Consider the following 57,441-nt stretch of genomic DNA (forward strand, 5'->3'; position numbering starts at 1 on the left):
TTCAATGAACCCAGTAAGGCATACAAGTACGAACAAGACAATGGCGTGTCCTCCCTGCTGAGAAAAGAGCAGTCAGGCGGGTTAAGGCTTACTGAATACTGACAGCAGTAATCATATCTGGATCTCTTCTCTCTCTAAGTCGTTGCAGTTCACATAGACTCAGCAAAGGGCTGAATTAGGATGTGGAGACAAAGTCAGATTTTTTCAACACATCTGCTTGGTTGGAACAAAAGCATGACTTTATTTTATAAGACACCTTCGTGAATGAAGGTTCCTGAGATCCATAACCTCAATCAAAGTTTTTTTGACCCTCATCCCAATCCAAGTTCTTTAAAATCGACTGTCTGCCAATATAGAGTTCAGTGTGATACTCAAATGTAGTTAAAGGTACATATCTTACAAACTGAAATAAAGGCTGTGGACTACCTGATTTGGTGCACTATTTTATAGGACATGAATGTAGGATTACCTGGGAGCTTTCACTGCAGATATGAATGTTTCATGATCAGCAACAGGGATAACATCTCAGTCCGCTAGAGTTGGTGATACTTAGGAAATACTCAGTTCTTTTTGACTGCGAAGTGGAATGATCTCTGACCAAGCTGCAAACAGCGCATTAGCCAGACAACAGATCCGTTTACTACTGGCCTGTTATCAACTTACTCCCAGAATTACCATTAATTAGTACAAGTTGATATGATCTGCTGCCGGCATCATTAGTCATTTTAATCAGTGAAAGTGGGAGTCGGCACCAGCTGAAGAGGAAAAGCTGATACCTGAATGTTTTGTGCATCACTTTTAACTAAGGATAATTAGAGTCGGTGCACAGCATACCCAGGCAATGGCCAGCCACAGCGTCTGAGGTTAGAGTGGTTCAGCGATGCCTGAAAATAATTTTTAGCATTCAACTATCATTTTTGATATGGAGCAAAATTGTCAGAGAAAGGCGAGCCGCATGCAACACAAACAGGCTCAGGTGGCCGAAACTTAGTTAAGTCCAGTAAGGAAAGCATCAGATGTGAATGGATAGTTTGGAAAATTGTATTGAGACGTGATTCATGATATGTTCGGCAGTTTGGGGTCACATAGACAATTTCACATTTCCATGAAATGTCACACTTTTATTTTTGTGCTAATATAGTTGCAAAAGGGTTTTCTAACCATCAGTTAGCCTTTCAACACCATTAGCTAGCACAATGTAGCATTAGAACACAGGAGTGATGGTTGCTAGAAATGTTCCTCTGTACCCCTATGGAGATATTCCATTAAAAATCAACCGTTTCACCTAGAATAGTCACTGACCACATTAACGGCTAGATGGTGTTTCTGATTAATTTGATGTCTTCATCAAAAAAAATGCTTTTCTTTCAAAAATAAGGATATTTGTTAGTGACCCCAAACTTTTGAACGGTGGTGGATGTATATATAGCACAGAATATGCCGTGAACTAAGGAGCAGTGTTGAAGCCACAGTCCTGAGTGATGATTTTTTGCCTCTGCTCTCTGTCGCTGCCTGTTTGCAGTAAAGCAGGGCTCCTCACACACATACAGAGCAGAGCACACATAGCACGAGGGTGAAACTGCCTTTAGGTTATTTCTTACTCAGGTTGACGACAATAGTGCTCGTTATCTCTGTAGGTGTAACAAAATCCGCTGGTGAGGGAGACAGCGCGAGCAATTTATCAAACACCTGTTGAATGAGCAGAAACACAAACGGCATTTGTTCTGCAGAGAATAACATAAGCAGAAATGTGGCATCTATGACCACTTTCCCCCCGCAGTTGACACACTGCTCGCTAATCAACCAGAGCCATTGTGAATTACACAAACAAATTTGTGCTCATTATGCTAACGGTTAATTGCTATGAACCAAATACAAGCACTAATTAGATTTAAAGACCCCTGACAGTGAACATCAAGTGTCTTACCTTGTTGATATGTCCATATGGTGTTTTTTTATACACGCTAGGAGATATATCGTGAGCAAAACAAGCAGTCAACGCTTTGGATAAGTAGTTCCACCTTTAAAATGTATCTGTGACAGTTTCAAAACCACTGATTCAGACTTCCTTGGTTTCATAAATAAACAAAGAACCAATTGCAAGGTGGAGTTTTGTTTCATTATTCCTCTTCAGAATAGGTTTCTGGTTTAAATATGTATGTATGAATTACTCCACCTAGTTATGCAACTTGCCATTTTGTAGCATAGAGTGATGCCGCAGGGCCTGAGCAGAGTTGCGGCTTAGTTTGTGAACTTAAGCAGCTGCCATGAATGGGGGGTGTGAGTGCTGAGAAAGGCTGGGATTATGAAGATCTGAGTGTTCTAAGTGAAACAATGCCATAGAGTTATGTCTATCAATTTAAGACAGGAAGGGATTATATTAAGGTTTCGAAATATTCAGCTATGATACAGAGGTGACATTTTAGGGTTAATTTAAAGACCTGGAGGGACCTTGTTGTGGCAAATTTAATATACCTTAAAATTAGCTGAATCCCAGCAAACTTGAGACCAACCGTCCATGTCCCGTCTCTCCCAACATTACCTGAATCTCATATCAGTAGCAAATACAGAATTATAAAGCAGAGGATGGAAGGTGTCACAAAGCTGTCCAGTTTACGACAAAATATTTGCATATATAATCCCATTAATCCTGAGTAGTGGGTCTCCAATTTGGTTTCACAGCCAGTCAGATCCAGATTCAACAATAATTGTAAAGTTTTAGTAAATTAATGTTACTTTGACAATTTGTCCTCACTGACCAGAAAGTGATAAGGAATAGTGGCCAGCTTTATCTGGTACAGTATTCATTAGCTTGAAGCAATGGATGGAGGTAAAGGGAGGTGGATTCTTCTTCTTAGGTGCCTTGCATAATCGCATTGGTGACCATGCCTTTCTACTTTTCTCTGTCATACGTTGTATGTAGTACAGTGTTGGCATTCGATGTGTTCGTCCAATCTTTGATGTTGTCAGTATGTCATTCTCTCCATGTTAAGAGGTGGATAAATCTGCAAAAATTCAAGTGCCATGGAGGAATCGAGTAGTTGACATTTTGTGCTGCAACTTTCTCTTTTTAGGCTTTCTTTGTATCTAATCATCAAAAAAATTCAGCACATCACTGAAATTGTTGGCACCAATGGAGAGAAAACCTGCCAAACAGTTGTGCGATTCATCAGGATGATTTTTCAAAATCCAAGGCTGAATTGGTTAAAGAGGGCAAGAAGTGATAAATGGTGCTCTGGACGCGGACACTATGATGATTGTGATCTGTGCATGACTGGGGAATCCAGTGAGGCTGAGAAGTCTTGTTATATTTCTAATATCCTGGATACTGGGGCTGTCCTGATCAAGGAAGAGAAGGAGACTCACATCCTTATGGTTCAGAGCTTCCTACTTTACACCTACAAATCTTCAAGTGTTACGTTGAACCAGTTTTCTGTTACTTCCATCCTCTATAAAGAATCCCAGAAGGTCGGGAGGTCTACTGGGATGCCCCACAACCTGTTCAATGGCTATGTTTAGCCCATTTATTTGAACTGCAAGAACTGCCTGTGGCTTGGAGAGTATGTGTTCTGGAAATGATGGAGTTTTCTTATTTCCATGTTGCTTCCTCTTAAAAAGCGGGCCAGAGTTAGAAGGCAACTGAATCCTGTGGCTTTGCTGTGCAAACAGGACTTCCAGAGTGCTGCTGACTGCAGTCATCAGAATTACGGTCGCTGTTGATGGCCAGTATGTCCCCAAATTATAGGCTACCTACCAATTAAACCACAATGCCTAGTTTCTATTGTCACGGGCTCAGACTGAAACACTTGCTCTGGTGCAGCACATTTAATTACATGGCTTACATGTGTGAAACCCAATTTGTGACAATCGTCAGCATCACTTAATATACTCAGCTCTGTGAAATGGACTGTAATTACCTCAACTTGACATTCTGTTTTAAATTTCTCAGAATATTTCACCATAGCTACTGAGAACACAATTACAGAAAACACTCATATAAATGCATCTAAACTGAAGAACGATTTCTCTATAAAACTGCAAAAGACATCACCATATATCACAATAAAATGTTGAGTACAATACAATTCTCTCAGCATGTTCTGCAACATCAGAACGAGAAGGGACAGGTTCTGTAACAGTTTCATCCCCCAAGCCATCAGACTCTTGAACTCAAATAATCCTTCTGGGCACCCGTACATACTGTGAAGACAAAACTGCTGCTACATTTCAATGTTACATATATGTTTCAATGTTACAATTATATATATATATATATATATATATATATATATATATATATATATTTACATGTATATAATGACATTTTTTTATTGAGAATAATTTTTTTCATTTTGTTTTCTTTATCAATTCGCTTTTTGCAGCGAAATTTCAGTCATATTCTATTCTATTCTATTCTATAAGTGTTGCAGTGGTTGACAACCTCATATTACCTCTTTATTGCAGTAGTTTGTTTATTTAGGTTTTCCTTGTTTATCTCTGATGTCTGATAAACTTGCTCATTCACCTAACTTTATTCTACAGGCTGACAGGTTTAACTCTACTAGTCTGTGATGTGTCTTGTGGCATTTCCTTAACTTATATTCTCAATTAAGTTACATTTAATGCTTTCTGCAGTAAAAACTATAATAAGAAAAATTAGACTGCTGGGGTTGGGCTACACTGACGTAACACTTTACCAGGCCCCAACCATAGAAGTTTTAGCAGTGGGTAAACTTTATGCCAGTCGCTGGTTAACACTTATCTCACTATTTTAGTCCATTTTAGCCTCCAAAATCACTAATGGATTGTATATAAACTTAAACTCTTAATGTTATCTGCAACCTAAAACTTCAATTCATCCACTGATAATACATTTCAGCAATTTTGTAGTGATGCTTACCTGCGCAAATGATATTTATGACAACAGGTCATGAACAGGATGAACACCACTACAGCCATAATGCCAAGAGCAATCTGCTCAGAATGTCTCCTGGATGCCTTTTACTTTTTTTTTTCTTTTTTGCCCTGGCACACAGTCTCTGGCATAAATAATGCAGTAAAACAACAACAGATTTTCAGTTTTGGAAAAGATCATGAGTTGCTCAGATCTATTCTTTTCTAAAACAGTGTTCACATGAGTCTGTACTGCTTATCATAAATGTTCTGTGTATTTGGTCTGCAAACTGGACCAGGTGCATATGTTACAAACAGAACATGTAGTGTTTGGAAAGCTGAGACAGCTGGGCTAAGTGTGCCCACTAGAAGTCCCTCAATGATAAACTACAAATAAAAATGCTCAGACGTGTCGTTTGAAGTGGAATTAGGAATTAAATTGTCCTGTACATGGTTTCAGAAACAATTTTAAACAACACATGACTTTCTTTTTTTTTATCACGTGTCTTGCACTTTGTCATTCCTGCCTTAATTTTGGATATACGACTGACTCAGAGTGAAATAATTATCTATCGATGTCCATTTACGTCTATGTTTCATTCATCCCTATCCATGGTGGAAAAGGTGTGTAATGACATCCATTTTAATGGTGGACAGTAAAAAACAGGGGGCTTGCCTAGCAGTTATACTGTAGTCCTGAACAGGAGTGGATCAATGAGTTTGGTGGTTCACAAATCATAGAACCACACGGACCAACAAAAAGCTGAGGGAAGTGTGTGTGCTGGTCTGTGCTCACACAAATACCCATTCAACTTCTCTGGCAGATTCAGCTGTACTGGGGTGGCGCCAGGGGGGATGTGCATCTTTGCTTAATGTTTTCCCTCGATGGAGCAGAAACACAGTTTGTTTTAGTCCTGTCATGGCCTGTTGGGGTTTTGCTCGATGGTGAGATGCCCTAATACATATTGATAATCATACAGTGATGGTAATGGTAATAAACCACCTTTGTCACAGCACTCAGGCATAGGAGAGTAGAATGGATTAGCCTGGGTATTATTTTCCCTTTCTTGGCCATATTTCACTGCTGCTCTGCGAAACACTAAGCCAAGCTCATTGCATATTCTGCAAAGCACATATGGTCTTGTATTAAAAATTTGGAAGTAAATCCAGAGTTATGAAGCGGCAGGAGCAGCACTTGGAGGCCCAATGCAGCAAAACAACTTAATGTCAGTCACTAATCTAGTTGCAGGTGTTCAGAAGAGCAGAGCTCAATTAAACCAAATTGGCTTTCACACAGTTATTCAAATTAGTTTAGAATCAGACCCACACAAACTAAATATGCTTACCTGGGCAGAATTGCCCTCTTCCCTTCAACTCCCTCCCTCCTCCCTCCATCCATACCAAGACACTGTCAAGAGGGGAGGAGCTGAAATAAAAATGAATTTACATTTAAATCAGCCTGGGAGGTGAAAAAAAATGTGATCAGGGTCTGTGCTTTTCCCACTGCCTTAATCACAGTTTTGATGTGATGACACACACCCCACGAGGAGTTGCCTGGCTAGTATCTCAGGAGAGGCTCAAGGTAATAAGTTATTAATGTGCTGCCCATGCTGCAATTAAGCATCAATTAAAACCACAGGTTGTGTGTCTGACACATTCCCAGACTGTAAAGCTTTTAAACTTTGCCCAGACTTTCATCTCACTTCTCAAAAAAACTGCATGTCATCTCATGGTTGTAGTGCAAAAGACTGAAAGGGGGAGGGGGGGGGGGGACTTTCAAAAATGCCTAATGACATGATATTTTCCAGTATTAAACATGTCTTTCTTACAAATAAATGTCTGTCTGGTAAATGCTAGGTTCATCCTTGTCTACAATCCAGGGTAGTGTTCCTGTGTTTCCATCCAGTGTCATATCTTTTGCTCTGAGGTGTATATTTGCCCGTTTGTATGGAAGATGAGGGATAAATAAAAATGCATAGAATTCAATTATGTCACTGTCAAGGCATGCATTGTTTTGATTTGGGGCTTTTGTAAATTAGATGTCACTTTATTTGGATGGAAGCATTTAAGATTTGAAGCCAAGTCTTCTGCGCCCTGCGATTATATTTCTAGAAAGAAAATCATCCGTCTTCTTTTGTGGTCAACACTACAAAATGCCAAGTAAGCCTGTGCATCTCAATAACCAGCAGCTGCTTTGTAAAATTTAATTGCAAGATTCATAATTTTCTCTCAAACCTAATAGAAATTAAGCACGCTGTAGTTGGTGGGTTGAATTAATTGCATTACTTAAAAAGCTGCATTCGGTTTTGCTGTGAGGTGCTGCTGCTGAAATCTGAATTTCAATGACTGACTGTTCATGTGACTCTTCATATGCCGGCTCTATGAAAATGTTCCACCTTATAGCATAACTTTTTAAGTACAGCTGAGGCTGACAAAGTATGAAGGCAGGTTTGACAATTTGGAGCTGAGTATGACAACCTGAATCAGAAATGTCAGCCTCACTTTTGTTCTTGCTGGTTTTTAGTTCCTGCACAAATTTTAACCCCTATTCACATTTTCTCTCGCCATATACCTCTGTATTTTTCTTTTCTTTTGATCTTGATTTTTCTCTTCCTATCTGTCTGCTTGAATCTTTCTCCTGAACACACTCAGTGGTCCGGTGGAAAGGAGGCTCCGTCAAACTACTCCATCCACTCCATATCAAATTGGGCATATTCTCCCTCCATATCCTCCCTTTCTGCCTGCGTCTCTCTCCAGCTCTGTCTTCATTCCTATATCAGCAGAGTCTCTGGTGGACTGAAAACAGATCAGTCAGTCAGTCAGTCCAGTACATCCCCTTACCATCCAATCTCACTGTTTTCCCCTTGATTTTATCTTCATCTCTGCTTCCTCTTACTGTGTGGATGTGTGTGGGCCTTAGTTTCTGCTTGCCTGAAAGTCTGTCTCTTTACGTGGCTTACTCTCTCCGGTCCAGTAGATGGGGATCAGTCAAATCCACTGGGAAGCGAACAGCATGTTAACAGCACCCCAAGCACCTGTGGGAATGATGGCTAGGGATGGAAGGTCAGTTGAGGCTGAGTGACTCTGCCACTTTCAACTGGAGACAGAAAAGGCTCAGTGATCTGATCGGTCAGGGAATCCCACCTGAGGTTGGTGACAAATTTGGAAGAAATTAGAGCCGGTGGGACTGTTGAGGGAAAAGAAGGTGATATTTTCTGAAACTGTGACCTCTGTTTAAGAATGGAAGTTGCCTCAAAAAGAGTGCCGGGTGAAATCAGACCTTTGAGGATTATGACCTTCTGCAGAAGGCAGAAGTAAAATAAAATGGAAGGTGAATGGAAAGACTTCAAAGCTCAAATGTTGAAAGAGTCCTTTTTTTTCTTTTTATTTTACTGAAATCACAAGGTGTGAAAATACAGGACACTTCAATCAGTGCGGTTATTTAAAGAAAAATGTCTGTATAATTCCCTGTATTTGTAAGATGTGTGTAATCATTTGCATGAAAAAATATGCTGCAATTATGCAGTGCAGTAACAAAGTTAAAAGACAACTTCTCTGGAGGACAACCATGTAAACAACCTCTCATTTATTATTTAACATAGAGACATGGATAGCTCATGAAGAAGCTTGAAGGTAATGCCTGATACCAAGGGCTAATGTTTTGGTAGCTTTGCTTCAGATCTTTGGTCAAAAGACCCAAGGTTGTGTACTCTGTATATGACACCACATCACACACAATTTGTGTCTAGTAGAAACTTTGCGCTGCAACCTACTTTACTGATGAAATGCCTCCAAGGGAACATTAATGAGCAATTTTCTGATAATACAAACCCATTACCCTTAGCCAGTATAATATCAACGGTTCACTCTGTGAATAGAAACCTTGCTGCTTTTTCTCAGAAGTAGATTTTACGGTGCTGCTTTTTTTTTTTTTTTGATAGATGATTTTGAAATACAACAAAGCGAAAATGATACAATCAAAACCAGCTAAAAATAAAATTAGATCGGATTTTATTGATTTAAGGCCATGTTTGCACAATAAGGAATACAAGCAAAAGAAATTACTGAAAATTGGTCATGAATGAAGGGCAGCATACACAAAAGTGAAAACTTTTTCGAGAGCCCACTTAACTTTCTTTGAACACTTGGCTTATACAACAAATTAACAGATCAGTACTTTGGCCGTGCTGTTCCCAATTACTTTAGAGTTACCATTACAAAGATTGTCTGCTTTATATTCAGTCCTTTTTACCAGTGGCCTTGGAGATTCTTTGCTAATCAAAGTTTCAAATAGGCTTTCTGTAAATTACAAAACATATTTTTTCAATTTTAACTCTTGATAGAATTCAACATTTTTGCATGCTTTGGAGCTTTCTTCACTGCATCTGTATGGACTCACCTTTCGACCTCTATTCAGCAGTTACTTTCAACCATCTGCTGTGCTCACGCCTTTATGTAAAACCACGGTCATGTAGCATCTGGTTAACCTGCAAGATCCATTACAAAATATATACTTAACAGATCAGATTAAGTGTTAAAAAATATGTTTTAAAAAATAACTGTCATGCCTCCCCGTAATATTTACAGACTCTCATTTAACTCTTAGGCTAAGGATGTTCAAATGGAAGCCTTCTCGTGAATTGGCACATTTTCATGTATCCAGGAAGGCTGGAAGAAGCTCTAAAACCTCTGAACTACACTACCAGTAAAACAATTCGGCACACCCTCTCTTTATTTCCATGACTATTTACATTTTAAATTGTCACTGAAGGCATCAAAACTATGAATGAACACATATGGAATTACATAGTAAATCAAAAAAATGTGAAATAAGTCAAAATGGGTTTAAAATTTTAGATTCTTCAAAGTAGCCACCCTTTGATGACTGCTTTGCAAACTCTTGGCATTCTCTCAATGAGCTTCATTATGTAGTCACCTGAAATGGTTTTCACTTCACAGGTGTACCTTGTCAAGGTTAATTTGTGGAATTTCTTGCCTTCTTAATGGGGTTAGGACCATCAGTTGTGTTGTGCAGAAGTCAGGTTGGTACACAGTTGACAGCTCTATTTGACAAGAGCCAATCACAAAAAGCACTAAATAAGGAGGTGTATCCAAACTTTTGACTGGTTGTGTACATACTAAGCACAAAACACGTGTGTTACAGTGGAAAAAGTAGCAACTTTGTTACTTAATCAACCCATATAAACTTCAGCACGTCCATCGTAGTCTGAAAATGTGAAAAAGAATTGTGCATATCAAGGCAGTTTTCCTTTACTAAATGTTTTCCAAACATTCTGCTTCTCTTTACAAAAAAGAGACAGTAATCAAACCACATATTTTATGTTTGAAGGGGTCGGTTGTGACCTGTTTTTTGTTTTTATTGCAGAGGCGCATTAGCTGAAAACTCTGACAATAATATATTTTAAGGCCATCTGACATGATAGATGAGGCAGTCCTGCAGGATATTACCATTTTTCTCCGGTACCGCCTTTCGTCCGGCTCTCTCTCTCTCAGCCTGGTGCTTGAGTCCTATAAATACTGAGAGAGTGGCAAGCTTTTAAAGTTTGCTCAATTTTAACACTTGTCCTGACAGCACATTTTTGTTGTTCCTTTTTCCCCCTGCAGACAGCGCAGTTTGCATTGGAGCTGATTTTGTGACAGGGATACATTCATCATGTAATAAAGTGATGCAAGCTGTTACGAAACGACAAAATGAAACTCAGCGACTGTGAGTCCTGTATGGTAGTGAAGAGGAATTGTAGCTATTTCGGGGCTGTTTCTTGGGCCTCACTGCCAATGATGTCCTGTTACAGACACAAATGTTTATCTCGGGCCGATACCAGCTCAGTGTGTTTAAGAGAGCAAGAGGGAGCAAGGAGAGGATTAATATTTGTTATAATGGTGAGAAGACCTTTTTTCCATGCATAGATAGAAAAATATTTCAGTCAAATAACACCTCTAATAATAATTTCTGAACAATGATAATTCCTATACAAGTTTATGTAAATGTGTTTTTGTGTGTTTTTAAAGCATACACAGACTGTATTAGACTTACAATTTACATGTTGATCACTTCAGCTGAGCTTATTGTTTTCAGCCTACAAAAACAACCAACATACAGTGTAACTCCAATTATATTTCTAGAGACATGCTAGCTGAACATTGCCTTCCCTGACGTGTGTCCAAAAGAAAGGCAAGAATATGTTTGTAGATCCAGATATTTTTATTCTTGTATGAACATGCTGCAAGCATAATAACTACCAAATGATATCTGTATGTTATTTTACAGTGTTTGACTGCCACCTATTGTTGAGGTACAAGACAACAACTTTACAAGACCCTGACATATCCAAAGGGTTACAGTCATCAATCGAGTAACATTAAAATCTTCCATCCATCACATATTCTAAGATTTGTTAAAGATCCTGGGAGCATCATTTCTGCAGCAAAGCGGTAAAACAAAATCACTACCCACAATGTTTAGAACAGTACAAAAGTTCCATGAAGTACAACTTAACACTAGGTTACATACATTCACAATAGAAAGCAAAAGGGATATTTGATGGTAATACAGTAACACAGGTAATTGCTATTACTACTAAAGTCTACATTTTCAACAAAAGGTTTAAAAAGTGTATTTCATGTATGAAGAATATGATCTACATATAGCCTGTCTCTGAAGTGCCTTGACTGCTGCAAAGTGAAATGCACAAATACTTTTAAAAAGGTATCCTGAATTTTGTAAAGGCCTTTCCTCCTCATCATCAAAATCATAACCTGTTGTCACTCAAGGATGTAAAGGCAACATACTTCCATAAGGCTTGGCTTTTACAAGTTAAAGCGACCAACGTTTGGATGGTTATATGCTTCTGACCAAGCAGGGTGCTGCGCTCCATCCATCTCTGTGGCAACTCGGTTGCTACTGTCAAGTCTGTGTCTTTCCCCACCAATAGTAGCACTACAATCAGGGCAACGTCGGCTTACCATAGCCCCTCCACACTCTGTGATAAGATAGACATGGCCATTAGGACATTTGTACCAGTGTCCAGGTGGCATTTTCATGGCTGAGACGATCATCTTTCTCTCTTCTTCACTGATCCCCAAGCCTGTGAGTGGAAGCTTCTTGTCCAGTTCCTCCATGGCTTCTTTGACTCTGCGTTGAGCTTGCTCAGTGAATTGGCCAGGCATTTCCAAAATATCTCTCATTTGTTGTGCCTCAGACTGAATTTTGTCAGTTTGCCCTCTCTCGTCTGCTAGATTGCAGCGGGCATTGAGTTCAGCCAAGAGGGTGAGTCTCCCTAGCTCTCTCTGTAAATCAAAAACCTGTTGGTCTGTGAAGTTTTGGTGGTAGGTCTTGAGCCAACTCACAAACTCTGCAACATGCTTCTTAAACCTGTAGCCATGCATGAATGACATGTTTTCCTGTTCGATCTTAAGTAGTTTTGCAACTCTTATTAGGTAGTTCATCTTGTTTTCTAGGACCCACAGATCATGTGCTGTGAGGTAGGGTATTCCCAATCTCACGTTGATATGCATATATTCCTCTTGGTGATGCATTTTATGGATGGAAAGGTTTTCCTTCCACTGGTTTTTCAGGGTCTCTCTGCGCTCTTCAATATCCGGCTGCAGACCATTTATCTTCTCCTTCACCTTCTCTATCTCAGCCAGACTGCGATTGATGTGAGATCCATAGCGCAGATTTTTACGGATCGGAGTTCGGCACTTGGGACACTCCTTTAGCTTTATGGCCACCTGCTCTCCTTCATTTGCTTGGTTGTTGTCATCCATCCCCATATATGTATCCATGGCTGTGTATTCAATTATGTGTCTACAGTCCTCCAGCTGAATGAAGCGAGCTTCAGGCTCATCTTCAGTGCCAAAGAAGATCTCAGTGACCTCATCATAATCACAGATACGACATTTGCTGGGACATTTGTCTCCACACAGGCCTATGCATGGATGGCCACACTTCAGGATCTTGGCACAGGGTTCTGTGCATGGCAGACGATCACATGGCTCATGGCAAAGCTTACTGCACCTCTGGTGAGGGCAGCTCCAGGCACAGGGCTCAATGCAAGGAGCACAAGGCTGCCCGCACTGATTCATACATTTGCTGTGGACACAGCAGTTCTCACAAGGTCTCTGACAGGGAGGGCAGTTTTTAGTGCAAGGCTTACTGCACTTGTGAGAACAAATCAGGAGACGCTCGCACTGGTGAGAACAGGGGAAGTGGAAGCGTCCCTGATAACATTTGCCACAGGTGCCACGACAGGCATGACCACATTTTAGCTGATGCTCACATGGGGTCCTACATTCAGGCTGCTCTGTGTGTGTTTTGTAAAAGCAAGCATCTTGCTGGCTGTGTCCACACTTAAGCTTTAAGGTGACCTTCACCTTGCACTTACTGTAGCATGGTTCCCCACAGACTAAATCACAAGGATGTCCACAAGGTAGCAACTTCTGGCAGGGCTTCTGGCATACAAATGTTTCTGGATCCTGGTAGCATGGAACCATTTGTGTGTGTTGACACTGGGGTATGATCTTTTCAACCTTCACTGGACATTGCTTTGGACATGCTTTATAGCACAGAAGTGTGCACCTGTGCCCCTGATCACATAAAATCTTCTGGCACTTCTTGACACACTTGTACTCCTTGTGCTCTGGGTCATACGGGTGGCAGACTCTTGCGCAGACATGGCCACATGCTAAACGGAACTCGCAAGGCAGGGTGCATCCTCCCTCAGGTGCTTGATTGAAATCCTCAACGCTAGATGCTTTGACCTGTCGTTCCGGATGATTCTGACAGCAGAGGGTCAGAGCCTTCCCAACTTGGTTGTTTTCCCTCATGGTGTGGAAGATGTTGCTCCACAGTTTAACTTGGCTGAGCATCCCACTGTTGCCAATACAATAGAGAGCTTTCTTGGCACGTGACAAGGCTACACAGACACGGTTGGGAATGTTCAAAAAGCCAACTTTTCCCTGCGGGTTGCTACGGACCAAAGACAGCAAAACAATATCATTCTCTTCTCCCTGGTACTTGTCTACTACATGCACTTTGACGCCTGAGAACTCTTTAGCGGGCATGAGCTTGCGGAGACAGTGAAGTTGTCCGGTATAGGTTGTAAGAATGGTAATTTGCTCTCGTCTGTATTCTTGGAAGAGAAGATAACGGCATAGAGCAACAACAAACTTTGCCTCATGACGGTTCTGATGGCTTCTTCCATCTTTGATCTCTTCCTCTGGGTGGTTATGTTCCACAAAAAATAAGTTGGTGTTAATACCCTGTAAAATAAAGAAGAAGAAGAAGCACGGAATGAAACATATTCTATGCCATTTCTGTGTTTGTGCTGTTAATCTTGTGTGGATGATCAAACATATACCCAAGACCATGCAAATGTAATGTTTTGTTTTTTTTCATCCATGCAGGCAAGGAAACTGATATTCACTGGTGAGAAAAACAAACTGAATGGAGACGCTGCAGGAGACCAAACACAATACGCACCTTGATGTTTTCGTAGTCCAGCACAGAGGGATGGTTTTCGAGCTCTGAGTAGATGTGTGGGGTCAGAAGACGGGCAATTTCTGGCCTCATGCGATGCTGAAGACCAAAGAGTAACACAGAAAAAAACAGAAATCACAAAGACATGCTGGCACGTATGCACAACGTACACAAATTAGCAATGAAGTCTGTCACTTTCAGCTTTGTGTTTAACGATATGATCTACATTTTTAACAGTGCAATAAGATGAACGGAAGAATATTTGTAGAAACACAAACCTGGTAGTTGAGTCTGACAAAGGGCAGGCCCATCTTCACCAGCCTCTCAAACATGGACATCTCCAGGTTGAAGTTCTTAGCAAGTTCAAACACTGTGGCACTGGGGCGCAGCTGAAGGAAAAATCACGTTTGCCATATGCGTTAAACACTCTGAATACAAGCTCTGTTATCTTTTTAGATCTTTTTTATCAATACTTTGAAAAAATAAGGTATTAATTTATGTACCTGAAACTTACAGTTGACACTTTGCCTTCTTCTATGCAAGTGGCCATTAATCTAAAATGTAAGATTTCCTGTACTAGATGGACATACTGAGTTACAGTAAAGTAAGTAATCTAAGTAAAGAAGGGAGAGATGACTTTCCTGGTCACATGTTTAGGTTGATCAGACGATTTGCAGTTTGCTGTTAATTATCAGATATAGGTGAGAATAACAATCTGTAGCAAACCTAGAAACAATATTCTGTTCTGGGTTCGGTCCTGTAGGGAGACGAGATGGGAATATAGAATGCATGCAAATGCGCTCTAACTTTCTTTTGCTGTCCTGTTAGGGTTTTTTTTGCTGTTTTGCCTATAAGTGTGTGTTTCTGGGTGTGTATGTGTCTATGTGTGTGCGCAAACCTAATTTAGCTAGAGGACAGAATGTGATTGTGCATGTATGTGGGAGGGGTGTGGGGGAGGCAAGACAAATTCTAGTATAAATGTGAAGCATTGTGTTCCGCTCGATTCAACACCAAACCTGTGATTAATGAACAGCACAACAATGCCAGAGCTTATTTTACTTGGAAAGTGTGATCCATCCACCTCCATTACATGCACAGATTCAGGTTTGGGTTCCATAAAAACAAAGCCCTGAATACGTGCTCATGGAGTAAAAAATAAATAAATAGATATTATCAGATTCTTTAAACCCATCAAACAAACAGGCTAGCTCAGATTAGTGACACCACAATTATTATTATTATTATTTTACCACATCTGTACTAATTAACCTGCTCGTAGCTTAAAGTGATACATCAGAGGTAATTTAACTTTTTATGTATTTGCTTACAGTTTTAGTCAAACATTAGTCAACATTTGTCTGGTACATTTAATTCCAAGATGTGGAAAATAGTGAAGCCTCGGGCAGAGTGGTAAATTACTTATTATATTAATCAGATGTACACGATATATTAAAAAAAATGGCTATTGATTTCCAAGCCCAAGTTACAATAAAAGCAATTTTAAATCAAACTCTGTTCAAAATTCAGTTATTATACTTGCTAAACTTTCTCGAAAACTGTAAGGAATTCAGGTTTGTTTATATAGGCAAATGCATGCATAAATCCATGCATAAACAGGGTACAACAAGCAAATATTAGTTCAGAGCAGACAAAGTCACACAGCAAGAAGAATCTGGGACTGAATGTTGAGATCTGTGATAGAACTGTGTGTAGTTGTGATCACATGCTGCAGATTGCTAGACAGGCTGCCTGGCCATATGTCCTTGGCAGGCGATAACAAGTAGTTGTATAATAGTGTGCTGATGTCCAGCATATCACACCTCACTCTTCTCTGTCTCTTGCAAAGGCTGGGATGTTGTTTTTGCGATTTCCCTCAAGGCAAAACAGACAAATGTAACAACTATGAAAAAGCAACACAGAAACATACAGTCCCTAGTGAAACCCCTTCTCTAGAATTTTAGAATTTTCACCGAGACATAAAAATGGGATAAATTCAGTCAGAGGTGTTGAGGCTTTTTTGCTTTAAAAAAAGTTAAATACAGCAGTATAAAAAGAGTTAGGCAGAGTCTAATGAGATGGAAGCCCGCTAAGAGTTCATGAAACACTGCCCTCTTTGTCTGCGTGAGCTCTTACCTGCTGGTGGTCTCCGATGAGGATGAGGTGTTCGCATGCTTGGCTCAGCGTGGTGATGGTGTGAGCCTCAAGAACCTCTGCAGCCTCTTCTACAATCACCAGGCGTGGACGCACTTGCTGCAGTGTTGTACGGAACTTGGCCGCTCCTGTTGTTGTCATGCCAATCACCTGATAGACAGTGTTTCAGTTTATTTCTACAAAATATCAGCTTATCAAGTCAGATGTTTGTCATCATTCTATTACTACAATCTGTTGTATTGCAGCATTTACAAGTATATTATTGCTAATTTTACAACAAGTGTATTTACAATGCCGCATTATAAACTTCACTGTGTACCGTTTACTGCTGCACCATTTTCTTCCCCCACTTTACACACACATCCACCTAGTTATTGCAATAACTGATACCTCATCCTGTTGTATATAGTCTTATACATGATATTAAAAAACATCATCTGTATATAATGTTCTCTGCAATTTTTGTACTGTGTTTTTTTCATATTTATTCTTGCACTGCCTTTATACTTTTATGCTTTTTTTCCTTTGGAGCTGCTGTAACAGTGAAATTTCCCCACTGTGGCATCAATAAAGTTTAGAAAGTTTAAAATTTAATAGACTTTTTGGGAGTTTGTGTCTGTGAACTCAGCTTTCATTGACCTGTTAAATCTGAGCCTCACAGACAATTTCCACTGATAATTTTTAAGCACAAAATCTTTCTTTATTCACACACAAGTCCCTTTACTTCTACGTTTTCATTGTCACTTATCAAAGCAAGTGTTCAACATTTTCTGTATTACTTTTGTTTACTTGCTGATTGAAAGACAAGAAAACTGATACCATTTACATGTCTGTACCACAAATATAAAGCCACAGACAGTGGCTGATTGGAAACAGGGGGAAACAGCTAGCCTGGCTCTGTGGACTGCGTTTTTACAGGGGACTAATTTCTGGCAGGGCACAGTGACCTCCAATGTAATTTTGCATTGCTGGGATTTCAGAAAAAAAACTATTCAGACACCACAAAGATGCACAGCTCAAAACCTTCTGTTGGTATTAATATGTTAGCTAGGCATAACTTCCTTTCTGATAAAAGAAAGTACATTAATGTTTTATATCACATTAAATTCCACAGCATATGTTTACTTCTCATTCTTTTAAATCAAGTAAATTTCGTCTAAAGACACTATGACTAAAAGGTGTAAGGTAGAGTCATTAAACACTACTATTCCTACTATTTCAGACTTTTAATCTGTACCGTGGCTTTCCTAAGCAGACAGAGGTTCTCGTGCCGTTTCACATCAGCCAGTCTGTTCACTGCATTCTGATACTCCTGTTCTGAAGTGAGAGATTTGGTGCGAAGCTCCACCCTGTAGCGCGACACCCACAGCCTGCAGATACAAAGTCATCATTATGTATATAGATTATTATATATAATGGTCCTACAATGTGAGGAATGAAACAATTATACTGAAGACTTGAGACTCATTATTAGCATCTGAAAGAGCACAGACCGCTGAGGTAAAGAAAAAAACATTATAATACTGTGACACTTGATATAATAGTTTAAACAATTCCAGTAAGACATATTGCATGTGTCTTGGAAGGAAATTATCTTATTTATTAGTTAAATTATTGTTATGACTGCATAAACATGACTCTAGTCCCACAATAATAGAAGTTGGAGATAGGTCTTGGCTCTCTATGGTGAGAAGATCCTCTGGGATATGTTTGCCTTATGATTACTTGACTTAATTAAATGCACTGGGAATACACTACTTCTACCAGATTGAGGTCTCCTATGGAATGAGAGCAGCATGGCAGAAGAAGGAATGAAAATGGAAGAGGAAGGCCGGACAACAGAAATGGAAGAAATCTTCTAGGAGAGCTGATGGTTTGTGCACAGTGAATGAAGAACAGAAAACTGAAAAATAGATGCAGACCTACCGATAAAGCTTCCATCTGTCTTGCAGACTAAGAGTCCACACATCCAAGATGAAATCTTCCTCTTCTTCAGTCATAGTTGAGGTCTTCCCTAGCTCTCTCCTGATTTTCTTCTTCATCTTTTTCTTTTGGGACTGTTGTATCTGTACAGATCAGGGTAGATAATAAAATCAGAACCTCTGTTTTTGTCATTCTTTAATTGAAATAAAAATGATGCAGTTTGGCTGAGATGAAAAACTCACATCACAGAGTATGTTGTTTGTGTGAAGTATCAGGATAAGATATAGGATACAATCGCAGTAACTACTACTACTAAACACTCTGCTGCTACAGTCTTTTCAGAGCCACATGCCAACCCTACTGGAGGTGAATATGTTGTACTTAACACATGTTTAGTTGTCTCCTTGAAGCAAGTAATTTAACTGGCTCCTTTGTGGGTGCTACACTGTTCTGTTACGGGTAACCTGTGGATTACATGACCACTAGCAATGCTATAGAGCATGTTTTATGAGGTTTTATGAGTTGGGTCCTGCACAAGCCTGCATGTGTGTAAAGTAGGTGATTTGAGATACGTTACTGCCAGTAGCCTCTGGCTATTCCACTGAACAACAGTTAGTGGCAGTAATTATGCCAAGAAAAACAAGCAATGGGCCAACAAAGGGAAGAAGAACAAACATGGATTTAAATAACCTATGTTGGGAAGCTAAACCTGCAAAGATATGTCTCTGTTGGTCAGCTGTTAGATTTAATCTAAGCATGAGCATGCATCGACTAAACCAATCTAACCCCGATTCTGAATGAAAGTGCTCTCAAATCAATTTGTTTGATTGAACTGTGACTCCAACAATATTAAACTCTGGAGGAAAAATCTCCTGCTAATTTTACCGTCCATTCTTCCTCTTTCTGTTCAGCCTGTATGTCAGCTTTATCCAGGTTCATAGCCAGCATCAGTTCTTCCACTGCTCTGACAGCCTCCTCCATGTCTTCCTTCTTCCTGCCATCTCCACCACCTCTGGGATCAAAGTTGTCTTCAATAATCCTCTCTGCCTGGATCAGATCTGCCTCCTCTGCAATTTCAATGAGGTCTTCTTCTTCCACCTCCATTGCTTCCTCTGTTGCTGTGTGTAACAAGTGAGAATCAGCATGGGAATTATTTTATTCTCACAGTGCAATAACTGCACATATTACTGTTTTATTGTGGGAGTTTTTTGTATTGACAACTTATAAAGTAGCATGAAGCATAATGAAACACATGATGCTCACATATAGATGGATAACAGGCTGAAGAAATGAAGATTATGTGATATTCAATATACTGTATAAGCTGTGCATTGCAAGATACATGGTTAATGTTTTATATAACCTTTATTTACTGAAATTGACTAGGTGATTTAAGTGTTGGAATATTTATTATTTTTCAGAAATATGGTCATTTTGCTGCTTTAAGTGTCCACTTTAGCATGTTTGCAAGAAAATTATTAAATACTCTTGTGCTGTTTCAGTGACACCACTTGTAACAAACGAACCTTCATTTCCATTTCCATTCTCTGTCTCCCTCTTCAGGAAGACAGTGGATCCCAAACCCAACCACTCCATCATCAGACCGGACCTCTTCTCATTCCAGGTCTCAAATTCATCCTGAGCCTAGAAATCATTAAAAACACATATGAGTTTGCATTGCTTTCCAATCTGTCTAATCTCTCATTAAATGTGTATTTCTCATTAAATATGACTCACTGGGCATTGACGCAGACTGTCCCAGTGTCTGTGTGAAATGAACTTCTGTAAGAAGTTTTCACGTATTACACCTTTCAGAGAACACTCCAGCTTTACGCTCTGCTGCTGGAGCTCCCTCTCCTCCTGACACAGCTGCTTGTAAATCTGTTAAACAGGCGGAGAAGTCATACAAGGATATGTATAATACACTGCAACACTTAAAGCTGGGCAAAGTGAAATGTAAGATGTCCCATGTGACTCAAGTGCAAAATGTGCAAAACAAGACATCCACTGGATAAATTTAATGCTTTTAGCGGACAGTAACAGGATGCTTTTTGTGAATTATTTGCACCTATTATATCTTTTCATATAGCCGACGTAACACATCAAGTTAAGTTCGAAGACTCACACTGCAGTTTAATCAGCATGAGCTTACCTCATTGTATGCGGTACGTAGGTGAGGGGGTAGCGTACGTCTGAAGTTGTGTGACTGGGTCAGCTCCCTTAGATTGAACGGCTTCAGGATCTCACTGTTGCTGCGACCTCCTATTCTCACTATGCCCTTAGGCAGAAATTCATGAATACCTGGGAAGTCAAACCAAATGCAAATCACATCTGATAAAACTGAAAGCCTATTTGTATTTCATTACCCATTCCAGGGCACCGATCAGCAGTGTGCTAGGAAAAATTATTAAATACAACTTGAAGTAGATGCACAAGAACTACTGTTTGTATTTGGAATAAATACACACACATTTTTTTCTTGACAAGCAACCCAACCAAACTGTTTAAACAATGAATTCAATTCATATCTGATGCTATTATGAACAGGCATGTGCATTTACCCTCAAGGAACTGATCCAGGGCATGGTTAGTGTAACACACAACCAGCATGGGAGCTGTGCCTAATTCATCTCTCCAGAGATCCTGATTGGTCAACAGAGCCTGAGCAATCTTTAGGCCAACGTAGGTTTTTCCTGAGAAAAAAAGGAGAAAAAAGAAGAGCTTGACTTTGATTAATTTTAGAACAACAATTTAACTTTGCATTTCCTTGGAGTCTGTCGTTTTAGAAAAATATGTAAAGTAGGTTTACACATACATGATTCATTCATGAATGAAGGAAGTTACACCTCAAACAATGACATTAAATTTGAAATTCATACCAGTTCCAGGGGGTCCCTGTATGATGGCCAGCTCCTTTGTAAGGGCCAGCTGGAAAGCCTTCATCTGAGACTCATCCAGCCCCAGTTTTTCCATTCTTGGCCAAGCCTCTGCTTTCAGGCTGTGAAAGGGCAGCATGCTGTCCTTGAAGTCAGGGTCAGCAACGGATGACAGGTCATAAGTGTCTTTTCTGTCCAGATAAGCTGGTGGTCGGACGTCTGTGCTGCACTCCACAATATACCTGGAAGCATCAGTGAATCTTGTTAATATATTTATATGCAGAAAGTATTTTTTTATTTAAAAAATCTATTTGAATTTAAAATCCACCATGATCATTTTATTAAGTTACGTAGCTGAGCAAAATCAGCTAACATGGGTGAGTTAAAACAAGTAAAAGGGCATAAACCCCGCTCAGTGCACCGAAAGGAGTAAATTTCATTGCATGTGCATTACAATTTCTATTTCTATAAATAATGCGTTTAAGTACAAGCTCAAATACACCAGATATTTTGCTATGAAAAGCAATGGGAAACAGTGGAAGAGTGGAGGAACTGATCTCCAAATACCTTCAGCTGATTTAATGACATTTTTAAAAATATATATACTGAGAAAACCTAGAGATATTTGTGAGGGGAAAAGAAGAAAATGTTCTGTTATTTGCACACAACAGCAATTGAAAATGAGAACAAAATCAGGAAAAGGGACAGAGAGGAAGACTCCCAAGATGTGCAATGCCTATGATAAGTCTTTCCCCTCCCTGGGAATTTTTTTTTCTTTTTTCAACATTGAATCACGGTCAATTTAATTAGGCTTTTTCTGACAATATTTTACAAAAAAAAACTGTCAAAATGTCATGTCATGTCAAAATTAATGTTAATTAATGTTAATTAATTAAATATATAAACAAGTGATTGCATAAGTACTCAGCCCCTTCAAAGTGAAACAGTAATTCAAACACAAGTGCAACCAACTGGTGTAAGAAATCACACAGTTAGTCAAATGAAGATGATCTCAGTGCAGTGTATGTGTCTCAAGTGATAGAGTATAAAGGCAATTTTTAAGTCACTGAGTATTGCTTGGAATTAGTCTATCATTAAGAAATAAAAGGAAAATGGCATGTGTAAATCTACAACTCTACCCAAAGCAGGTCACCTCAAAAATGAACCAGGAGAGCCTACTGAGACTATAACTATGACTCCTCTGAAGGCATTACAAGCTTCAGCCACTGACTGTGGATACTGCAATTGTTTTACAGGTTCTCCTTCAGTCTAAACTTTATGAAAGAGTGACAAAGAAAAAAACACTGTTAAAATAAGCTCATATTAAATCTGAATTAGAGTTCAACAAAAGGCTTGTGGGAGACTCTGAAGTCAACTTAAAGAAGGTTATTTGGTCTACTGAAACCAAAACTGACCTTCTGGGCTATCATACAAGAAGCCATGCTTGGCAGACAATAATCGCGACACATTATCACAAAGCACAATCCCCAGCTTGAAATATGGTGGTGGCAGTGTCATGATGTTTGAATACTTCTCTGTAGCAGGCCCTGAAAAGCTTGTGAGGCCAAGGATGTGTGTGGAAATCCAGGAAGATAAACTATTACAATATGGGAGAGAAATGCAACTTAGGGGAACATTTGTGTACGACCGCAATAATAATCCAAAAGCATACATGCAAAACTGTGCAGAAATGGTTTAAAAACAAGGTGAGTGTTCTTGAGTGAACAAGTCAGAAACCAGAGCTCAATCAGTTAAAAATGGCTGATCATTTGGAATGACAGAGCTTGAGCAGTTTTGCAAAGAATAGAGTAAATGATACAGATAGGGGGTGAGAACAATGATCTATACAATCTTAACACAGTAATTGCAGCCAATGGCGCAATTGCCAAACACTGACTTGAAAGTGAAAATACTTAAACGAACATAAATTTTATGTAATGGGAGTAAATACTAGAAATATACTTTATGTGGATCATTTTATGGGCTAGAGATGGTTATAAATATGACCCTAACAAGAGCACTGGCTTTGTTTATCAATACAGCAAGTGCTTCTTGTTGGGGTAATGTTTTTGACCTCTGCATCTGAACATGCTTGGTCCTGCCATTTATTTGGAAAGCACAACTCGAAATTTACTTCAGCTTCATTCGCATTCAGTGACACACGCTGACTGAGAAGCCATATTGAGGTCTACTTGAACTTATACGTTGGACTGAGTGTTCCTTGGAATCTGTCTTTTCTGTATTGACTGGACATCGACCTGGAGACTTTGCAACGTCAACGAGTTGCATCATGTACACTTTCCTCTATTCCTCTGAATTTATATTGCGGTTACTAAATTTGGATTGCGAGCCAAGCAGAAAAAACAAAATGGCAAGAAATTGCCTGAAGGCCCCTCACTGAAGGCTTCTTGGAATCTCATCACCATCTGACGACCCGCATTCAAAATGTGATGGGGGTTGAATGGCTGCTACACCACAGTCGTTAGGCTGATCAACACCTAGACCTGTGAAACTTTTTGAATAACAAGGGGCAGAAAGTGGTGACACCGAGTATTTAACATGGCCAAACCTGTTCTGCAAGTGGCTATGACGGAGACGCAGCACAGAAGAAAGCAAAAATATTCATGGTGACTATAGCAGAAGAAAGTAAGGAAAACTGCCCATTAGATGTCTGTCTCACTTGCCCAACTTGAGCATCAACTTGTGTTTGAATCCAGAAAGTGCTTCTTGTCAGGGCAGTTTCACAACTGCTCTGGACTGTAACTGAAGATACATGTCCTGTTGATGATATGCAGATAAGCTCAAAGGGAGACACTCATGGTTTTTGTCTTCATAAGCGCTTCTCTTTGGGGTTATTTTGTGTGTGAGTATTTCAGCCATTTTGAATCAGCAGATCATTTCATCAACAGGTCACCATCACACTTTAACACCAAAACAATTGGAGTTATTACAAAATATGTGCTTTTGGCGTACAGATGGTTATTAATATGACCCTAACAGGAGCACTGACTTAATCAATACAGCAAATGCATCTTGTTGGGTTAATGTTGTTGACCTCTGCATCTGCACATGCTCATTACTGGCCTTTATTTGAAAAACACATTTGGAAATGTACTTCAGCTTTATTAAAATTTAGTGACACATGCTGATTGGGAAACCATTTTTAGATTTACTTGAAAGTCCATGTTGGATTTAGTGGTCCATTAAATCTGTCTTTCATGTATTGCTCTCAGGAAATTTGACTGGACGTCCAAATGAAGACTTTCAAAAGGCAACAAGTTGCATCAGGCAAGCATTCCTATATTCCTCTTAATTCATATTGCTGACAGCAAAATTAGATTGTGATCCAAGCACAAGCCATTAAACGGCAAGAAGTTGCTGAAAGCCAACTCACTGCAGGGTTCTTGTAATCTCATCAGCGTCTGATGACTCGCATTCAAAATGTGATAGTGGTTGAATGGCCACTGTGGCACAGTTGTTAGGCTGATCAATACCGAGACTATTGAAATTTTGTGCAAAACAAGGCGGAGAAAGTGGTGACGTTGAGCAGTTGTACAAGACAAATGCTGTGGACTGTAACTGAAAATACATGTGATGTGTGTTTCATGTAGATCAACTCCAAGGGAGACACTCATGCTTCTTGTCTTCATAAGTGCTTCTCTTTGGGGTTATTTTGTGTGTGAGTTTTTCAACCATTTTAAATCAGCACATCATTTCATCAACTGGTCACCATCATTACTCGAACATTAGCACTGACTTGAGTTGTGAATGCAGTAAGTGCTAATTGTTGGGGTAATCTTGCTGTCCTCTAGTGTCAATATTCGTCTTGAGTCCACAAAATCATGATTTTTGAAGGATGAAGAGGATTTTTCTTGTGTGAAGAAGTCATTTATATTACCCTAACTTGAGCACTGACTTTACTGTTGAAATGAGTAAGTGCTACTTATTGGGGCAGTTTCAACTGACCGAAGCAACACTGTGTGAAATTTAGATATCCTTAAATGTGAGTCACTCTCAGATCACCTGAAAGGAGACATTCATGATTATTATATTCATAAGTGCTTCTCTTTGGGGATTTCTTTGTTGGTCATATCTATGTCAAGGCCTTGATTTCCCTAGATGAGATAGCACTTTACAACTAAAACAATGGGAGTTATTCCTAAAAATGTGCCTTTTTATTTATCATTTAATGGCTTTGGAGATGGTTATTAATATTACCCTAACAGAAGCACTGACTTTGTCTATAAATACAGCAAGTGCTTCTTGTTGGGGTAATGTTTTTGACCTCAGCATCTGCACATGCTTATTACTGGCATTTATTTGAAAAGCACATTTAAAAATGTACTTCAGCTTTATTCACATTCAGTGACATACGATGTTTAAGAAGCCATTTTGAGATGTATTGCTCTCAGGAAATTTGACTGGACATCTGCCTGGAGACTTTCAAAAGGCAACAAGTTGCATCAGGCAAGCATTCCTATATTCCTCTTAATTCATATTGCTGTCAGTAAATTTAGATTGAGAGCCAAGCACAAACCAAGAAATGGCAAGAAGTTGCTGGAAGTCACCTCACTGAAAGGTTCTTGTAATCTCATCAGTGTCTGACGACCCGCATTCAAAATGTGAGGGGGGTTGCATGGCTACTTTGCATAGTCGTGAGGCTGATAAACACCTACACCATTGAAACTTTGCAAAACAATGGGGAGAAAGGGGTGGCACTGAGTATTTAACACGGTCAAATCAAATCTCCTCAGCAAACACCACAGCGGCTGCGATGGAGACACAGCACAGAAGAAAGCAGAAGTATTCACATGGACTCTGGAAGAGGTAAGTAAGGGAAACTGTTCATTTGATATCTGTCTCATTGGCCCAGCTTGAACATTAACTTGTGTTTGAATTCAGTAAGTGCTTCCTGTTGGGGTGGACATGCTGTGGACTGTAAATGAAAATACATGTCATGTGTGTGACATGCAGATCAACTCCAAGGGAGACACTCATGCTTCTTGTGTTCATAAGTGCTTCTCTTTGGAGTTATTTTGTGTGTGAGTTTTTCAGCCATTTTAAATCAGCACATCGTTTCATCAACTGGTCACCATCATTACTCGAACATTAGCACTGACTTGAGTTGTGAATGCAGTAAGTGCTAATTGTTGGGGTAATCTTGCTGTCCTCTAGCGTCAGAAATCGTCTTGAGTCCACAAAAATCATGATTATTGAAGAATGAAGAGAAATTTGCGTGTGTGAAGAAGTCATTTATATTACCCTAACTTGAGCACTGACTTTACTGTTGAATTGAGTAAGTGCTACTTGTTGGGGCAGTTTCAACTGACTGAAGCAACACTGCGAATTCTGGATATCCTTGAATGTGAGTCACTCTCAGATCACCTGAAAGGAGACATCCATGATTATTAACTTTAAAAGTACTTCTTGTTGGAGTTTTCTTTGTTGGGACAAAGATTCTTGTCGGTCAAGACCTTGATATTGGCTGACAAAACAACATTTTATAACCAAAAAATTGTGAGTTATTACTAAAAATGTGCTTTTTTGACACAGATATGGTTATTAATATCACCCAAACAGGAGCACTGACTTTGTGTATAAATGCAGTAAGTGCTTCTTGTTGGGGTAATGTTGTTGACCACTGCATCTGCACATGCTTATTCCTGGCATTTATTTGAAAAGCACATTTAAAGATGTACTTCATCTTCATTCACATTCAGTGACACACACGCTGTTTGAGAAGCCATTTTGAGATTTACTTGAACGTCCATGTTGGATTTAGTGTTCCATTATATCTGATTTTTATTTTCCTGATATGCTCTATTGTTTTCTTTTAACCTGCTTTTATTTCTTAAAATTTGTTTTTAACTGGAAAGCACTTTGGTCACCATTTGTGTTGTAAAGTGCTCTATAAATAAATTTTTGATTGACTGATTGATATCTGTTTTTTGCTTGCTCTCAGGAAATTTGACTGGACATCTGCCTGGAGACTTTCAAAAGGCAACAAGTTGCATCAGGCAAGCATTCCTATATTCCTCTTAATTCATATTGCTGTCAGTAAATTTAGATGGTGATCCAAGCACAAGCCATGAAATGGCAAGAAGTTGCTCGAAGTCACCTCACTGAAAGGTTCTTGTAATCTCATCAACGTCTGACGACCCGCATTCAAAATGTGATGGTGGTTGAATGGCCACTGTGCCACAGTCATTAGGCTAATCAATACCAGGACCATTGAAACTTTGTGCAAAACAAGGCGGAGAAAGTGGTGACACTGAGTATTTAACATGGCCAGATCTCCACAGCAAACACCACAGCGGCTTCGATAGAGACACACTACAGAAGAGAGCAGAAGTATTCACGTGGACTCTGGAAGAGGTAAGTAAGGTGAAACTGCCCATTAGCTGTCTGTCTCATTGGCCCAACTTGAGCAATAACTTGTATTTGAATTCAGTAAGTGCTTCTTGTTGGGGCGGTTGTACAAGACAAATGCTGTGGACTGTAACTGAAAATACATGTGATGTGTGTGACATGAAGATTAACTCCAAGGGAGACACTCATGCTTCTTGTCTTCTTAAGTGCTTCTCTTTGGGGTTATTTTGTGTGTGACTTTTTCAGCCATTTTAAATCAGCACATCATTTCATCAACTGGTCACCATCATTACTCGAACATTAGCACTGACTTGAGTTGTGAATGCAGTAAGTGCTAATTGTTGGGGTAATCTTGCTGTCCTCTCGTGTCAATATTCGTCTTGAGTCCACAAAATCAGGATTTTTGAAGAATGAAGAGGATTTTTCTTGTGTGAAGAAGTCATTTATATTACCCTAACTTGAGCACTGACTTTACTGTTGAATTGAGTAAGTGCTATTTGTTGGGGTAGTTTCAACTGACCGAAGCAACACTGCGAATTTTGGATATCCTTGAATGCGAGTCATTCTTAGGCCACCTAAAAGAAGACAGTCCTGATTATTATATTCATAAGTGCTTCTCTTTGGGGTTTGTCTTGGTTGTGGAAAAAGTTTCCTGTTGGTCAAGGCCTTGATTTTTATCGACGAAATAACACTTTACAACCAAAACAATGGGAGTTATTACTAAAAATGTGTTTTTTTTCTGACATTTTAGGGCTTGGAGATGGTTATTAATATCACCCTAACAGAAACACTGACTTTGACTCATGAATACAGTAAGTGCTTCTTTTGGGGTAATGTTTTTGGCCTCTGCATCTGCACCAGAAGAATTTATTTGAATTCAGAAAATGCTTCTTGCCAGGGCGGTTGTACAAGACAAATGCTGTGGACTACAACTGAAGATACGTGTGACGTGTGTGACATGCAGATCAACTCCAAGGGAGACACTCATGCTTCTTGTCTTCATAAGTGCTTCTCTTTGGGGTCATTTTGTGTGTGACTTTTTCAGCCATTTTAAATCAGCACATCATTTCATCAACTGGTCACCATCATTACTCGAACATTAGCACTGACTTGAGTTGTGAATGCAGTAAGTGCTAATTGTTGGGGTAATCTTGCTGTCCTCTCGTGTCAATATTCGTCTTGAGTCACAAAATCATGATTTTTGAAGAATGAAGAGGATTTTTCTTGTGTGAAGAAGTCATTTATATTACCCTAACTTGAGCACTGACTTTACTGTTGAAATGAGTAAGTGCTATTTGTTGGGGTAGTTTCAACTGACCGAAGCAACACTGCGAATTCTGGATATCCTTGAATGTGAGTCACTCTTAGGCCACCTGAAAGGAGACACTCCTGATTATTATATTCATAAGTGCTTCTCTTTGGGGTTGTCTTGGTTGTGAAAAAGATTCTTGTTGGTCAACGCCTTGATTTTTGCAGACAAGACAACATTTTATAACCAAAACAATGGGAGTTATTACTAAAAATGTGTTTTTTTTCTGACATTTTAGGGCTTGGAGATGGTTATTAATATCACCCTAACAGAAGCACTGACTTTGACTCATGAATGCAGTAAGTGCTTCTTTTGGGGTAATGTTTTTGACCACTGCATCTGCACATGCTTATTCCTGGCATTTATTCGAAAGCTTCAGCTTCATTCACATTCAGTGACACATGCGCTGTTTGAGAAGCCATTTTGAGAACTACTTTAACGTCCATGTTGGATTTTAACAAGGCTTTGAATTCAGAAAATGCTTCTTGTTGGGGCAGTTGTACAAGACAAATGCTGTGGACTGTAAATGAAAATACATGTGATGTGTGTGACATGCAGATCAGCTCCAAGGGAGACACTCATGCTTCTTGTCTTCATAAGTGCTTCTCTTTGGGGTCATTTTGTGTGTGAGTTTTTCAGCCATTTTAAATCAGCACATCATTTCATCAACTGGTCACCATCATTACTCGAACATTAGCACTGACTTGAGTTGTGAATGCAGTAAGTGCTCATTGTTGGGGTAATCTTGCTGTCCTCTAGTGTCAATATTTGTCTTGAGTCCACAAAATCATAATTTATGAAGAATGAAGAGGATTTTTCTTGTGTGAAGAAGTCATTTATATTACCCTAACTTGAGCACTGACTTCACTGTTGAATTGAGTAAGTGCTACTTGTCGGGGCAGTTTCAACTGACTGAAGCAACACTGTGTGAAATTTAGACATCCTTGAATGTGAGTCATTCTCAGGCCACCTGAAAGGAGACACTCATGAGTATTATATTCATAAGTGCTTCTCTTTGGGGTTGTCTTGGTTGTGAAAAAGTTTCCTGTTGGTCAAGGCCTTGATTTTTGTAGACAAAATAACACTTTACAACCAAAACAATGGAAGTTATTACTAAAAATGTGCTTTATTCTGAAATTTTAGGGTTTGGAGATGGTTATTAATATCACCCTAACAGGAGCACTGACTTTGACTCATGAATGCAGTAAGTGCTTCTTGTTGGGGTAATGTTGTTGACCACTGCATCTGCACATGCTTATTCCTGGCATTTATTTGAAAAGCACATTTAAAAATGTACGTCATCTTTATTCACATTCAGTGACACGCACGCTGTTTGAGAAGCCATTTTTAGATTTACTTGAAAGTCCATGTTGGATTTAGTGTTCCTTTAAATCTGTCTTTTGCTTGCTCTCAGGAAATTTGACTGGACATCTGACTGGAAACTTTCCAAAGGCAACAAGTTGCATCAGGTAAGTTTTCCTCCATTCCTCTGGAATCATATTGCTGTTGGTAAATTTAGATGGTGATCCAAGCTCAAACCAAGAACTGCCAAGAAGTTGCTGAAAGTCAACTCACTGCAGGGTTCTTGTAATCTCATTAATGTCTGACGACCCGCATTCAAAATGTGATGGTGGTTGATTGGCCATTATAATACAGTCGTCAGTTGGATCAATACCAGGACCATTGAAACGTTTTGCAAAACAATGGGGAGAAAGTGGTGACACTGAATATTTAAAAGGGCCAAACCTGTTCTGCAAACACCTCAGCGGCTGTGATGGAGACACAGCACAGAAAAAAGCAGAAGTATTCATGTGGACTCTGGAAGAGGTAAGTAAGGTGAAACTGCCCATTAGATGTGTGTCTCATTGGCCCAGCTTGAGCATTAACTTGTGTTTGAATTCAGAAAGTGCTTCTCTTTGGGGCAGTTGTACAAGACAAATGCTGTGAACTGTAACTGAAAATACCAGGCTTTGCAAAAGTTCTGTTACACTCGGTTTCATGATCTTTAGAGACGTTTACATGTCGGAGTGAAAAATTCCATTAAATAAACTGAAAGTTCTACCTTATAGGCAGCTGTCCTTAATACAATTTTATTTCTCCGGTTAAGTTGTATCAAGATGAAGTCAAAAGATTTGAGATATCTGCTCTCCTTCATGCTGAACATCAGCCGGATGACCGTCCACAGAGTTGCAGAGAGGCTAAAGAATGGTGAAGATCTTTCAGGTCTTCACCATTCTTGAAAGATCACTGAAAGATCTTCACTATTTTTGAGCCTCCACGACTCTGTGGACGGTCATCCGGCTGATGTTCAGCTGCTTGGCTCTGTCAGACTTGTGGCCAGCATGAAGGAGAGCAGATATCTCAAATCTTTTGACTTCCATCTTGATACAACTTCACCAGAGAACAAATTTGTGTTCATGACACCTGCCTATAAGGTAGAACTTTCAGTTTGTTTAATGGAATTTTTCACTGCGACATGTAAACGTCTCTAAAGATCATGAAACCGTGTAACAGAACTTTTGCAAATCCCGGTATATGTGATGTGTGTGACATGCAGATCAACTCCAAGGGAGACACTCCTGCTTCTTGTCTTCATAAGTGCTTCTCTTTGGGGTCATTTTGTGTGTGACGTTTTCAGCCATTTTAAATCAGCACATCATTTCATCAACTGGTCACCATCATTACTCGAACATTAGCACTGACTTGAGTTGTGAATGCAGTAAGTGCTAATTGTTGGAGTAATCTTGCTGTCCTCTCGTGTCAATATTCGTCTTGAGTCACAAAATCATAATTTATGAAGAATGAAGAGGATTTTTCTTGTGTGAAGAAGTCATTTATATTACCCTAACTTGAGCACTGACTTTATTGTTGAATTGAGTAAGTGCTACTTATTGGGGTAGTTTCAACTGACTGAAGCAACGCTACGAATTCTGGATAACCTTGAATGTGAGTCACTCTTAGGCCACCTGAAAGGAGACACTCCTGATTATTATATTCATAAGTGCTTCTCTTTGAGGTTGTCTTGGTTGTGAAAAAGATTCTTGTTGGTCAAGGCCTTGATTTTTGCAGACAAGACAACATTTTATAACCAAAAAATTGTGAGTTATTACTAAAAATGTGCTTTTTTGACGTAGACATGGTTTTTAAGGTGACCCTAACAAGAGCACTGACTTTGTGTATAAATGCAGTAAGTGCTTCTTGTTGGGGTAATGTTGTTGACCACTGCATCTGCACATGCTTATTCCTGGCATTTATTTGAAAAGCGCATTCAAAAATGTACTTCATCTTCATTCACATTCAGTGACACACACGCTGTTTGAGAAGCCATTTTTAGATTTACTTGAACGTCCATGTTGGATTTAGTGTTCCTTTCAATCTGTCTTTTGCTTGCTCTCAGGAAATTTGACTGGACATCTGACTGGAGACTTTCCAAAGGCAACAAGTTGCATCAGGCAAGCATTCCTATATTCCTCAAGACAAAAGCTCTGGACTACAACTGAAGATATATGTGATGTGTGTGACATGCAGATCAACTCCAAGGGAGACACTCATGCTTCTTGTGTTCATAAGGGCTTCTCTTTGGTGTTATCTTATGAGTGACTTTTTCAGCCATTTTAAATCAGCACATCATTTCATCAACTGGTCACCATCATTACTCGAACATTAGCACTGACTTTGAGTTGTGAATGCAGTAAGTGCTAATTGTTGGGGTAATCTTGCTGTCCTCTAGTGTCAGAAATCGTCTTGAGTCCACAAAATCATGATTTTTGAAGAATGAAGAGGATTTTTCTTGTGTGAAGGAGTCATTTATATTACCCTAACTTGAGCACTGACTTTACTGTTGAATTGAGTAAGTGCAACTTGTTGGGGTAGTTTCAACTGACCGAAGCAACGTTGTGAATTTTGGATGTTATTAAATGTACTAAAAATTTGCTTCACATAGACCATTTCATGACTTGAGAAGTCCTGACTTTGTTTATCAATACAGCAAGTGCTTTTGTTGGAGTCGTGTTTTTGTCAGCATTTATCTCAATACAGCATTTAGAAATGTACTTGTGTATTTACATTCTTTTATCAAAGTAAGGGCAGGTTATTTCAAGTTGGCATGTTATTTTCTACTGGAACCCATTGTGAACTTTTAATTTTCATTGAAATGCAGTGACACACAATGTGAGACAAACCATTTTGAGATGTATTTGAGCATCCATGCTGGATTTCATGTTTTTTTAATGCTCTTGTTTCTGCATTTCTCTGAAGAAATTTTAATGGGAGATCCACCTGGAGCTTTTCAAGCATTTAATTGAGTTGTGAACACAGTAAATGCTAATTATTCAGGTAGACTTGTTGGGGTAAGCCACTGCCGCTGTCATCAAATCCAAAATAAAGTGACCATGTTTCAATGTTGAAAAGCAATAAAAGAGTCAAAACATCCAAGGGGAGTGAATACTGTTCTGAGGGGCCCTGTTTGATGTTCTTTCAGTTAAGGAGACAGATGGCCCACAAACATTGTTTTGTAGTTTCTGTGAAGGGCACTGGAGATGCAAAAAATAATCCAGCATTTGAACCCAGTCATGCAAGACAGCTTTTTGGGAATACTGAGCCTCATGTCAATTAATATTGCTGAACTTGCTTTTTACCTTTTCTCCCCCACACAGTCCTATCAAAAATATACACAAGAGCTGTTATTGAAAGTGCTGTGGGATTTTATAAAAACTATGACCTTGACACGAAACAAAACACTCTACAGCACACACGCACTCTTACCTCTGAAAGGGCATGTCATCCTCCCTCTGCTCCTGTAGACCCTCTAGAACGTACCGATAGGCTTCAAAGTAGGCTGTTGTCTCAACCATCACGAACAACTGATCTTTCTGTGAGATACAAGAATTTAATTCTTCGTGTGTTTGTGACATATACAACCATAGAACCATGATTTTGTATATTAAGTCGCTGAAATCAGACATTAACATCTTGTATCCTCAGCAACTGCCTGCATTTTGCACCTAATGACAACTGTTGTACACAATGCACAGACGCACCTCAATTCTGGCCAACTGGAATCTGCTTTCCTCTGTGAAGGTGATCTGGACCTGTCCTTTCTTCAGATCTTTGGGATCTCGATCTGACACAGTTGCAAACAGGAAGCTCTCAAAATTATTGCACGACAAGCAGACCAGGGAACCAAAGATCAGCCTCTTGGAGTTCTCCCAGCATACAAACTGTGGGGAAAATGGAAATATTTTTAATATGCATGCTTTTTTTAATCTCTCTATTGCACTCATTTAAATAGCAAATGACCAGCATGGGGTAACATTCCAGTGTATTCAGAGGCTAACCTGAAGTGGCTGAACGTCAAACTGAACTATGTACCCAATGCCAGTCTTTGTACATTTGGGCACTATCAGTTGTGTGTCAAAATAAACTCTGATATCATCAAAGCGCTTTGTCCTCAGTGGCCTATCAGTCCTTCCCATGTCCATTTGATTCTGGAGCAGCTGATGGATCCCCTCACGGAGTGGTCGAACAAAGTCCTCTCTGAGCAGCCGGAAATGTGTATCAAGGTAGATGTGAGTGTTTGTGTAGCGCTTGGAGGTGAGGTTGGGTCTCAGGAATGGCTTGTGATCCTGCTGAAACTCCTCAATAGTTGGGTAGATTGGTATGGATCTGAAATCCTGCTCCTCTTCACCTGGGTTAGAAACAGTGATAGTTTGTCACTAAAACTCTGCCAAACTTTTAAAAATGTCAGATGATGGCTAATTGTGCTGTGTTGGCTCAAGGTCAGGGTACTAAACTGTGTAAAGAAAGATGATCCCAGCAGAAATATCTCTAAGAGTTAATTACCTGGGTTTTCACCACCGGTGGGAAGGAGTGCATACGTATCCCTGTCTGAGCGCAGGGTACCTTCCCTTGATCTCTCCTGGAGGTGCTGGATTATGCCCTGAAGATTCTCTATGGTTTCTTCTGTTTGAGGCTTGATTTCTTCACCGGATGCCCTCAGGCTGTTGATAGAGGCTTGGAGTAGGGTCAGTAACATGCTCACTGTCTTGATGGAGCTCACGGGGAAGATGTTAAGCACCTAATAAGCAAATATTAAGGACGGTTAGTTAAAGTATTCAAGGATTACACAGCAGACTTAAATTTTAATAAAGTCATAATCTGTTTTAGAATCAGTAAAACAAAGTTTGCTTAAGGCTATGAAAACCTATTTACCCAGTGAGCTGTAAGCTGCAATGGAGTTCTACAGCGGTGATAAACTTCACATACGAGATTTCTCTAGCTGTGATTTTGCCTCTGTTTTTGCCACCGGTTTGAAATGTCACAGCTTTTAACGCTTGTGTTGTCTAAACGACCTGCCACTATGTTTAATAGCACAGAAAATCCTCTAAATGACCTTTTATCAACATTATTATTTATATATATATGCACTGTGTGCATTGTGTGCTGCACTCTTTTTTTGATTCAAAGGTTCCATTTGCTGCTGTACACTGTAAATTTCCCTGCTGTGGGACTAATAAAGGTTTAATCTATCTATCTATCTGAAAAAGTGAAATAATTGTTTTTGTTTATATTCTTATCAAAGTAGTACAACAGTGTACAAAGATTGTCTTGGGGCCATTTTTGACGCAGTAGTATCAAGTATCAAGTTTTAACAATTTCAAAAAAAAGAAACACTTCTTGAAAGCAACACAAGGGTTAAGCAGTAAACTCTAAAATGCCCCAAATTTAAAATCAGATTCTTGGTTATTTAGATATGAATATTTATTGTTATCGATAATGTTTTCTGGTTTCAGAGGCTTTTAAGTGTAAATCTATTTTATTGGACAGCTTTTAAATTTACAACTTCAAAATTGCTTGATCTACTACTATTACAGAACATAATTTATGGCAAAAAAAAAAAGCATTGCTCACCTGCTAAAAAGACTACATTATACATCGGTGGCTTCTATTTGTGTATACATCTCCTGTGGGTCTCCCTAGTTATTTTACTGCAGGCAAAGTCATGGTCTATTTTTTCTGTATCGCTTCAGTTATCCTTCAGCTGTATTTATTACATAATTGGTTTTACTCATTCCTTCTTTTATTTACCTCTGACACTATAACCAGGATGTTTTCCAGGTGCTGTGAGTACCGTGCTCTGCGGACAGCGTTGAACTCTGACACCATGCCCACCAGATAGTGGGGCAGGGCGGTGCAGAAGAACCCTGAATCTTTCATGATGCCCCCCAGGTGCTGCAGGGTGCCTCTGTCAGCCCGTGACTTGAAGGCTTTACTCAGCACAAGACTGAGGAGTTCGACAAGATCCTGCCTCATTTTTGTCTCCTTCAGGATCGTCTGTAGGGCAGGGTTTGAGGAGAGGGTAATGGCCACCACAGGCGGGTCTTTTTCAGCGAGTTCTTCCAGTTTTTTATAGCCCAGTCCTCTGCTCTGTGGTGCCCTACCTGTGCCTACAGAATCAGATCTCCTTCCATTCCCCTGTTGCCCTTCCCTTGCAAAGTCTTGTCTCTCACCCCTCCTTCCTTCTCTTCTGTCCACACTATGTCCTCCTCTCCTTGCCCCCATATCTGCCATCCAGAGTCTTGCTCCCTCTCTCTCAGCTGCACTTGGCTCTCTATTTCTGCCTCTCTGTGCTCTCATTCTCACTTCGCCTTCATTCCCACCTCCTCCCCCTCTTTGTCTGTCTCCTCTTTGTGCATCTCTTTCCCCCCATCTCCCTGCAGCTCCTCCACCTCCTCTTCCTCTTCCTCTTCCTCGTCCTCCCTCACCTGTCTCCAACCTGCCTCCTATTCCTGCACCTCTTTGTCCTCCTCTCCCCGCCTCTGCTCTTCCTCGTATTCCTCTCCCACGCATGCCTTCGCCTCCTCTATCTGTTTCCTCCCTTTCACCTTGACTACTCCCACGACTTTGTGCTCTTCTTCTGCCTCCTCGTTCTCGTGCCCTGTCTCCCTGTGCACTTCCTTGTCTTCTCCCTCTGCCTCCAAGGCCATTTGCATTTTGTCCAGTATCAATATCTAGTGGGAAAAATAACATTTACATAATGAGACCTTGAATATGAACACCTTGGGTGTTAGATTTGTGCTCAGGTTTTTGCTTGATTGCAATCTTATACGGTATACTTACCATTGTTAGGTCCTCTTCTGCCCGTTGTTAAAGTCAGTCTTTCCATGGTATTGCATGCGGTAGTTTATAAAACTGAGGTTGGTAAGTGGCAAGAAAAGGGAAAGTGAAAAAAAACACATTAAAGCACAATACAAATAAAAGGATCTGAAGAATGTGTAATAGATTTATGCATGAACTCATAAAAACAGACAGCACAGCGGTGAATAGGTTTTCAACCACTATATAATACTGTTCTCTCTTCATAACACACACACACACACACACACACACACAAAGTGCAATTTGCAAGGTCACAGGAGCGTGAAAGTCAGATTGGAAAGGATGATCTCACTGCAGCTTCTCAGAAAGTCAAAGCAGCCATTCTATTTGCATGTCATTTCACTGTCAACAAAAGCGTGTTATTTTGCATGAAATTAATCTGAATGTCCACACTATTTTGAGACTTCAATGAAAAACTATGTAAAATTCTTAATTCTAATGTTATACTCCAGTGCTGTTTGAGAGTGTACTTCCAATAGCAATGACTAAGCTCCAGGAGAAGGTGCGCCCTCTGCTGGATGCTGACCCATTTCACAGGGACTTTTTAGGTTTCTGTTCAGCAGAAATGGCTCAGCTCGTCACCACACAGGATGCCTTTGATATGCTCAGTCACGGACGAGTACAGACACGTCGAGTTTTTAACAAACAACAAAGTGACAAAATGCAAATGACGCATAGATTCGGTGATCCGTTCTTTTTTTGTAAAGTCAGTCCTATTTTATTTGTTTCTTCATAAATAAGGCAGCTGTATCCCAACGGCAACGGAAGGAAAGCAAGACAGAAAGAAAGAAAGAAAAAAGAAATCATCAAAGCGTAAATCCACGTAACGTGAAAATTTAGCTGTACGAAGCCTGGTTTGTAGTTTTGATCATCAGTTCGCATATTTCTTACTATATGAATATAGTACAGCATGATATAAAAAACCAAATGTCTCAGCATCCCAAACGTAACGTAAAGACAGAAAGAATGAATGAACGAAATAAAGAAAGCTTACCTAGACTGGACCAAGCTTACCACTTGACTGAAGAGGTAGGTAGGTTTGATTTCAGCATCTGGTCGTCTCTGTCCAAACCCCGCAGCTTCTTTAGAAACTCTGCCTTCTCAGCAGTCACTTAAATGCTTTGTCGTTTTCGTTTTCGTTTTCGTTTCATCATAACAACCCCGCCTAGAAGTCTGGATTGCAAGTTGTTGTAATTATTTGCTAATTCATCATCTGGTGTGCTCTGTGCTCATTGCAGAAAGGTTCTGTCTCAGCCTTTATAATACTGTGTAATTATTTAATTGCTGATGTGTAGAAGCAGTGTTTGAATAATGGAATACATTATTTTGAAATCTAAATTCAAATGTAGTATTGAAGTAAAAAGTAATTATTTCTCTCTGGAATAAAAGGTTTCTAGTCTATTCTAATCAAGAAGGAGAAAGAGCAGATGATCAAATAAGGCAACACTAAATGAAGGGCAAACCAGGGAAGGGGTCAAAATTAATTGGAAATAATCAAATTGTGTTATATTTTTCTTTTTTTTCAAATGAAAGATCAGTTCTGTATGTGTTATCTAAATGTATGTTGCAGCTGAAGTATAGCAACATCTAAATGTGACAAGTTAATCTTATTCATAAATAACATAAATATTGATCAAAATCACCCACAAGGTAACAGTTATTGAAAAGTATAGCTCAGACGATGGATACAAGCCTCTGAATATCCTTTGGAGTACAGTTAAATCCATCATATAGAAACACATTGTATATGACACATGCGACACCAAGACACCAATGGCTCTTCTGAAGGAGTTACAAGTTTTAAAAGCTGAGATAGGAGTGACTGTATGTACAACAACTGGTAATTATTCCACCAGTCAAAGGTTTTTGGATTTGCAAGAGAAAGCCATTGTTGAAAAAAGTTTGCGTTAAATCTCAACAAGAGTTTAGCAGAAGGCATGTGGCAGACTCTGAAGTCAACTTGAGGGGAAATTCTTTGGTCTACTGAGATCAAAATTGAACCTTTTGATCAACAGACTAGATGATAAGACACTGCCCATTATTATCACAAACACATCATCTCCATTGTGAAGCATGGGGATGGAAGCATCATGACGTACTTATCAGCAGCAGGCCTTGGAGGTACTGTAAAGGTAGCAGGTAAAACTAATACAACAAAGTATAAGGAAATCCTGGGGGGCAACCTGACGCAATTTGCAAGAGAAGTGACACCTGGAGCAAGACACTTACCTGGAAGTATCCAGCTAAAGCTTCACTAAGTGGCCTAAAGACAATAAAATAAGGTGAACTCTCTGAAGTAGACGAGTCAGAATCCAGACCTTAATCCAACTCAGAATGTGAGGCAGGACTTGAAAAGCGCTGTTCTCTCACGATCCCCGTGTGACCTGACAATTTCACAAAGACGAGAGGACTCAGAATGCATTATCTATTAAAGGTTGTACAAACTGGAATATTTTACCTACAGCTATCAGAGAAAGCTCCACTTTTGTCAGTTTTAAGAGACAGTATAAAACATGGCTGACTGACAATCAAACGTGTGAACATTGAAGAATTCAGGCTCTTTAACTACGTGCACATTATGACAGTCTATTCCTCGAAAGCACTTTCTAAAATAGTAGCACTTTATGGTAGGTTTAACCCTGTCAGTATTAATTGCCATTGTCTTTGTTTTACTATATTGTTTTTTATACATCTGTAACACAGTATTTTTATTTCCTTTTATGTGTAGGACAACAGATGGAAATTAGCCTTGTGCTAAATCCGGTGTATTTACTGCAACCTTGTGTAAACAATTATGAGATTTCATTAGTATTCACTGTCCCATCCAAATAAAGAAAGAAAGAAAGAAATGTAATTGCAGTGCCCGGATGTGCAAGGCTGATTGAGATCTATCTACGAAAGTCCTATGTTGCAATCATGGCCAAAGGTGCATACACTAAATCCTGACTTAATTAAGAATCTTTATAGTCATTTTGTTTCCACACAGCAAACTTCTGATTGGTGACTCCCAGCTGTAGATAAAACTACAAAATGGCACACTATATACAAATAAAATAAAACATAATAAATCTTTAAAAATATAAATACGTAAACAGAGTTAGTGCACATGAGCAGTAGGATGAGTGTAAGTGCAGTGATGAGTGTAAGCAATCACTTATTTTACCTTTTATATATTTTTTAGTTATATTGACCATAATTCAGTGTTAAAAAGCAGTAAAAGGATCAAACTTCCAGTTTATCCAATTCACTTACTACTTACTTTACTTGTACATATGCTGTACTTTTCAAAACCCATCAAAGAATCAAGCATTTTATTATTATTATTAGTAGTAGTAGTAGTAGTATTTGATGACGCAAACTTGGTTCCGTTAAGAACGTGTGGCTTTCTGGCTGCTCTGACGTTTGTACTCCCTTGTAGTTCAAAAATAACCAAAATAACACCAGTAGAGTGTATTCTCAAAAAAGTCATTGTCCAAACTGACAATTATGAACGAATTATTTTATTTATTTACCTCCAGGAGTTCATCAATATTAACAAAGAGCAAAGTCTCTCCAACAGTCCGTCATGCCAAGCCACAGTCAAAAACAATTCACCTCTTCTTTGCACCACACCTGTGGCAATTAGTGTGGCCTTTAAATACACAGGTAAGTAGTCACAGCACCACTTGCTGGTTACCAACTGAAATGACTCCAACTGTATTATTAGTATTGGTAGGGCCATAGATATATACAAACACGGGTAGGGCCATATTGATAAACAGTCAGGAAGCGTGACGCCTCCTCTTAGTGACCTCCTATCATCTTGACTCTACGTCATCACTCCGTCTGAGCAGGGAGGCTAATGCTGATGTATCCTCGGTCGCTTCCGCCGATGTAAACATGTAGCCGTTTCCTCGATGTAACCACTCTACTACCAAGCTGCGTTTCTTTCTCGTCAAGCGGTTTGTCAGTGGTCCCAGTAACGATGGCTGTGCCGCTGAAAATAGACTTTTCGGAACCAGGGCAGCGCTGTGTTAGCTCGTTAACCAGCTAACACTGAATAGCTAACTAGCTACCGGGCCGTGTTTGTATGAGGCTGGCCTTGCTAATTAGACAGCAAGCTAGCTTTACCTTGGAAGCCACGAACGGCTACATTGGAGTTAGCCAAACAAAAGGGGGAATGGCAGCTAATATTATCTAACGAGGACGCACATAGAAGTGGAGAAACACAATGAAGAGATCCAGAAATGTTGGTGCTTCGTCGCCAGTGAATGGAAAGCAAGGTAACGGTTGCTAAGTGTCATGGGAACTGACTTCTGCCTTGTTACGTTCTTGATGCTTGAACAGTAAAGACGGTCTCCAGATTTAACTTTTAATGACAATACTACATCTGATACGGCCTTTATACCGCCCTTAAATGTGTTCGCTGCATGTATTGCAAGATTAAAGGGAACAGAGACAAACTAGCTAAACACTGTATTTTCTGTCTCAGACTGGGACACCAGAAGGAAGAGGAAAATTGCGGACATCACCCAGGCCCTCAGTGTGAGTCCGGTGGATGTGGCAGCTCTGAGGAGGATGGCTATCAGTGAAGGAGGACTGCTGACTGATGAGATACGCTGCCAGGTCTGGCCCAGGCTTCTCAACGTCCCTCTGGACGTCTTGGATCAAGAGCCAGGTATCCTGTTGGCTACTTATGTCTATTTTTTTACTTACATATTCTTACACTGACAATGCAGGCCACATACTCAGTTCAGTTGTATTCATATAGGGCCAACTCACAACATAAGTCATTTCACTTCACAAAGTTCCTAATAGAGCTTTATTCTTGAATTTAACGTGTGACAGTATGTGAATTGTTGTCCCCATGATATCACTTCCAAAATGGTGGTGTGTCTGGTAAGCTCAATCTAAAGTGCATTTTTTTGACAGCAAAGATAAGTTTCAACACACGTGTTGACACTTGGCTCCACAGTTGTAACAAAAACTCGGACACAGCCACTGTACAGTGAAAAACAAACATTTGTTGTCTAATCAAAAAGCAGTCCACAATGCCGTCAAGGCCCTAACGACACAAAATCCACATGTGAGACACCAGCAGTTAAATGCAGCACGAATTGCAGCTGTGCTCAGTCAGGTGGCGACCCTCAGCTCCTGATCAGGCACACCTGCTGTCGAGATGGAGGGTTGTCACATGTAACAATTGTAATCCTTTATTATCATGTCTGAGATCACATTTAAGCTGTCCTTACCACATTCTTTACTTGAATCAATATATAACCAGATTAGAAAAAAAAAATCGCTGTTACATCCGGCCTTCAATATAAGAACTGTTGTGGAAAATACCATGTGACGTATTTGTCATAATAAGTAAAATGGCAATGGTTTGCTGAAATAATTAAGCTCCAACAGTTAATTTGTATTTATGTGTTTTTCTGTGATTCATTTGAAAGCACATTTATACAAATATAATCAAAGAAAATAATGATAGCTATCTTTTAACAGAAAAAAACTAACTCAAACAGGGTCAGGAGGGTGATCAACCAGACAAAAGCAAACAAAAACAATGGTAATGCTGGTTAGGCCAGTAACCGCAGATCAGAAATGTGTAGCTCTGGACCCACAGATAGCTGCAGAGATGACAAATTTATAAACTACAGGACAGAGGAGACACAAAGTTGGTGATGTGGAATGGTGGTCGATAAATAACAGGTGTGTGGAATAGAGGAGAGGTGCTAATTGCATCATAGGAAATCCCCCAGCAGTGTGGGCCTAAAGCAAAATAACTAGGGAGTGGTTCAGGGTCATCTAAGGCCAGTCCTAACTATAAGATTTATAAAACAGAAACATTTTAAGCCTTATCTTAAAAGTAGAAACACTGTTTGTGTCCTGAACCCAAACTGGGTGCTGGTTTGACAGCTCAGGAGATAGCTGAAGGCTATTCTGTTTTCAGTAATTATTTGAACCACAAGTAAGCTTACACGCTGAGAACAAAGTGCTGTATTGGCACAAAATCGTACAGTAAGGTCCTTAAGTTTCGATAGAGTACGGTCATTAAGGCTTTTGTATGTTAGGGAGAAGGATTTAAAATTCTAGCCACTGAAGAGAAGCTAGCGTGGAAGAAATATGATCTCTGTTGCCAGTTCCTGACAGAACTCTGGCTGCAGCATTTTGGATCACCTGCGGTTTTTCATATCCAGCACATGCAATTACACATGCCGTCCTTTTCCCACAATGCAGGACACATTTTATCGCAGTGTTAGCAGGTGCAAGCTCTCCCACATACAGTATTTACTGATGTAACACATCTTGTGCAGAAACAGTAGAGCGGGAAAATAACAAGGACTACAACCAGGTGCTGCTGGACGTCCAGCGCTCACTGCGGAGGTTTCCACCTGGTGAGTAGAACCCATTTCTGTTCAACAAACTGTCACAGATGTCAGTATTGCAATTGCATTATTTTGAAAAGTGTTTATAATATTTTGGTGTCAACAAACGGGGCAAAATACCCCCAACAACCATTTATTTATTATTCTACAGATCAGTGTAGTCTGAAAACGGCTCTGTCACTACTTGCTGTTCCGGTGACTTTTGCTTCTAGATAGCTTTGCTTACAAACAGAATTACTCAAGTGCTCTTTAAGCTTGCAGCCTTGTTTTCCTCTCTGTGCTGCTGAAACCTCTGCCAGCTATTGCACTAGTTACTAATACTCAGATTCTTAGATTAGGATCTGTTGCTGTAATACTTTTCTCAAAGGAGTTGCACCCAAACTGCTTTTTGGAAGGAGGAAAATGTCGACACTGTGGTGATTTCAGCCCATTCTCGGTGAAGTCTGTGGGGCGCTTGATGGAGTGGCATACTCAAAGCCGACATAAGCTAACTGTATTTTATTTTGGGTGGACTTGTGCAGGTATGCCGGACGAGCAGAGAGAAGGTCTTCAGGAAGAGCTAATTGACATCATCCTCAGAGTTCTGAAACGTAATCCACAGCTGCACTACTACCAAGGATACCACGATATTGTTGTCACCTTCTTATTGGTCCTGGGAGAGCGCCTAGCAACTGCTCTGGTGGAGAAGCTATCCACACATCACCTCAGGTGCCTACGTTGGATACAGTTGAAGCAGGCCTCATGTTGTTGTGCTTTGAAGAAAAGTCTCACTATGGTGCACTAAAAACATGCCGTTTTATCCTCAGGGACTTCATGGATCCCACCATGGACAACACAAAACACATTCTTAACTATTTGATGCCCATCATTGAAAGGGTCAACCCTGAAGTGCATGACTTCATGGAACAGTAAGTGTCTATAGCATTTTATCCCGGCAGTTTAGTTGGCTCCAGGAAATGAAGAATACTTATGTTCGTAGATTTTGCTATTAGACAGAAAGACCAGTGTATTTAAAGAAATAAAAATGTCTCAGCACTGATCACATTTTCAAAATGGAATTCTTTAGCTGCTGGTACATGCATCCTCATTTAACACCGTCATACATATCATCTACTGTTGCTACACACATACGGCATTGTATTCTCTTTTCCTTTTTTTAAGAGCAAAGATTAATGCTGTGTCTGTTTGCTCACATGATAATAAAGTGAGGGAGTGAATAGTGCCTGCTTTTGCAGCACACTGATCCTATTATGACAGCTGAAGTGTCGACACAGGTCATTAAATCCCTGACTTAGAGGGCTAACATGGGCTAACACATCATCTGTCTGATTCTAAGGGCAGAGGTGGGGACCGTCTTTGCTCTCAGCTGGCTGATCACCTGGTTTGGCCACGTCTTGTCAGACTTCCGCCATGTCGTACGGTTGTATGACTTTTTCCTGGCCTGCCATCCACTGATGCCCATCTACTTTGCTGCTGTGGTGAGTTTTTTGTAATCCCCACTCCTCCTTAGCAGAGGCACGTATTTAGAACTTCAGGTTGAATTTACAGCCCACGATTTATGTTATTGAAATCAAGCATTACACATTTCCAAATTCTTAAACATCTATGTGAGTTTCCAATTTTTACTTGGGAGCCAGAAGCTTTGAGTAACTTGGACAGGTTTAGAAGTGTGTGTGACATCATGAGAATATGATGTAATGTTATGTCCGTGAGAGTTATGTAAAAACAAATTGTAGTTTGCTAGAATGCAGTGATGTCATGATATCAACTGCATTCAGAAAGCTGATGGTTAAACATTGACTTGATTGTCTTTAGTGATACAGAGCTGATAAATTGATCTTTTCTTGTATGATTATATCACTGCAGCTGTGTAAAACCCTGAGGTTAGATAAGGTTTATAAGACAAATATGCCTTTATTTCTTAATTGTGTTTGCATTGCAGATCGTGCTGTACAGAGAGGAGGAGGTGTTGGATTGTGAATGTGATATGGCCATGGTTCATCACCTCCTGTCTCAGATTCCCCAGGATCTGCCATATGAGACACTGATCAGCCGAGCAGGAGACCTCTTTGTCCAGTTTCCTCCCTCTGAACTTGCAAGAGAGACTGTCTCGCATGAAAGGTACTTAAGTTCTTAGGGTTAGCACATGTAAGCACATTACCTTTACTGATACTACCTGTCTCAGTGGTATGAATTTTATTATTCTGCTACTACATACTAGACCCTCCAGAAAAACGCAGGCAAAAATCCTTGATTCCGCGGGCTAAAATCCTTGATTATGCGAATAAATATGCAGGGTTTTTATGCCCTTTTATGCGGGGAAATTGCGGAAAGTTGCAAAGTATGCGAATAGTTGTGAAATATGCAAAAAGATGCGAAATATGTAAGAACTGGGAAAAAAAGGTGATTCTTCTCCTACATCCTGTTACTAGGCTACCACTAAGTTGTTGTTTGAGTCCTTTGTGTTCAGCAAACCTTTTGCTGTGCTTCGTCGTGGAGAAGTGCTGCAACACGGTTGATTTTCTTCGGTGCTCCAGAACGATGTTGCACGGGGTGCAAAAAAGTTTCCCCCCCACTTTCGTTCAGTAAATCTGGGTACTGTTTTGCCCGGTCTCTGGCTGAAATATTCGTAGATAAATGTGATCTTTGAGCATTCGCCATTCTTGTTCTTTGTCTCTGAGCGCCGCGCTCCGCATCAGCTCGTGCTTCTAGTGTGTGTGTGTGAATGCACGAGCTGATGACGTCAGGCCGGGTGTCACATAAAAACTCACTCACAACTCCATTTATATTGGTTATAGTTTTCTCATTTTATGCAGAAATTGTGAAATTAAACAGGACCCGCATAGTTCTCTCTTTTTTCGTGGAAATGTGAGATTCTTGCGGGAATTATGCGCTGTTTTGCAGGGATTATGCGGCCTTTTGGGAAATAATTGACCCCCACATAATCAACGGCAATTTGGTGATTAATGCGGGAATTCATGCGATCGCATAATCGCGTTTTTCTGGAGGGTCTAACATACTCTCACTAACTATTGTAGTACGCAGTGAATTTTAGATTTTTATTTCCTTTGCTTTTTAACAAATCCATTTCTTTGCCTTTCTTTGTTTAACTCTTTCACTTTCTGTCTCTTTTTCTCTCTATCTGCATCGGTCTGTTAACCTCATAAGCACGGCAGCCTCTACCTTTAAAGACTTTGACCTTGCGTCCACTCAACAACGACCAGACTCGGTTCTCCGACGTCGACGCAAACAAAAGCAGGCCGCGCTGGAGAGCTCAGCAGTGAACTCTGTGGTGACGGTGGCCCAGCCGTCAGCAGCGAGGCGGTTTGTTCGATTGGCAGTCATGGGTCTGACGGTGGCTTTAGGGGCAGCGGCTCTGGCTGTGGTCAATACTGCTCTGGAGTGGGCCCCCAAACTGGACTTATTTCCTTGAACTGCTTCTCTTTTACCGCTACACTCCTTGACTGAAACAAGCTGGCAGGTCTGTTTCCAAGAACCATTTAGCCAACTAAACCACAAACCACGGAGTCTGTAACACCATTTGGAACATACTCTATAAACCGAACCACTTAACACTCCTCTTTCATCTTGTCGGATGCGTCTAAACATCCCACTCTTCTTCAGGCTTGTAAGGCCGCTGCTGTAGGGCCCTTTTATGATTCCTGAAGAGTGTGCACCAGAGTAACAGCTGCTGGTATTCTGAAATGAAGAATCCTTCCAGTTACAATGAAGAAACTATTTCTAAAAACTATTATGGACGATGTCGTCATTAAAGTTAATTTATATTTCATATTAGGATAATCTGATTATGAGTTATGCTCATTGAGATTATGCTGAAAGCTTGGTGGACTCACAACACTTGAAACTGCTGCCAATTTCAAAAGCTGGAGTGAATGTACAAGTGTGCGTATGTGTGCATGTGTGTGTGTGTGTCGCCGCAACCCATGAGTTGTCTATTTGATACCTGGACTGAGACCAAATAGAGGATTAATAGAATCCTCTCTTTGTATAATTTACTGTTTCTTAATTTTGAGGTATGTAAGTAATTGTATAGCAACATGACACACAGGCACTTTTAGGGTCACCATTTTTAGGTAATTTAGTCCTTTATCTGAATTTTTTTTTGTCACGTAAAAAGAAAATACAGATTTTTCTTTGGGAACCATATCAGCAGTTGTCACCTTTGGCATACATTTGGTTTTGGCTCGTGGCTGGGGTCAGTTATCTGTTGGTACAAATTTCCGAAATGTAATTGGTGTTAATGAAGTAAATGTAATGTAGCCTACTTGAGACTTATTTTTGTATGTCCAAATGTAAATCTAAGGATTAGCCCCTGTGATAGAATACAGTTTTCACAGTCTAGAAAATGAACAACCATGTCAGAATGGTTTATTGAGAGCTCTCGAATTCCTTCAGTGTTTGGTCTCACAACCTTGAAATGTGTCTGCGTTTTGTTGCCCCGAATGGCTATTTTCTGTGTTAGTTTTTCTGGAGTAGATGGTCAGATCTGTCCTTATAAACTATCAGAAGTGGAATAAGTAGGTAAAATCAAGCGTATACCTAGTGTTTGGATAGGCACAGTAGGGTGTCTAATTTGCACTGACTGCATTAGTTTTTTTCACTTTAACATTTGTTTGATAGGTGCTTTGCTCACGACTACTGAAAGGGTGCCCTTGTTGGGGAAAAAAGGGCCTAAACTTGCAGAATAATGCTGTCTGGTATTTTTGTTTTAAACATGACTTCTGCTTTGTTTGATTACACGCCATTTGGTAAATTGGATGAGCAGCATTTGCATTTCTGAGGCAGTCCAATGCATTTTAATGGATCAGTAATTTTCATTCAATCACATATTTCAATAGAGGCTGAGCTTTCAATGGTTTGGCACTCAACCAAACACCCTAGTCTTTACAGAAACTACACAGCTTAGTTTGTCAGAACGTCTTTTTAAGATGGTAGATTGGGGTTGTCTGTGATCTTTATTATGTCTTCTGACATAAATTTTCACAACTACTGACCTTGAGTTCTAGGTCACCTACACAAGACTTCTAAGTTAAGTTGAAGCTATCAAAGTGATGTTAAGAGATGCTGTTTTTGCTACTGTATATTACAAACTGAACACTATTCCTAAGAGTGATTTAGCATAATGCCTTTACAGTGAAGCCCTGATTCTGCTGGTAAAGGATCTATAAACTGATCAAACTGAAGGTGATCTGGAACATGTCCAAATATGCTCTTAGGTTCTGAGAGCATAGCTGTTCAGTATTGTAATGCACCACGTGTCCGCACTCAGTGGTATTCATTTATTGTCATTGCACTAAATGATTTATCTGCCTTTTATGTTTATTTTGTTATAACAAAACTGTCATACTAATGTAAAGTTGTATAAGAGAATGCTAATAAACTAGAGTGAAAATGTTGAATGTATTTGTTTGGTATTTAGCTACAAAGAGTATATTGACCATTGTGGACCTCTCAGATCTAGTTTTTACAGTAAAGCTCAACGCCAACTTAGCTTTCTCATCCTAAACCGTATTTTATCATGCTTAACGCAGCAGCTTCAGTTAATCCCACTTCTTTGACATAATGCCAAGATTCTATGCTTTGAGGTTCCAGTTTATTGGAATTAAGGTGTATCACTTAAAAAAAAAAAAAGCATGCACAGTTCAAATCATTAATACAAGCCATATTTTAATGTTAATGCAAACCTCAAGTGAAGTCTTCATTACACAGCAGAATTGGCAGAATTGGATGTTTCATTAGGCTCAGTCTGGCATTACACATATATATATATACATTTTCATTTTGGATTCAAAGAAGAGCAACCTGAATGTTTAGAGTCCATATTTTAAAGGTGTGCTTCCTTCCTTAACACAATTTGACAAAGATGGTTTAAAACGGATGTTTCAAATAGTAGTAAAGTCCAACAAGCTCCATAGACACAAGACACAAATATCCGGTATCTGTGTACTTTAGTGTCTGTAGTTCCTGAGGAATAAACATTGAAGAACTACAGATAAAGAACTACATATAATACAGCATCATTAATTGTTCACCACACTATGGTTACACCTAATACTTAAAAGGCACTTGGGTATCCGAGCAACCCGGCTTGCATTATGAACACATTCAATGTAAACGCTTAAAACATAAAACATCCTTCACCACAGTCTGCCTTGTCGACTGAAAGAAAATCCATTGCTTAGAAGTCCCAGAACCAATCAATAATTATGTTACAACTTCAGAAAAAGAAAATCTTCATGGTCAGCTTGGCTTGGAAGACATCTGTAACTGTCAGCACTCATTTGTCTTTAGTTTTGTTTCATAGAGATGAGTTGTAAAAAAATGTATTAATTCATGAAAGCTATTGTTGTAATTAGTTGTAGCTCTCCTTTACAGGAAAGCCCTTATCTTTGGATATCTCTGTTAGCCGTGGAGCGACACTTTTACATGTTGGTGCATTTGTCCTGATCAAAGTTCTGACTTAAATCCAAACTCAAGCTTCACAATCTTAGTGCATCAAACTGAACTGTGATTAAATCAGTAGCCAGAGCTCAGACTGTTGTTAAGCACGGGTTCATACAACAAAATATATATGGCAGAAGATCCCAGTAATGCTTATTTTTTCCACAATGACAGCTGATATCCTCAGCTGTAGATACGTTTAGAGGAAACAGCTGGCAGTTTCTACTGCTTATGTATGGTATATCTACCTACAGCTACAGAAGAAAGATGTACTTCACCAGCAGCACAACTGAGTATTGTCAGCATACCACTGAAATCAAGGCCGAAATAAATCAATAGAACACATTAATGTATGCACACCAGAAGAGTTTACCCAGATAGTGCGTGTCTTTTCAGCAGCATGCGTTGTTTAGTGTGCTGCCCTCAGTGGCAATTTTGGCAGTTGGGATGACAAGGCTGGTTATTGACTCGACATCTGCAGCCACCTGATATGTCACCATTGCCCTATGAAGATAAAAGAAAAGGAAAAGTCAGATGCATATACCGGGCTTTGCAAAAGTTCTGTTACACTTGTTGAGACATTGATGAAAATAAAAATAAAGATTTTTTTGCTGCAATAAGATAAAACTTCTGGGTGGCCACATTTCTGATTAATATTATCATTAACACATATATTGAAATATTTGGAAAATAAAAAATGATCTTATTGCACCAAAAAATCTTTGTGTTCATTTTGCAAGCGTAACAGAACTTTTGCAAAGCCCGAGTACAGATAAATGCAACTCTCCTGAACACTGAAATGCCCATATATGAATGCACATTTACATTCGGTCCCCATCGAGCTTGTTTGGTGACCCAACAGATTTCTGTCCTGCACATCAAACAGCAGATCCAATCGCAGCCATCTTTTTTCTGGACAATGACGTCACACCGTGGACACTTCATGGCCTCCCCATTCTGCAGCATGCTCTGAGGGAAACACAACGAGAACAGCATAAATTGAACAGTGGCGACAGAGAGAAACACACAAGTACTCATCAGTGCTCAATACAACTTCGATGCAATTCTGAGATTTCGATTTTGAAAAAGTACACAAAAACAGCCAGTTTGAAATAGGGATTATCTGGGTAACCACACAGGGTTTATAAGCTGGCCCACCTCTAACATCTGTTTTGTTTTCTGAGCTGCTTCGTCGTTCTGTGCACGGATGCGCAAGTCATCCTGGTAATCCTTACAATTCATGTCTTTATGGATGGCCTGAAAACATACACAATGTAATTACAAAAACAACAAACAAAACCTTCATGGGTTGATTTATTAAACGCCATAAAGCTACCCTGCAGAGGATGCAGTTGGTTTCCTGACAGAGTTCACAGTAGAACTCGTTGACTTCATCCTCGTAGATGCACCACCCTCGACAGTTGGGAGTCTGACAGTGGAAGCTGTGCTCCGAGCGGCTTTCTGCAATGCTGAGACGCAACTCTAGGAAGCGCTGGTGCTCCTCTTCTGTGAGCAGCTGCACCCAGGATCATATCATAAATACCAGAGAGACAAAGGTAGAAGTTACGTAATGTAACACCTGTCACATTTACATGTCAGTAATGAGGTCATGTTTGCTACTTTTTAGAGTGTGTTTTGCTGAAGATGGTGATGAATAAGTAGAAAACACTGACTTTGATTAAAAGTCCAAAGCCTAATAGGTTGTACAGTGACGAGACAAGCATGCAACCACGCCTGTTTAAAATGCTAAGTACTAATACACAATGATTGGATCAAACAGTCTTTATATCTGAGCATTTCTCCCCACCCAACATTGCTACAAGAACAAACTGTTCACTTACTGTCAAATACTTCCCATAACTTCGCTTGTGCAGCTGTTTGTTGACAATAAACGTTGCTCACTTCATCTGTGAGTGAGTGGATTTTTTTAGTTTATTGCTCTAAGTTCAACCTCACTGACCTACTGCAGAACAATTTGGGTAATTTAATGTCTTTTTACAGCTTCTTACATTTTACAGATGGGTTTTAAGCAGAATAAAACATGGATTATTCATATATAATTATACTGTTTTAGCAGGTTGACCAACCACTGTAGACGAACATGCAGAGAGCTATAAGTCACATGAGACCTCAAAGGCTAACATGCTAAATATAAATGGAACTCTTTTCACACTTGCAACACTCAACTACGTGGTTTATAAATTATTAGTATGATTTACTGTTTCAAAATTATATTACAAGTGTGGCTTTTTGACGATGCATTGGAATGTTTTTACATTTTTCTCCTATATTCCACTCACCTCTTTGATCTCGCGGTCCAACAGTTTGCTGTCACATTCCTCAGGACAGGACACCTCAGCATCTTGACTGTTTATAATTGTCCCTTTTAGACAATCTCTGGACAAGGACACAAAAATAAAACCAACAATGCATAAATGCTCATTTCCCAAACACTTGCAAACATTCTCAAATATAATATTTGACTTTTTCCAACATTTCTGAACACATGCTTGTTCCTCTTTAAAAAAAAAAAAGAAATCCCTAGCAATAACAACAGACACTCACAAATAACACAGAAAAATGACGTTTTAAGTTCAGTTTCATACTAAAAAACAAAACAAACATAGCCGTCATGTGAAAAACACATTGTACCTGTATTATGGTTTTAAATCAACAAATCTGTATGAGAATCCGAGTCAGTTTGGTCGAGGTGGACAAATGCAGCAATGTCACTTTACTCAAACACAGCCGCAGCTAAAGAGCAGCTCTGGTCTCACATTTAAACTGAATGTTTACTAGACTACTGGTTAAACAAAAGCATCTGCATTCAACTTGATAAATGTTCTAAAAATTCTGAAATGTGTCAAGTTTTCCAAAACAAAAACAGCAGCACCACCGAGAACAATTCTATTATAAGCTTAGCTGTAGCGGCTGTGTCTGTTACATCTGACGCACATTTTCACTGGGTTTGTGAACAGAACGGGAATGAGAACCTCTCAAGTATTGAAGTTTGAAAAGTTTAAAAGGCTGCAAAGCTCTCAAACCTGCAGAAGGTGTGCAGACATTCCCTGAGCACGACGCCTTCTTCTGGCTGCAGGGGAGAGAAGCAAATGGGACAATCCATCTCTGTGGTGTTGAGGATGAGGTTCTGGTCATCTGTCGCCAACAAGTACATGTAGTTCCTCTCTCGTTCCTCCACCTGAGCCTTTGTTGCAGAGTAAGATTCAGATTACAAATTGCATGACTCATCATGAACATCATCACCCGTGTTTCCAGGAAATAGAAAGTGAAACAGCTGAGAAGTGGTGTTGTCAGCTCTACAGAACCACCAAGATTTTTTTTAATCAATTCTTTGGTTAACTAAAGTGACAAGAACTCCCTCTGCACATTTATTAGTTTCCGTTTTAGAAGTGAAAACTGGACAACTTCAGCTAGCTGTTAGCTGCACTGAGTTGTAGGCATATTGCTAATGGTTCTCACAAAACAACCCTAGGTTTTAATGAACCTGCACGATCAGCGTGGGCTCAAATCCAGTCACAGATTGGAGAAGAAGCTAAAAGGATTTCAGGAATCCTTACCTGTTCGTACTGCATCATGGCCAGCTGTTCCTGCTGCATTCGTTGAGCCTCCTGCTGGTCTGGCTGGTAGATTTCAGGTACCTGGTAATCATGTGGCCGTTCCTGTCCGCACATCTCACAGCCAGGACGAGTTGGCTTGTTCACGTATGTACACATGGTGCAGGACCAACCGAACTACATTCACAAACAAAGATGTACGGTATGATTGCACGCTATTCTGTAAGGAGACATTTACAGGCTCAGCCACTCTCTAGAGGTAATTTTTTGGTATGTTCTGACCTGAGGTTTAGGAGGCACGGCTGGCTTAGTAACGACTGGGGCTTTAGGGGGAACAGGAGGAGGGGTCTCTTGAATTTCTGGAGGTGGAGCTGTCTTGTCACCAACACCGGCACCTCTGGGAAACAGCTGCATCACCTGCATCGACTCCATGATACCTGAGAACAGATGAACATTCCGCAAAACGTCAGCGTAATCACATGACTTACTTTATCCACTGGTAATTGAGGTGGATGATGAGAGAAAAACAACTGCTAAACTTTAATACCTTATACTTAATACTGACCAAAATGTGTCAAATACCAAACACTATCAGATAGCAAAGGTTTGCATAGCCCGAGTTTGGAGCATTTCTTTGGTTTGTTTATCTAATATTTAATCAGACTTTAACTAATTCAAGCATTGAGCAAGTAGTGCAACTGGTACCAATAACTCTGAGGTATAAAATTATCATTGATGCCCATTTCAGTTTCTGACTGGCCATGGCGGTGCAAACTGTAAGTAATTTGTGCAAGTATGCATGCTCACTACTTAAAGGAGGCCATCAATCACTTTGCACTTGGCCTGTTTGCCGATTTCACCGACAGGCTATACTAAAGGATCAAGCAACAGTGAAATTCGCTGTTATTTGCAGCGTCCATCTGCATGTCAGCACTACTCACCATCTATACGTTGCTGCTCCTGGTCCAGCTTTTCTTGCTGCCGTGTGAGATGAGCAGCGTGTGAGGAGAGGATGAAGAGGAAAGCCTGGTCCCCGTTCTGACGAATACCGTGGCTGTATAACGTCTCCTGGTCCTGAGCGAGTCGCTTCCCGATCACCCAGCGCTGCAGCAATGGGTGGAAGCCAAAGTCATGGCTGATCTGGGAATGGAGGATAGACAACCATCCGATGAAAATTCATTTCAACTGTTTGAGAAAATTAATAGGCATGACTCAATTCAGTTCAGGGTATTACAGGTTGGTAGGATGTTGTTCAAGCTGTCGGAGGCAGAAATCCAGAGAAGTCAAAAAGCAATAATTTAAAAAGCTTCCTTATGCATATTTTCATGGCTAATCTCCCAACATTACCAAAACAACCACTACAACAATGTAGTTACCCAAGAAATGTACTGCTGTGGGCTGGGGCAGCAGTAAAACAGATTTTAGGAAACTACAGTTCAGTTCAAGTGTGAACTTGAACCCTCCATCAGTACCTTGTCTTTCAGTTGTGCAATTGTCATGCCGGCAGAAACCACCACAGTCACCGGGATGTAAGCGTCTGACTGAGCATCCTCCACTCCAACCCACAACCTGTTACACAAAAAACAACCAATAAATATACAGTCAAGCCCGCAATTATTCATACCCCTAGCAAAATTTGACTTAAAGTTACTTTTATTCAACCAGCAAGTTTTTTTTTTTTTTTTTTGTAGGAACACAGGTGTTTCCCAAAAGATAATAAAATGATGTACAAGAGGCATCATTGTGGGGAAAAAATATTTCTCAGCTTTTATTTACATTTAAAAGTCACTTTAAGTAAAAATTTTCTAGGGGTATGAATAATGTCAGGCTTGACCGTATATAGAAACACAGGCAGACACAGTCATACATGCACATGCTATTCTTGACTATTTCTTGTTGCCAGATTTGACCTAAATCCTTACATTCAATGCACAATCCAAACTCAAAGCAGATGTCACTCTAAGAATAAACACTCCCCTTAAACAGATCTTCCCTTTGAGCAACAAGGTTACTCTTTAGGAAGCATTTGTCTGAAACAGGGCAGTCACATATGCCTACACACACCTTATGGAGTCCTGACAGTAGACCTCACTGCTGATGCTGACGGTCACCGGAACACAGAGGTCAGAGAGCCGTTCACACAGTTTAACTGCCTCCTGACGGTCTCCACTGTTCAGGGCTTCAGTCAGAGAGAGGGCGAGCTCCTCCGCTGCACACAGAGCAAAGGAAAACTCAGCATCCCCACATGACTTTTTACCAGCACACTTAATATTAATATTAATTCTATTTAATGATGTTTGCTACCACTGGATGGCACTGTTTTGTATATGTGGTCACTTCCTGTAACACACTAAGAATGGTCAAAGGAAAAGTAAGAGTAAAATAACAGTGACCTTTAATTTGAAAGGACTTATATTGCATTATGACTGATCAAAGCAACAGCCAGAGTTTAAAAATAGTCTTAGAAATAGAAATCAATGATCAAAACTGATACTCACTCAAAAAAAGCGAAAAAAAACAGCACATGGGTGGACTGATATGAGTAACTGACATGAAATGAGGTTAAACCCATCATAACACACTGAGCTGAGCTGCTCACCCTCCTTCAGGTCCACTTTAGAAGCCATGATCACACCTGGAACGACAGGTAACACGGGATGTGTCGCATTTGTGAGCAGACAGAGCTGTCCGTGAAAGAATCTACATCGAACCCAGCCGCCTCCAGCACACACTTCCTCTCTTCGACTTTACGGTAACAAATGCAGCTTTTAGATCCAGTAAGGAGAAGTAGATCAGAGCAGTGAGAAGAGTAAACTTCGGGGTTTGTTTCTCTGCAGCGTCGAGTGTGGCTCGTGAGCAGCCGGCAGATAGAATGGAAAGTGAAACCGATTAAAGTTCAGGAAGACTGAGTTTTAAGGGACAGTCCAGGAGCTGCTGTGTTCCGCCCCTCGTCTCACTGACTTTGAAGTTTCTGCTTTAGGAAGCTAATTTTATAGACCTTCAATGTGCAGATAAACAAAGTAATTTTGGTTATTCGCGCTATTATTTATCTTTCTTTCTTTAAATTTAGCCCACTGCAGACAGCAGGCCTGCAATTCTATATTTATTCTCTATCGCTCTTCAGTTAAAAGTGTATTATTTAGTGAAGAAGACCAGAGGTCCAAACGACTATACAAAAAAAGCCATTTTGCTGGAATAAAATAATGTTTTAAAGTCCAATGGAGTGACTCCTAGTATCCAGCAGGTGGCAGTGTCTGGCTAAAGTTGCTCCAGCAGAGTTTAAAAGTTCACTTTTTACAACTTTAACCCCCTGAACACATTTTTTACTCACGTTTTGACTCACTTTGGGCTCATTTCCACTGCAATATAAAGTCCTGTAACTCTGTGGAAAGAAGATACAAGTAGAAATAGCTCAAATTGGGCAGTATAACAAAGCTGTGATGCCACAAAAAAATAAAATCTGATTTATTATTATTATTTATTTAGCATAAACATGTTCAACACTTATTGAAAATATATTGATATTATATTAGAAAAATAGGGCTCTGCTATAGAAGGGCTATTGGACTGGGCTTTTTACAACCTCTGCACACTTGGAGTTTTACTCAGTGCTCTGCTTCACCATGCTGAATGTATTTTTCCAACATGTTTACTACTTTTGAGCCGTGCTGTTTTTATTTTACTGATTCAGTACACTTGATCTGACTCTTGTTGTCTCCTGTTTGTTCTGTATAAAACAGGTTGCAGTTTACCAGCAAGTAGAACAGGTCACAGCTCAGTTGTTTATCAGCTGCACTTAGGTTTGTATTTTTATTCATTTATAATGATTATTGGTAGCTCAGGCATAAATAGTTTATTT

At 39.8% G+C, this 57,441-nt stretch overlaps 3 protein-coding genes across 4 annotated transcripts; 1 reads left to right on the plus strand and 2 right to left on the minus strand.

Annotated features, from left to right (window-relative positions):
- Positions 1–11,095: 11,095 nt before the first annotated feature.
- Positions 11,096–38,422, minus strand: znfx1 (zinc finger, NFX1-type containing 1). Of its 2 annotated transcripts, none has more exons than XM_022200130.2 (19): positions 38,192–38,422; positions 37,139–37,210; positions 36,107–37,029; positions 34,862–35,096; positions 34,357–34,706; positions 34,060–34,239; positions 33,785–33,891; positions 21,346–21,584; positions 21,028–21,159; positions 20,619–20,767; positions 20,204–20,347; positions 19,993–20,110; positions 19,352–19,584; positions 18,470–18,609; positions 17,781–17,913; positions 16,526–16,693; positions 14,671–14,781; positions 14,396–14,491; positions 11,096–14,175 (listed from the first exon to the last, which is right to left on the minus strand). In XM_022200130.2, the coding sequence occupies exons 2-19, from the start codon at positions 37,182–37,184 to the stop codon at positions 11,722–11,724; spliced, it is 5,958 nt and encodes a 1,985-aa protein (XP_022055822.2). In that variant the 5' UTR covers positions 37,185–37,210; positions 38,192–38,422; the 3' UTR covers positions 11,096–11,721. The 2 variants fall into 2 exon arrangements, with proteins under 2 accessions (XP_022055822.2, XP_022055746.2); XM_022200054.2 differs by having other exon boundaries at positions 38,172–38,422.
- A 2,492-nt stretch (positions 38,423–40,914) lies between these two features.
- tbc1d20 (TBC1 domain family, member 20) lies at positions 40,915–48,965 on the plus strand. The gene is made up of 8 exons (XM_022200243.2): positions 40,915–41,439; positions 41,649–41,834; positions 43,474–43,554; positions 44,067–44,253; positions 44,352–44,453; positions 44,882–45,023; positions 45,488–45,666; positions 46,714–48,965. Exons 1-8 carry the CDS (start codon positions 41,388–41,390, stop codon positions 46,976–46,978), a joined length of 1,194 nt encoding a protein of 397 aa, XP_022055935.1. The 5' UTR covers positions 40,915–41,387; the 3' UTR covers positions 46,979–48,965.
- Positions 48,966–49,213: 248 nt separating this feature from the next.
- Positions 49,214–56,600, minus strand: rbck1 (RanBP-type and C3HC4-type zinc finger containing 1). Its single transcript, XM_022200365.2, has 12 exons — positions 56,182–56,600; positions 55,647–55,791; positions 55,055–55,151; positions 54,524–54,722; positions 53,865–54,019; positions 53,586–53,759; positions 53,052–53,212; positions 52,308–52,404; positions 51,344–51,523; positions 51,166–51,264; positions 50,833–50,976; positions 49,214–50,511 (listed from the first exon to the last, which is right to left on the minus strand). The coding sequence occupies exons 1-12, from the start codon at positions 56,207–56,209 to the stop codon at positions 50,431–50,433; spliced, it is 1,560 nt and encodes a 519-aa protein (XP_022056057.1). The 5' UTR covers positions 56,210–56,600; the 3' UTR covers positions 49,214–50,430.
- Positions 56,601–57,441: the final 841 nt, after the last annotated feature.

This window comes from Acanthochromis polyacanthus, chromosome 5 (assembly GCF_021347895.1).
Source record: "Acanthochromis polyacanthus isolate Apoly-LR-REF ecotype Palm Island chromosome 5, KAUST_Apoly_ChrSc, whole genome shotgun sequence".
NCBI classification, from domain to species: domain Eukaryota; kingdom Metazoa; phylum Chordata; class Actinopteri; family Pomacentridae; genus Acanthochromis; species Acanthochromis polyacanthus.

Coding starts and splice junctions, on each gene's coding strand:
- znfx1 (XM_022200130.2), bottom strand. CDS start 37,184: ATGGAAAGACTGACTTTAACAACGGGCAGAAGAGGACCTAACAATG. Junction 37,030..37,138: donor CAGAAGAGGACCTAACAATG/GTAAGTATACCG, acceptor TTTTCCCACTAG/ATATTGATACTGGACAAAAT. Junction 20,768..21,027: donor CCTGGATCAGTTCCTTGAGG/GTAAATGCACAT, acceptor TTGACTTCCCAG/GTATTCATGAATTTCTGCCT.
- tbc1d20 (XM_022200243.2), top strand. CDS start 41,388: ATGAAGAGATCCAGAAATGTTGGTGCTTCGTCGCCAGTGAATGGAAAG. Junction 44,254..44,351: donor CTATCCACACATCACCTCAG/GTGCCTACGTTG, acceptor TTTTATCCTCAG/GGACTTCATGGATCCCACCA. Junction 44,454..44,881: donor GTGCATGACTTCATGGAACA/GTAAGTGTCTAT, acceptor TCTGATTCTAAG/GGCAGAGGTGGGGACCGTCT.
- rbck1 (XM_022200365.2), bottom strand. CDS start 56,209: ATGGCTTCTAAAGTGGACCTGAAGGAGG. Junction 55,152..55,646: donor TACTGTCAGGACTCCATAAG/GTGTGTGTAGGC, acceptor TTTGTGTAACAG/GTTGTGGGTTGGAGTGGAGG. Junction 53,213..53,585: donor CCATGATGCAGTACGAACAG/GTAAGGATTCCT, acceptor TCTGCAACAAAG/GCTCAGGTGGAGGAACGAGA.